The sequence below is a fragment of the Diaporthe citri genome (assembly GCF_014595645.1).
Source record: "Diaporthe citri strain NFHF-8-4 chromosome Unknown scaffold_4, whole genome shotgun sequence".
NCBI classification, from domain to species: domain Eukaryota; kingdom Fungi; phylum Ascomycota; class Sordariomycetes; order Diaporthales; family Diaporthaceae; genus Diaporthe; species Diaporthe citri.
The window spans coordinates 3,872,496-3,926,152 of NW_025064849.1; the positions used below are offsets into that span (position 1 = coordinate 3,872,496).

Consider the following 53,657-nt stretch of genomic DNA (forward strand, 5'->3'; position numbering starts at 1 on the left):
GATGTACCGTCGCCGATCTGGTAGTATGTGGTAATGGAAAGACGCTATTTCCCACGCCGTGAGTGCTTCGCAGACTCATGGGGTTTTTCTATAGTTAGGATGTAAGTCCGTCAAGCACTTGGGGCAAGAGCCTGGCACTTCCCAACATGCCTCAATACTATCTCGCAGAAGAGCTAGACGCGAGTAGGATCTTGACGGATAGTGTGGATTCTCTGAGCATTTCCGCTCAGAGAAATGCCCCTCGCAACCCTCATGCTATGGGTGGTGCCTCGCGTGATGGCCCCGGAGTACTCCGAGGACTGGGGATGCTCAATTATGGATGGATGGTGAAGCAAAAGTTCATGTCCATCCAACTTATCCGCAATTCTCCTCCCTGCAGACTACTTTGGCAATAGTGACAGATGCACGAGATGTATTAGGATCGCCCCGCTGTGTTGCCGAGCCAAGCGACGAGCTCGTCGGGGAGAAGATCTTTGAGTGGAAGTTCGATTCTTGAACCGTCAGCGGCGATGTATGCTTATCATGGACAAGCAGAATACAAGCCATCCCCACAGCATAACTCAAAAATAGGAACAGCACCCAGTACTTCACGGACACGCTTCAGGGCACACTCTGAAGACTCAGACCTCAAGGCGTTGGTCACGTCAACAGTGAGACTTAGTAGACCGCTCACTGAAAGCACGGTAGTTCATAACTCAAAAATAGACTGGCTAAATGGTATAGCTAGTCGTTTTATCATTGCAATTCATTATGATTCATAGGCGCACAGCGGCAGCCGCATAGGCTCTGGAGTCCATAAAAGCCCGGGTAAGTGGAAGATCAAGTCAGTTTTTGCATGGTTGACCTCACGGAAACTAACTTACTAGAATAGGAATTCGCTGAACCTCAGGCTCTCACAAGAAATTTCCGCTCCACATTTCGCTCGTGTGGTCACAAGCTAGACGGTCACTTGGTCGAGATGTGCACATGTATCGAGGCATGGTTGAGAGCATGAATTAAAGCACGAGATTCGGACATGGAGTTCCAAATCGTGCCGCAAAACTTTTGCTTTCGGTTCACCTAGAAGAGGAGCTTCAGGGCCGCCCAAGTCAGACGTGGGATTGGTGATGGAGATGCCAATCCTGGCAGGTAGGCCACATGGTGGCCAGATAATGGCTAGAATGGCTCGAGATACCCTGTAGCACTAGCCTCCGCCCACTGCACCATGTATTGTGTCACCACATATGAGCTTGAGACTGGTTGGAGGGATGGGGTGTCAAGGTGTATGTCATTGGGCTCCCCATCGAGAGGGGGCGGAGTTGTGATCTCTACATTAGTATGTGGCTGACCACTGCAATGCAACTATCAGCGCATCTCCAAGGCGTTTTCACCTAGTACTGGTAAAAATAATCAGCCTGCATTGCGCCACTTCAGGCTGCAAGCTAAATTGTAGTGTCTGCGTCGTCTGCCATGAAAAGAGAACGCGTGGACGATTACCGCATGTTCTAATAGCACGACCCTTGATGTCATTCTCAATTCTCTTGCAATCACGAGAATGTACTATCAACGGGTCACAAACTCGTTATGATAGCCGTCGTTCTAGCTCCTGTCCTCATCCGTCGGTCAAATCTATGAAGAAATGGAGGCTGTTGGCTTGGCTATCTCCATTATCTCCCTCGCGGGGATATTCAAAGACTGCATCGATTTGTTTTCCATGATTTCTACCGCGAAGTCCATGGAAAAGGACTTCACAATCCTGAGCGTCAAATTGGATATTGAAAAGACGCTTTTGCTACAATGGGCCGAGCACGTCAGGCTCGTCCACGAAGATTATGACCGCCGCCTAGACAATCCACGTACGAAACGCACGGTCGCTCGTATCCTCGAGTCCATCAAGAATCTACTGAGCGGTGGTTCCGAACTCGAACGCCGATACTAGTATGGAATGCAACGCTTGAGAATCGACCAGGGTGAACGCTTCCCAATCTTGAGCGCTCATAGACTAGAACAGTTTCGATCTGATTTTAGGAAGCTCAAATTAAATGGCCATCCGTCCGTTGAGGACACCAATGGATCATACCAGAGTCGGACGTCAAGTCGACCAGAGGTCGAAATCAGCACTAGCCCGGCACCTCACAAGCAAAATGCAACACTCAAGGGGCAATTCTGTTGGGCAGTTCGAGACAAGGGAAAGTTCGGCAGTCTGATTCAACAACTTTCGGAATTAGTGAGAGGGTTGAAAGAGATTGTGCCACTGAAGCACTCGGCCTCGGTGGAGCTTCTGGAAGAAGACGTGAAGCACGTTAAACGGATCAGTCGCCTTGAACTTCTTATGGATTCGGCCAAAGATCATGATCAACCGGATGCATTCACAGATGTAATTCAAGAACAGATCGATCGACGGCGCCAGCAACGCATACTTGACAGCTTATGGTACAGAATGCTCGATCATCGCGTAAACAGCGTTTCTGAGGCTCATTTAGGAACATTCGACTGGGCTCTTCACCCGCCGACAGAAGAAACTGAATGGGAAAATCTATCCCAGTGGTCGAAGTTCGGTTCTGTGATATACTGGATCCACGGAAAGCCCGGCAGTGGCAAGACGACATTGATGAAATATCTATACGACAACTCCGTGACCCGCTCATTACTCTCTGAGTGGGCGAAGGATAAGCCACTCTTGATGCCACAATTCTTCTTTTGGAATCTCTGAACTCCAGAGCAGAAGACCCAGTATGGACTGTACAGAGGTCTGCTGTATTATATCCTCAAGGACAGCCCTAGCCTTATTCCAGACTTGCTACCCGAAATGTGGAGAGAGGCACACAATGATGGTGGCCCCACAGACCGGACTTCCTTGGACACTCGGGCATCGAACCTGGAACCCCCAACGGAAGAGGAGATGATGCTTGCATTCCCCAGGCTCAAGGCTCACACTCAGGCGGCGTTCTGCTTCTTCATCGATGGCCTTGATGAATACTCTGGAGATCCGTTTCGGCTGATCACATTCCTCGAGAAACTCCTCGAAAAACTCGTCTCAGATAACATAAAAGTCGTTGTGTCAAGTCGGCCAATACCTTCTTGTTATCAAGCTTTTTCTCGAGGTCCTAAGCTTCGACTCCAGGATCTCACGCGGAATGACATCAAAACATACGTCCACGACACAATTGCACTCCATCCGCACACCGAGACCATCATTGGAATGGACAGCACGATAGTGGATAAGATCCAGGGCGAATTAACCGAGAAAGCTTCGGGTGTCTTTCTCTGGGTAATCCTCGCCTGTCGCTCGCTGATACAAGGCTTTGCCGCCTAGGACACCCCCGAAGAACTGCAACAGCGGCTTAAAGAACTTCCGCCTGAGCTCAACGATTTATTCATGCATATACTTCAGAAGTTCGATCCCAGATACCACGAGCAGGCTGCGAAGCTTTTACGTCTGTGCTATCACAGCACACTTCTGAAAACTGATCCTGGTTATCCACACGAGGCCTAATTCACATTGGGGTTGGCGCTGGTGGACGCAGACAATTTGGATTTCTCAAAACCCCTACAGCACAATCAGCTCTCCGAGGACGAGAAGATCAGCAAATGCAAATTACTAGAAGCCCGGCTGAGAAGCAGATGCTGCGGATTGCTAGAAATCCAATTTGGAGATTCTAGGCTGGGGCCCTCTCCACTGAAGGAGCATTCCAACTGCCAGATTGTCGACTCAACTGTGGATTTCATTCACCGCACTGTGTTCGAATTCCTCATTTCTACGAGAGAAGTGGAAGAATCAAGAACCAGAGGGCGGTCAAATTACCTCAAGTTGCACTTTCGCATTTCAAAGAACGGTTGCCCCGATCTTGCCGCAAAGCTTGTGTGCGAGTTGGGCATGGAGACAACATTTCAGCGCATGAACGTTTCCAGACATGGAGATCAGTCTTCGCCTTTACTGTATCACGCCATTGAGAAGCCACTCCTTCGACAGCTTTTCGGCGATGATTTTCAACTCCCGCGTTTGAACATCGAGGAACTAGTTGCAAGAGGCTGTGACGTGAACGAGTTCTTTGTCGAGCACTCCCAAAGGAGGCCGACGACTCCATGGATACATTGGCTTGGTCAGCCACCATCTGAGTGGTATGAAATGGCGTTGGATGATAGTTGGGTAACTGAAGAGTTTCTTAGTGCCGGAGCGGATATTTCTGGTGTAGTGAACAGGTTCAAAACGGCAATCACAACTTTGGTCGGGCAGAGAATCTTGGGAGACTCACTGGGAGCGGAAATCGACTTCGCTCACGAAGATGGGGGCTTCAACACGTCGCATCCATTCTTCGAGGAGGATTTGATGGATGAGAGCCTCAGATCTTCATACGACCGTGTGAGAAAGCTGCTGAGGGACGGCACCAGACAACGTCACGAAAATGTCGAAGCCGACTCGATGCCTACGGTGTCATCGGGTAGTGGCTGCAACGAGGAGAGCAGGCTCAAACGGCGTCACGCGGAGTCGATAAAAGATGACGAAGATGCATGTTCAAGCGGTTCCGGGGGGGCATAGAATCAAGAGACAGCGCACTTCTTCTCAATTGGATACGGAAATGGGAAGCGAAGAAGTCTTTCAATAATACTTTATTTGCCTGTTGAGTAGACAACGTCGGAGTTCTTGGAAACCTCTTCATAACACTCTGCAATGTAATAAGACTCATCAAGAAATGAATAATAAATGACACTACGATTAGGATAATGCAACAAAATAAGAAACGTCCAGAGCGCACTCTCGGTTTGTAGAGTTGGCCAAGAACATTTGAATCAACGGACTGACTGAGAACAACCAGGCAAATTTTGGGTCAAGTCACCATAAGATTGACGAGGATGTTCTTCCAAGAGTTGCAACTAGTAGTGGTATAATGAAGTGTATTTTCAAATATTGTGCAGTGATATTCATTTCTGGGTTTCGCCCTGGCTACGCAGGCAGGTATGTAGAGATTGTAGATCACCTTTAGAAGAATTGCTAACACTGAATTGGTATTGGAATACTTTAGTATTGCTACATTGAGACGCTCGATACAATGAAAATTGAAATATTGGTCCAGCATTAAGTTATGCTTTGCTTGTTTACAATGCACTGCGCCGCTTTGGCGGAGCCGCCGGAAAGCATAACTCCTCACCAAACCAACAGGCATGACTACACTCATTTGCATTCCACACCGCCAAAACCACGCTAGTGATATCGCCATGTTGCTGCGCACCTAATTTATATATATATAATTATTTTAGCAGCATATTAAATGTTTTTTTAATAAATATTGCTTTAATTTAATTTAATTTAATATTAAAATATAAAAAGCATTTTTAATTATTTAATATTTCTTTTTATATTAATTTTAAAACTTTAATTATATTATAATATATAATAAAAGTATAATTTTAAGTAATATTATAATTAAATTTAATATACTGTTTTTCTTATAATATTATAAATATAGCTTTAATTTAAATTAACTTAATATTAAAAGATAAAAAATATTTTTAATTATTTAATATTTATTTATATTAATTTTAATTAATATTTATTATTTCTTAAAATATAGAAGGAAAGTATTTTTAAGATTTTTATTAAAAATACTTTATTTATATTAAATATATATTTCTTTTTAAATATAAAGATAAATAAAGTTTTATAATTTTATTTTTTAAGTATTTTTATAAAATTAAAAATAAATTTTATTAATTATTTATAAATAAAGCATAATATTTTATTAAAGTTTTTAGTTATTTTTTTTTTAAATCTTGTTAAAAGTTTTATTTAATTACTTTTTCTTTTTTAAATTAAAACTTTTTAATTTTAATTTTATATTAAATACTTATTAAATTATAAAAATAATAATAGTTAATATAATATGTTTATATAATAAGTGTGTTATATATAATATATAAATTTAAAGGTGCATAGCTTAAATTAATTTTATTATTAACGGCTGTTAATTAAAGCTAGCCGGCTGTTAATTAATAATTACTTAATTCTTTAACTAGCTTATAGCTAAATAAAAAATAACTGCAACTTTTAATTACAATCTTTTTCTTAATATAATAATTAAATTAATTATATAAAATTAAATTAATATTAATTAATGCTTACTTAATAAATATAAATAATTATTACGGTTTAAGCTTTGCTTATTATAATTAATTAATGAGCTTTAACCTTATAAAAATAAGCTTTAACGCAGGTGCAAATGAAAAGCAAACCTTTTTCTCTGCACTTTAAATATAAACCTTATTTAAATACCTTTTGCAAATAATCTTAAGGCTAGCTTATAATATATATTTAAAATCCTTTTATATTATAAACTTATAATATAATTATATAAAACTTAATATAATAAAACTTAAAAAGAATAATAATAGCTTGCTAAGTCCTTCCTTATCTTAAGAAATTCTTATCTTAAAAATACTTGGCAACTTAATTAATAAAGATAAGAGCTAAGTTTATAATAAATAAGGAAGTAATTAATATTAAAAGGGCTTAATTTTTTTTATATTTAATTAATTAAGAACTTTTTATAATTAATTTTTACCTTATATTAATTTTATAAAGATATTTAAAAAATAATTAAAAAGCTTTTTAAAGAAAGTTTGCTTTATATTTAAAAATTCTTTTACGTAAAGATAAATTAAGCTTAACTTAATTATATTATAATAATATTATAAAAAAAATAATAAATTTTTTTATTTAATTTAATTAATTAATTTATATAATAAAAACTTAAAATTAATTAAATAAATATAAAACATTATTAATAATTAATAACTTAACCTTTATAATAAATACTTAACTTAATTATAAAGAATAATTAAAAATATTTTAAGCTTTTTACTTTGCTTTATAATAATATAAAAGCATTTTAATATTATAATAAAGAAAAATAATACTTAATTTTAAAATAATAAAATAATAAATATTAATATTATAATAATTTTAATAAATAAAGTTAAGTATTTTATATATAATTAGCTTAATTATTATAAGTATAATTACTTTAATTATTATAAGAAAATAAGGATATAGCTTTTATTAATTAAAGTTAATAAGGAAAAGAAACTTATTTAAGGGGGTATAAAGATTTTCTTATAAGATAAGGTTTAAAGTATTGCTAGCTTAATATTAATTTAAGCTTAAAGCAAGTTAGCTATATGTTAATTAATTTAACCTTATGAAATATTTAAAATTTAAAACCCCTTTATTAAGAAAGTAAATTATTAATATATTAAATATTAATTAATTATAAAGCATATAATAACTTTATAATCTTAAAATATTAAATAAGAAAGTATATATAAATAGTTTGCATTAAAGGATTATAAAAATGCTGTTACTTTAATAATTAGCTTATATTTAAATAATTATTTTTATTATTTAATATATTAAATTATAAGGGTTAAAGGCATGTTAATTATAAAAAATAAGTTAAGTTTTTAATATATTAAAAAGGCGTTAAGCTATAATTAAATAGCTAAGTAAAAAGTAATATTTAATTTATAATTAAATTATAATATTCTTTATTTTTTATTAAATAACTGTTCTTTTAAGCTTATTATAAGGATTTAAAGAAAGAAAATATATTATAGTTTAAGCTTTGCTTATTGTAATTAGTTAATAGGCTTTAGCCTTATAAAAATAAGCTTTAATATAAGTATAAATAAGGAGCGAACTTCTTTCTTTATACTTTAAATATAAACCTTATTTAAGCACCTTTTATAAATAACCTTAAAGCTAGCTTATAATAATAATTAAGTTTTAAAAAAGTAAATCTTTATTATTTTTACTTAATATAAACATTATATAAAATAAATTAAAACTGCTTAAATTAAATAATAATATTTATATTATAATTAAAGCTTAATAAAAATTATTGTTTTAATAAAGTAAGTTTATTATATAAAGATTTAACTTTTTAAATTAATACCTTATTTTTATTAATATTATATTATAAGTAATATTATTAATAAAAGCATTAAAAATAAAAGTAGTTTTATGTAATGGGCTTGGGCTATTGCCCAAGCCTTATATAGTGTGGCTAAATAATCCAAGGGAGCTTGGATTACTATGTACCTTTTAGCTTAATGGTTAAAAGGTTGCTGCTTTGCAGCTTATAAGAGAAGGCGCTAATTAGCCTGCAGCCCCTTTAGGGCTAAGCCTATAATAAATAATCCAAGCTTTAGGGTTAAAGGTTTGAGTTATATTTGCTGCAATATACGGGCACCCCTTTTATAAAGAAGAACCTTGGCTTGAAAAGGCGATATTATGGGTAAGCCTTAGGGGTAATTATATTATTATATTAAGGGGGTTTTAGGGAAAGGGGCTATGTAATAGGCTTGGGCTATTACTTAAGCCTTATATAATGTAGCTAGATAATTTAAGGAAGCTTAGATTATTATGTACTTTTTAGCTTAATGATTAAAAAGTTGCTGCTTTGCAGCTTATAGGAGAAGGCGTTAGCCAGCCTGCAGCCCCTTTGGGGCCGAGCCTATAATATTTTAATTTATAAAAGAAAAGATATTATTTATTAAATATATTTTATTATATAAATTATTAAACTTAAGTAATAAATTATGATTATTAATAATTAAATTAAATATTATATAAGTAAGTTAAAATTATTTAATTAATTAATAATATTTATATTAAATTAAAAAATAAATAATAAATAAAACTCTTTTATTAAATAAGTTTTAAAAATATTATATTAAACGCATTTTTATAATATCCTTAGGCTATTATAACCTTTTTAGCTTATTAAAAACCCTTTTATAATAACTTTATATTAAAAAGCCTTTTTCTTAATATTTCTTTAAGTAAATTTAATATATTTTTAAATTATTAAAAGCCTTTGCTTATAATTAATATATTTTTAAGCTATTAAAAGCCTTTATTTATAATTAACGCCCTTTAAAGTATTTAAATAATATTTTTAAGGCTTACAACTTATTAAAAATTCTTTAAAGCCCTTATAAAATAAAATATTAATAAATAATATATATTTAAATAATTAATATATTTTTAAATAATTTATAATATATTATTTAAATAATTTATTAACCCTTTAATTTATTTATATTATTTTTTAATAAGTTAATTAACTTAAAATTATTAAAAAAATTTAATAAGATTTTTTATTAATTTAATTATATAAATGCTTTAATTAAATTATTTAATATTTTCCTTTTAATAAATATTAATTAAATTAATTAATAAATATAATCTTTTTCTTTCTAATATTTTTATTACTTTCTTTATTAATATCTTTTAATAAAATCTTAAATATAATTTATTTTAAAATTAATAAAAATTAATTTATTAAATAATAATATTTAAATATTATTATTTATAAATAAATAATTTAAAAATTAATTATTAATTTAAAAATATAATTAAAAAAATAATTTTTTTTATTTTATAATTTATTATTATAAAATTTATAATAATAATAATAATGCTTATTATTAATTATAAAAATATTAATAATCTTATTTAATTATTTAATTTAATTATAAAAAATTTATTAAATTAATTTTTAATTAATTAAAATATAATATTTTTAATATATTAAAGCTTTAAAATATTAATAAATAATTATTTAAATTAAATAATTTAATTATTTAATTAATTTAATTAATTTAATTAATTTAAAATAAATAATTTATAAAGAAAAATATAATTTTAAAATATATTTAAAATTATTAATATAAAAATAATAATAATTAATATAATATATTTATATAATAAATATATTATAAATATTATATAAATTTAAAAGTATATAACTTAAATTAATTTTATTAAAAGTAATTATTAATTAATATTAATTTAAATTTTTTAATATAATAATTAAATTAATTATATATTTTATTTCATTATTATTAATTATATAAAAGTTAAATAAATATTAATTTAATTAAAATAAATTTTATAATTTTTAAATATTTTTATAAATATATTAATATTTTTAAAGCTTAATTATGTTTTTTTAAAATTTTATTATATTAAAATATAATTATTTAAGTTTATTATTATAATAAAGTATTATTATTTTATTAAATTAATTTTAAATAATAATTATATATATTTATATTATAATTTAAGCTTTGCTTATTATAATTAATTAATAAGTTTTAACTTTATGAAAATAAGCTTTAATATAAATATAAATAAAAAGTAAACCTTTTTCTTTATACTTTAAATATAAACTTTATTTAAATATTTTTAGCTTTAAAAACATAAAGTAAGCTTATAATATATATTTAAAGTTTTCTTATATTATAAATATATAATATAATTATATAAACCTTAATATAATAAAACTTAATAATAATAATAATAATAGCTTATTAAGCTTTTTCTTATTTTAAAAAACTTTTATCTTAAAAATACTTAATAATTTAATTAATAAAAATAAAGATTAAGTTTATAATAAATAAAGAAATAATTAATATTAAAAGGGCTTAATTTTTTTATATGTTTAATTATTTAAAAACTTTTTTAAATATAAGTATATTAAGCTTAGCTTAATTATATTATAATAATATTATTAAAGAAAAATAATAAATTTTTTTATTTAATTTAATTAATTAATTTATATAATAAAAGCTTAAATTAATTAAATAAATATAAAATATTACTAATAATTAATAACTTAACCTTTATAATAAAAGCTTAACTTAATTATAAAGAATAATTAAAAATATTTTAAGCTTTTTATTTTATCTTATAATAATATAAAAATATTTTAATATTATAATAAAAAAAGTAATATTTAATTTTAAAATAACAAAGTAATAAATATTAATATTATAATAACTTTAATAAATAAAGTTAAGTATTTTATATATAATTAAATTAATTATTATAAGCATAATTATTTTAATTATTATAAAAAAATAAAAGTATAATGTTTATTAATTAAAATTAATAAAACAAAGTTTATTTAAAAGGGTATAAATTTTTTTATAAAATAAGATTTAAAGTATAATTAACTTAATATTAATTTAAGCTTAAAGTATATTAATTATATATTAATTAATATAATATTATATTATAAGCTAGCCTTAGGTTATCTGCCGTAAGGTATCCAAATAGGGTTTATATTTAAAGTATAAAGGAAAAGGTTTACTCTTCATTTATACTTACATTAAAGCCTATTCTTATAAAACCAAAGCCTATTAACTAATTATAATGGGCAAAGCCCAAACCATAATATATCCTCCTTTTCCAAGTCCTTATAATGGGCCCTAAAGGGCAGCTATATAATAAAAAATAAAGGATATTATGGTTTAATTGCAAATTAAATATTACTCTTTACTTAGCTATTTAATTACACCTTAGCGCCTCCTAACTATATTAAAGGCCTAGCTTATTATCCATAATTAATATGCCTTGGCCCTTATAATTTAATATATTAACTAAAGCAAGTTAATAAAAAATAATTATTTAAGTATAAGCCAGCGGCTAAGCTAATAGCATTCCTATAATCCTTTAATATAAGCCTTTTATATAAGCTCTCTTACCTAAAACCTTAAGATTATGGATTTATTATATAATCCGTAATTAATTAATGCTTAATTATAAGCAATTTACTTTATTAATAGGAATTTCCTAAATTTTAAGTATTCCTATAAGGCTAAACTAGCTAATATATAGCTAATTTACTTTAAGTTTAGGCTAGCGCTAAGCTAATATTACTTTCAAACCCTACTTTATAAAAAAAATTTTACGCCCCCTTAAATAAACTCCTCCCCCTTATTAGCCTTAATTAATAAAAGCTATACCCTTATTTTTTCATAATAATTAAAGTAGTTATGCTTATAATAGCTAAGTTAATTATATGTAAAATACTTAACTTTGCTTATTAAAATTACTGCAATATTAATATTTATTGCTTTATTATTTTAAGGTTAAGTATTATTTTCCCTCGTTACAGCGCTAAAAATGCCCTTATATTATCATAAGGCAAAGTAAAAAGCCTTAAATATATCCAGCTACTCCTTATAATTAAGCTAGGCTCTTATTATAAAAGTTAAGCCGTTAGCTATTAATAGTATTTTATACTTATTTAGTTAACTTTAAGCCTTTATTATATAAGCTAATTAATTAAACTAAGTAAGAAATTCTATTATCCCCTCCCCACGGCGCTATTATAATGTAATTAAGCTAAGCCTAACATGCCTTTGCTTAAAAGGGTCCTTAAATATAAAGCAAATCTTCTCTAAGAAGCTCTTTAGCTACCCCTTAAATATCTTTATAAAATTAACATAAGGCAAAAAGTAATTATAAAAAATTCTTAGCTAATTAAATATATAAAAGAATTAAGCCCCTTTAGCGCTAATTACCTCCCTATTTACTATAAACTTAGCCCTTATCTTCATTAGCTAAGTTGCTAAGTATTCCTAAAATAAAAGTTCCTTTAAATAAGGAAAGGCTTAACGAGCTGCCATTATTCTTTTTAAGTCTTATTATACTAGGTTTTATATAATTATATTATAAGTTTATAATATAAGAAAACTTTAAATATATATTATAAGCTAGCCTTAGGTTATTTACTGTAAGATATTTAAATAGGGTTTATATTTAAAGTGCAAAGGAGAAGGTTTACTTTCCATCTACACCCGCGCCAAAGCCTATTCTTATAGAGCCAAAGCCTATTAATTAATCACAATGAGCAAAGCCCAAACCATAACATATTATAAGATATATTTAACTTTAAAGAAAACTTTATTAAGAAAGTAAATTATTAATATATTAAATATTAATTAATTATAAAGTATATAATATTTTTGTAATTTTAAAGCTTTAAATAAAAAAATATATATAAATAATTTATATTAAAGGATTATAAAAATGTTATTAACTTAATAGCTAGCTTATATTTAAATAATTATTTTTATTATTTAATGCATTAAATTATAAGGGTTAAAGGCGTATTAATTATAAAATAAGCTGGGCCTTTAATGCGTTTAAAAGGCGCTTAAGTATAATTAAATAGCTAGGCAAAGGGCAATGTTTAATTCGTAACTAAATTATAATATCCTTTATTTTTTTTAATTAAACAGCTGCCCTCCTAAGCCCATTACAAGGACCTGGAAAAGGAGGATATATTATGGTTTAAGCTTTGCCCATTATAATTAGTTAGCGGGCTTTAGCCCTATAAGAATAGGCTTTGGCGCGGGTGTAAATAAGGAGCGAACCTCTTCCTTTATACTTTAAATATAAACCTTATTTAAGCACCTTTAGCTTTAACAGCATAAAGCAAGCTTATAATAATTTAATAAAATTATTTTATAATTTTAATTTTTATATATTAATTTAATAAGTTAAATAATTATTTTTAAATAATTTTATAATATAAAAAATATAAGTATTTTATTTAATAACGTAAATTATTATATATTTTAAATAATAATAAATCTTATATATATATTATATAAATATATTTTAAAATAATAATTTTATATTATTTTTTTAAGTAATAATTTTATATTATTTTTTTAAGTAATATATATTTATTTAAATTATATAATAAAAATATTTAAATATAATATTTAATAATATTAAATTAAGTTAAAATAACTTTACTTATAATAAATTAATATTTAAATTAAAGTTTATTAATAACGTTACTATAAATAATATTAAAAATTAAATATAATTTAATATTAAAACTTTTAATATAAATTAACGGTTTTTTAATATATTTTATATTATAATTAAAACTTTAAATTATATATATATAAAAATATAATAACTAAAAATGCTTTTTATTAATTAACATATTATTTTAACGTATTAAAGTTAATATAGTAAAATTGGTTATATATATGCATGCAAAAAAGATATGCATTAACACGGCGTTTTTTTTTTTTTTTTTTTTTTTTTTTTTTTTTTTTTTTTAGCGGTGTGGAATGCAAATGAGTGTAACTAGCATCTCATACATTACACGAGACCCTCAGCCCCGCCCCCAGCCGCTGTGTGTGGAAAACGAAACTATCCCTCCTGTCGTTTTAACTCACGCTCCCCTCCCGCTGCAAAAAATAAAAAATATATAATATTTACTATTTTATCATAACTACCCCTATTTAAGTAACCATATTATATATATATATATATATTTATAAATCTTATATTATAAAGAATTATAATAAAATATTTTAATATATAAATATTTTTTTTAATATTTATTTTATTATTATTTTTAATTTTATAATTATATATTTATATATATTTATAAATATAATATTAAAAGTATAATATATTTTCAATTTAATATAATATTTAAATAAAAAATAAAATATTTATTAAATTTAAAACTTTTATTATTTAATTATTTAATTAATATTATTATTTATTTTTTATCTTATAATATTATAAATGAAATGCATTAAATATTAAAAGTTATATAAGGATTATAAATATATAAACTATATTTATATATTAAATCTTGTTGTAAAGCTATGATAGGTTGTAGTTACATTTAAAAATCGAGATTTTGGGAGCGGAGGGGAGAGCGCGAGTCAAAACGACAGGGGGGGGATAGTTTCGTTTTCCACACGCAGCGTTGTTTCCCAAGTGTACTTGTGCCCCTGGCGCATGTCTCTCCCCTCTTTCTCTTCTGCTCATACGCCGACACGTCTCAAACAACGCTCCTAGAGGACGACCGCGACCATGGACGGGCTAGTTCAGAAAGCCATTCAGCAGTCTCAAGCACAGAAGAAGCTCCCGGAGCTCACTCCTTGGAAATATGACGAGCCATGGCCGCAGCCATATTACTCATGGGATCCAGAAATGGAAGTCTGGGAACCCATCAAGCCGTCAAGTGCAGCGTCTCCGCCTAAAGATGCAGCGCCATCCTCGGACATCACCACCATAGCTCTGTACAGCTGGAACATCGACTTCATGCTGCCCTTCGCCGAGGCGCGGATGAGTGCCGCACTCGCCCACCTAGAGGAACTTACGAACGGCCTGCCTACGACCACGGCCGTCGCCATCAACCTGCAGGAATGCACCCCCTCGGACCTCATCACCATCAGCCAGAAGCAGTGGGTCCGAGACAGGTTCCACATTACGGACCTGGACAGCTCGGCGTGGGCATCAGGTCTGTACGGCACGACCACGCTTCTCGACCGCCGCCTGGGCGTGGCCTCGTGCTTCCGCGTGCACTACTCTGCGACCCAGATGGAGCGTGATGCCCTCTTCGTCGATGCCACGGTGCCGGCGGCCGCGGGAACGCCTAGGACGGTCCGGCTTGGCAACTCGCACCTCGAGTCGCTGGCCCTCGACCCCCCTATGCGGCCTGCCCAGGTACGCACTGCCGCGCCGCACCTAAATGCTGGCGGTTTGGCGGGTGCCGTCATCGCGGGCGACTTCAACGCCATCCAGCCGTTCGACGCCGCCCTGCACTCGGACAACGGCCTCAGGGATGCGTACCTGGAGCTCGGCGGGAAGGAAGGCGGCGAGGACGGTTTCACGTGGGGCCAGCAGGCGCTGCGACCGCTGCGGGAGCGCTTTGGCTTCTCGAGGATGGACAAGGCGTATTTCTGTGGGTCCGGTATCAAGCTACAGAGCTTCGAGAGATTCGGTGCAGACGTTGAGGTTGAGGAGGGGAACAAGAAGCAGAGGGATGGGCTGCTCGCACTTGGGTTCGAGAAGGCTTGGGTTACTGATCACTTGGGCATCAAAGCGACGTTCAGCCTTGTGAATGACACTCATTTGTGAAAAATGGCACTTGTACCAGGGCACAGATGGCAAAAATTCGGAGAGAGAGTTTGAGAGTAACACCTCACCTACCGGAAGATGTCACGCCGATTACTCCATAGGATATAGAAGAGGACCAGAGCAGAGTTTATCCTGGTATTAAATAAACTCATAGCAGGTTGACCCACAGAATTTTATGAAACAAGAGGTCGCTCTATAAGAGCTCATACTGTGGGAGTATCCCACAGAACACAGGTTGTTATCTTATAGGAGAGTATCTTATAGAAGAGCATCTTATAGGACACATGAGGTTATCTTATGGAAGGATATCTTATAAGAAGGGTATCTCATAGAAGGCTACTCTATAAGAAGGGTATCCCACAGGAAGGGTAACTTATAGTACGGTATCCCACAAGAAGGGTATCCCAGAAGATAGTGTTTGAGAAGAATACGTATTTCTTGAAGGCTATGTTTAGCTCCACTGGAGTCGCTTAGGACATCTACCAACCCCCCTTCGCTCCAAACGCAGGCGCCTCTGTCTTCCGGCCGCCACCTCTGACCGGTTTCTGTTGAGCAGCTGGATCCCGTCTAAGTTCCTCTGGTACCTTGGATATCGGTGACTTCATGATCATCTGCTTCAGGTCATACTTCACGTCATCGTCTTCACTGCCCAGGAACGTGATGGCGACACCACTCTTGCCCGCACGTCCCGTACGACCGATACGATGGGTATACGCTTCGATACTCGGCGCCATGTTGAAGTTGATGACGAGTGACACGTCCGGAACATCGATACCACGTCCCGCGAGATCTGTTGCCACCAGGATCTTCGATTCGCCCTTGCGCACAGAGTCCAACGCTGCTTCTCTCTGCTCCTGCGTCTTGCTGCCGTGCAGCGTGACCGCGTTGAAACCGAGCCGTTTGATATCACGCGCCACCGTGTCACAGTTTCGCTTGATGTTGACGAAAACAATAATGGGCGGATCATACTGGCCCGAGTGGAGGATCTCTCCGAGGCGCTTCTTGCGCTTGTCCTCCCCGTTGATAAGCTCAACCCGCTGCTCAACTGTGTCAACGGCCTCGCCGATATTGCCGATGGTCACTATGGCCGGCCTTCGGAGGTACTGTTTAGCAATCTTCTCGACGAGTGGCGGCATGGTTGCCGTGTACATCATGGTCTGTCTGTATTTAAGGTCCTTGATGCCGATGTTCTGCTTCATCAGTAGCGCATTTTCGGCCTCCTCTGTGTCTGGCTTCTCGTTGGTGACGGGGAGAGCGTCCAGGATCTTGTTTAGTGCCTCCTCAAAGCCCAGGTCAATCATGCGGTCTGCTTCGTCCATGACGATGTAGCAACACTGTGACAGGACCAGGAGGCGTCTCTCGATACAGTCCTTGAGACGTCCTGGCGTTGCAACAATGATTTCGGCACCATTTCTCAGAGCAAAGGCCTGCTCTTCGAGAGAGTGTCCACCAACAATACTGACTGTGTTGAAGCCCAGAGGCTCTGCGAACTTTTTGGCCTCTGATTCGATCTGCTGGGCAAGTTCACGAGTCGGCGCCATAATGAGCGCGTAAGGGCCGTCGGCTTTGTTGTACTCGTCGAGTGCCGGAAGACTTCGGATGTAGACCAGTAGAGGGAGCAGGAATGCTGCAGTCTTTCCCGAACCTGTCACCGCCACTCCGATCAGATCACGCGCCTGTAGAGCGATGGGGATTGCGGCTCGCTGGATAGGCGAGGGTTCGTCGTAGCCGACTTGCTTGATGACATCGAGTAGGTCTTTCGGCAGGCCGGACTCGGTCCAATTTCGCATGGGGTTTGGAATTGCTCCGCCTTTAGTAGCAATGCCGAAATCTTCTTTGAAGATACGCCAGTCTCGCTCGCGCATCTCCTCGAGAGCTTTCTCGGACCAGTGCCTCCCAAGAGTGTTTCGAGCTGCCAACTTCTTTTGGGCCGCCTCGAACTGCTCCAGATATTCCTTTGCCCGTTGAGGATCCCTCTGCGCCAGCTTGGCGGCAAAATTCCTTGCGTTCTCTTCTCTCGCCTCGTCCCCGAAACCAGCCAGCCGACCAGAGCCGATCAGAGATGATGCTTTTTGGGCGTATATGGGATCGTGCTCTTTGCTGGTGTCTTCTGAGGCGTCCCACCCAAAGTTGAACTTGTTACCCGTCCTCTTTCGCTTCTTGTTCGCGGAAAAGGTGCTCTCGTTCACTGGAGGGCCCAGATACCGCTCCCTGCGTAGCCTCTCTTCGTCTTCTTCCCATGTCCTCTTGCCGTGGCTGCCTTTCTCCTCTGCATCTTTCTTTCTGTCGCCGTTCGATTGTCCATTCGTGGTCCCGTTGTGTCGCATCGCCTTGGGGCCGGTCGGTATAGAGGACGACGATGACGACGAATGGTTTTGATATCTGGGGTCGGCGCGGGCCAGAAAATCTCTTCTCGATCGTTCATGGGCTTCTTTTCGCTCACGCTCCTTCTCTGCTTCTTGCGCCTTCTCCTCCTCGGCCTTCTTGGCCTGCAGCGCCAGTCTCTGGGCCTTTGGTATGAAGCGAGGCTTCTTGGCTGCCGCATCAGCCTCCTTTTTCTTGCGAATAAGCTCCTCCAGGTCGAGGGGAGCCTTTTTCTGCTTCGTCGCATCCATGGCGGAGGTGTCTTCGAGTGGGTGTCGCCGGGCTTGCTTCCGAGCTATGGGACGGCGCTGCGGCGCATTTAAGTGACGGCAGTGAGTGGTCTGTGCGCCTTATCGCTTTAGCTCCTGTGGCTCTAGTACGGAGTAGGCCTTCTCAACCGTGGAGGTGAGTAACCACCGAGGCATAACCGCTGAAGAAAAACTTCTCATAGGATAGCCTCCCATAGAATAACCTCTCATAGAACAACCTTCCATAGGATAACCTGCCATGGGATAACCTGCCATGGGATAACTTCCTATAGGATAACTTCCTATAGGATAGCCTCTTGTGGGATAACCTCTTGTGGGATAACCTCCTATGGGGTAACTTTTAATAGGAAAACCTTCTGTAGGATAATCTCCCAAAGGTTGCTTCTCATGGGATAGTCTCCTCTGAACTAGCTTCCTCTGGGATAACCTCCTTTGGGAGACCCCTGTGGGAGAACCTCTCATGGGCAGATGGCCTGTGGAATGATCTCCTGCAAGAAGACACACTGAGACAATCTACTTCCTGGTACCGGCTACTTTCAAGACCTACACTTGCTTGCTGCAATCATTGCCTACCAGAGACTGTCCGACGAGGTAAGTAGGAACAACTCAGCCACCCTCGCCAATGGTAGGCTGCTCTGACTAGAGCTTGGGTACCTACCTAGGGAGGTAGATATGGCTGTTTATTGGCAATGCTTCTGGCAAGAGTAGTGCCTCTACGGAGAGCAGGTTAGGGAGGGTAGGTGAGAGACCAACCTCTGCACAAACAACACATTGGTGACTTTGCCGTAGTGTCTAAACCAAGCTCCGCCGGACACAATAGTGGCGCACGGACCACCGGGGCATCAGGCCCGAACCTCCCTGCAACCTGGTACCGGATCGCCTTGCCTGCCGCCCAAGCCGTGGGTGCTGCGGGCCGAATTTTGAGGTGCAGTCCGTCCTCACCTTGCGCGACTGGACTATTCGAAATCGCATCAAACCTCAAAAGCCATCCAACGTCCGCATCTCGGGAGGAGGAGGGCGGCCGAGACAGCACAGCATGGCGACCACCAACGTGTCACAATACGTCAACCTGGCGAAGACGCTCCCTCCCAAGCTCCAGCGATTCTTCGCGCGCTACCCGCCAACCCAGATCCTCAATCAAAAGCCGGACGGCGAATATGCGAAGACCGGCTACCAAGAAGAGCGGCGGAACCCATTCCAGCCCAAGAAGTTCCACCCGACCGGCAGGGTCCACAACCCGGTGTACTCGCTCAGGAGACAGGCGGACCTGGTGAAGCTGGCGCGGGACAATGGCGTCGAGGAGCTGCTGCCCTTCACGCCCAAGAAGACGGAGGAGCAGCTGAAGCACCGCGTCAAGTACGGCCTGAGGGTGAAGGGAACGGGTGTGGACCAGAAGGTCAAGGGAAAGATCCACGAGAGACAATTGGCCACCAAGTATGTACTGGAAGCATGGCTGCTGCGTGAAGCGATTATGGGCAGGACCTGGGCTAACCATGCTACACTAGGATGGAGAAGAGGAGAGAAGCCATGCTCAAGATGCCCGCACTCATCCGGGAATGGAAAGCGGTATGTCTTCCGGTACGGCACGATCAAGTCTTTAGTGTTGCTAATGTGTGTTGCAGGTTGGGAGGAAGAACTGGACCAAATGGCCCAAATAAGAGGCAGAGCCGGGATGAGGCTGTTCTTCATGATGTACAAAGATGTATCAAAACTACACTTGCGCAGAATGACATTGCGCCGTCAAGAACGCCAAAAAAATAACTTGGCATGCAGCAACTGGATGTGACCACCTCTGACCCATACGTGACCGAAGCTCCCCAAATACTGCCGAGGTGCAGCAGCTACCCCTGACATGCAGGATGGCTTCATACTTCCGAAACGGTTCACACCTCGAGTGACCTAATAGAATCACCCCTTCTTACGCACATGTATTGTTCCAAAGATTTCAAAGCACGTCAAGGCCTCATCGCCTCCGATGAGACCAATCTTGGAGCCTAGCACGTGACCTACAATTTCAATCTAGAGAAAATCTTCATCCGGAGGTGCAAATGAGATTATCTTCTCAACCACCATGCTTGGCCAACACGAGCACCGGCGCCCAATAATGACAGAGCCAACCCACTATGAGGTCTTGGCCATACCAAAAAGCCTAATAGAGGACTCGAGTAAAGAGCAGATCCCAAAGATCATAAAACAAGCCTACCACCGCGCCCTCCTCCGCCACCACCCGGATAAGACCAACACGCCCCACAGGACAGGGGCGTCAACAACAACCACATCATCATCACCTCCCCCAACAGTGGACCAGATCACCCGCGCATACACCACTCTCTCACACCCGGGGGAACGCACAGCCTACGACCGCCACCTCTCCCTCACCCGCAACCCCACGGCACAGTCCTCCGGCGGTGGCGGCGGCGGCGGCGACACCGCCTTCCAGACGGGGATAGAGACGGTGGACCTCGACGACCTGGACTACACGGAAGACGATGCCTGTGAGACGACGCGGTGGCACCGTAGCTGCAGGTGCGGCAACGAGCAGGGCTTCGCCTTCGGCGAGGACGACCTCGAGGAGGCCGGGGACCTGGGCGAGCTGGTCGTGGGGTGCCAGGACTGCAGCCTGTGGCTGAGGGTCTGCTTCGCCGTCGTCGAGGACGACGTTGACGATCGTGGTGGTGGTGGTGACGACAGCAGCGCTGGGGGCGGATTTGGTGGAGGTGAAGGTGGTGGTGGTGTCGTCGGAGATGGTGTGGCCAGCAAGGATGAGGTCGCACGTGGAGGGTCTTGGGGCCACGCGGCGCGGTCAACGGGCCAGCCGGGCTGAAGTTGAACGTCGCATGGGACGAGCTTAAATCCAGCAACCCTCATCCGTTAGCCGTGTGCCTCTGATGCAGACATCGCGGGCGGCGCAGGTCAGAATAGTCTCTACGGGCGTTCAACTGTTGGTTGACGCAGGGATACCGCGACGCGCCTCGGCCAAAATGACTGTAGGAAGAACGCGTTGGCATGCCAAGCCAAGTCTGCGTGTGAGATTGGGGCATTATTTTATATTAGGCACGAGTCGGCACAGCAAATGTGCTCATGATGTGGGTTGGGCAGAAGGTACTCATTCTGATGAACTACCTAGACTATGTAAGTCGGGAGTGTTGAATGAGACAGGCCATTAAAAACCACCAGTGTAAAAAAATTCAGAGTAAAGTCAAGTCAGCTTTATTGTCCAGACGATCGTGGTCCTTCCGTCATTAGAGTCTAAATAAGAGCGATTTGAAGAGAGAAAACTCCAAAATGCTTCTTAGCCCCGTGGTGGATGACTTCAAAATCGTCCGTCTTTGTGTATTTGCGTCGAGTAAACCATGCCGCATTTCTTTGATTTCTCCGAAACCGCACTCCAATGACACCGATTTCCTCCAGGGGGATCAAGCATTGTAAACCAATCCGGTCACGACGATAGAGGGAAAATGCGCGATGCCTTCCCTTACTCGGCAGCCTTGGGCTCCTCGGGAGCGGGCTCTGCGGGCTTCTCCTCGGTCGAGGCAGCGGGAGCCTCGGCAGCGGCAGCATTCGACGCGGCGGGGGCGGCCTCAGCATCGGACGAGGTCCAGAGCGTCTAAGACAACGTTAGCTTCTGTGTCTGTGTGCGAGCTACGGAAAATACCTACCAGGTTGTCACGGAGCAGCTGCATGATGAGGGTGGAGTCCTTGTAGCTCTCCTCGGACAGGGTGTCGAGCTCTGTGGTTCATTTAATCAGTATCGATCAACGAGTTTTCAGGCGGTCCCAGCCAAATTGGGATTGTGAGCTTACCAGCAATGGCGTCATCGAAAGCCTGCTTGGCCAGGTGGCAGGCCTGGTCGGGAGCGTTCAAGATCTCGTAGTAGAAGACGGAGAAGTTCAGGGCAAGACCCAGGCGGATGGGGTGTGTGGGGGGAAGCTCGGTCTGAGCGACCTCGGTAGCAGCCTTGTAGGCCTCAAGGGACTTGTCAGCAGAGTCCTTGCGCTTGTCGCCGATGGCGAACTCGGCGAGGTAGCGGTGGTAGTCGCCCTTCCTGTTGGCAATTATCAGCATCTGAGCCCGTGTGACCGCGTGCGCGCGGGATCCTTACATCTTGTGGTAGAAGACCTTGGACTCTCCGGTCTTAGCGGAAGGAATCAGGTGCTGGTCCAGAACCTCCAGAATGTCCTCGCAGATCTTGGCAAGCTCGGCCTCGATCTTCTGACGGTACTCCTTGATCAGCGTCACCTGGGTGCTGTTGCCCTTGGACTCCTCCTTCTGCTCAATAGACGTGACGATTCTCCACGAGGCACGGCGGGCACCGATGACGTTCTTGTAGGCGACGGAGAGCAGGTTTCGCTCCTCGACGGTCAGATCACGGTCCTCGGAGGCGACGATCTTCATGTTCTCGACCATCTCTGCATCTCGAGTCAGCGCGGCCCGCTGGACGCCAGATTGTATCAAACGCGGTACATACCCTCGTAGCGCTCAGCCTGCTCGGCGAGCTTGGCCAGGTAGACGGCATCCTCGTGACCCATTTTGTCGGAGTTGGAAGTCTAAGACGGGGGCTTCTGTCAGCTGAAAGTCGGAATTCGGGCTTGGGCGGCAAAAACGCTCTGGAAGCGGTCGCAAGGGCAGAGTGAGGCTGATAAGGTTGATGTTGCTGCCAAAAGATGGAATGATAGTGATGGAACCAGATGAGTAGCAACGTGAGCACGTTATAGACAGCTGGGGGTTGAAGCGCTGTTGCGCGTGGTTGACTTCATGACTAAAAAGGAGGCTCCCCGCTCGGCGGTGGGGTTGCGCGTGTAGGCCAGGCCGGCGACCCCAGGAGCCGCCGTTGGGCTGACCAGCGCAGATGCCCTCCCCGGGCCCAGGAGCCGCAGGGAACTCCCGCCTGGGGATGGGTGCGGCATGGGGCAGAGATGCAGTTTATGGAGGGCATATCAGGGTATGGGAAGGGCAGAGGCGCGAGGTCGCAATGACGACAATGATGCAAGGCGACACGCATCTCGCGACCAGGCCAGGTTGATGCCGTCGGGGGCGGGGACTGTTTGTTTTGGGAAAGGGGGTTGCGAATGACGCTGGGGGGTGGGTTGAGGGCGACTGACCTGATTGAAAAGGAACGGAAACGGAATGTGGCTTGGTTTTTCGACTTTGTTTACTGGAGAAGAAATCGCGAGAGAAGGATTGTGGTTTATCGCAAGATGGGAGGGAGAGGGAAGTAAGTGGGAAGCGGAATGGTTGAGGTCGTTGATGGGGGAGGTTGCAGGTAGACAGGTTGTAGGATGGAAAATTGGGGGGTCCTATCATGCAATGCGGCAGCCCCCAGCCCAGCCCAGTCCAGCGGCGCCAGCGAGCAAGGGCCACCACTCATTCCCGCACCCGCGCTCCCTCCCATTCTCTGCCTCCTGCTCCCACTCCCACTCCCACCCACTAGCAACGCAACAAGGCACTGAATGACTGGGGTGACTAGAGTGTCTGGCACTTGACACCTGCAAAAGCCAAGCCAAGCAAGCAAGCCTGCCGTGAGCCTGTTTGGGTACAAATCCGTACCTACTTGCATGCCTGCATCATGAAGTACCTGCCCTAGGCTTCAGGACGTGCCTGTCTGACGAGGGTGTGATAGGGGAAGCCGCAAGCCTACGCCTCCTTTCGTTGATCCCTTGATGAGGCACGTGAGTGTGCATTCTACATCTGTGGTGTTTGTTCTCTCTACTCCACTGGTCTATCTGCATCTCTTGCGGGTATCTATTTGTACGTAGTTCAATTTTGCTGTGACCGTCTCTGTCTTTTGTGTCTTTTCCTCTTGTCCGACAGCAAATTGAAATCACGTCTTATTTGCTTTTCGCCTATTGGTTTCCCACACCTAACAGGATGCACTGCCACTGTTGCTTTTTCACAGGTGCAGTGATACAACGTCATTATCCTGTGGACAGCTGCCAGCCCAGGCTCTATTTGCAGTCTATCATCACGCGTTTTCATCTTGCACCCCCCTTTCTGGTCTAGGTGCTGTATTCATTTAGCATGGCGTGACTGCTATGGGATCCCAGGGCTTCGGTCGTGGATGCATGAGACATCTTCAGTCCTCAAGATTTCATGCGATCGCCTCCCTGTTGTCCCAGGTGACTGACAGTCCACCTACTTACTGACTAGGTACCTAGGTACCCAGATCAGCGCGGTCTTTCTGTTTATTCTGGTAGCGCCTGCCTTGTAACGAAACAGGGCTTCCGTTTTACAAGGGCCCCTTAGTTTCTGGGGCCACCTCGAGGCTGCTCAGTGGTAGAATGGGCAGGTACTACGGTAATCCAAGATGGATTCCATTTTGGACTTGGTGATGGGGTCTGAAGATGTGGTGGTGACATGTGAACATCCGAACTCCGATAATTCTGCTGTATTTCCTCTCATTCAATGGAGTTGGACAAGGTATGCTACAGCCAGACCGCCTTGGCTATAAGGGACTCAAATCAGCTGGGAAGGTTCTGGAGGCAACCCGAATACGTTGCCCCATGCTGTGACAAGATGCCTCTCCTCCCAGCAAAAGAATGGAAATCAGAGAATTCGCTCCTCTGTAGTCTACCCCGTACAATCCACTCCTGCTGATCCAGCTGCCCTACAAAGGCAGCCCCATGGATTGGTAGTCTCATTGGCCGGCCAGTCTCGGAACAAAGGCAGATCGATGCGACATCTGTTCCCCGAGCACCCCTGCTGCTGTTGCCGCCGCCGCCCATCCAGCATTTGGAACGGGCCCACCGTCCAAACCCGCGCCCACCCTTCTCTTCCTTCATGCCTTGTACCTCAGGCAGCCTACATATTCCGTCATTGGCCCACCCGCCCAGCTCCCTCCAACAAACTGTAGGAGCTCTCTTCCCGGTTGATGCCCGCACCAAAACCCCGTCGTCACCGTTACACCCTCCCCAAGCTACCAATTGAAGCTCTGTGAGTCCCTCTGCCACAGACGTTGCCCCTTCTCTCCCCGCTAATCTTCAACCCCAGACCACCCCTCCCTCTCTGCATCCATCGACACAGTCAAGATGCTTCGTCAATCCATCACCAAGCTCACCCGGCCTGCCAGCACCAGAGCCTTCTCCGTCTCCACCCGAGTCATGGCTGCCGGCGACACGGGAGCTCCTCCCAAGGGCCTGGGCCAGGCGTAAGTTGATCAACCACCAACACCCACCACCCAATCCTACCCAGCTCAGCACGAGAGCCGTGCGACCGGTAGCCTGGACCCCGCCGCCTCCTCCGACTCCGTGGGCCCGGGGCTCCGGGGCCGAGTGGGACAGGGCCGGTGCTCCGTCGCCGGTGACGCCGAGCTGCGAGAAAAACAGCGGGGGTTGCATGGAGGGCCCACGGTCAGACCACAAACCACGCGTGCGAAACGGACGACACACGCTCGCATGCATGGGGAAGTATGGGGAAATATGGATGTGATATGATGTGGTGTGCGAGGGGGAAAAAACACACTCACGCCCACACACGAGACAGGAAGGACAAGAGAAAGGCTAACAGTGAGCCCCTCCCGGCGTGTTGATTCTAGCGACGCCTTCCAGAAGCGCGAGAAGGCCAACGAGGACTACGCCATCCGCCAGCGCGAGAAGGAGAAGCTCCTCGAGCTCAAGAAGAAGCTGGCCGAGCAGCAGGCGCACCTGAAGCAGCTCTCGGACCACATGTACGTCCCCGACACCTCCACCAACAGCAGCAACAACTGCAACAATCCCAGCTCCGGCCACGAGCCACCGGGCCCGGCCTGCCCCTCCGGCGTCAGGGAGACATGTGATGCTAATTGCATCCTCTATTCACAGTGACGAGATCACCAAGGAGCAGGGCGGCGAGCACAACTAAAGCAGACTAGGATCCATCCGTAGCGAGACCAGGTAGTGACAGTCACAGAGTGGTGTGGGAAACCCACCCGAGAGGAAATGACACAGAATGGTCGACGATCGATCCGGACAGTATGGCAAGCGAGCATTCATGGCCAAACTCAGAGAGATTGCTCCGACGGGTATGAGAAACCGTCGATCAGCCCTTTCAGGGCCAACCGACGACCACTACTTTCCCTTGAGAATCAGAGTACTGTACATTAACACATGCATTCGCGTCATCGTATTATCTCCTCTTGCTATGCCCGTGTCTCGAGAGAGACGTGCCCAAAAACACCAAGCTATGTGCATGTGATCATATGCCTAGCGTTCCCTTTCCAGTAGGCCGTCCGCCTTGGTCGCAATATGAATACAAAAGCCTCGAGAGCAACTAGGTGGCCCGTGTCCCCACCGCCTCCCTCGTTCCGCCCTGGCCCTCCTTTTGTGGCCAAAGTCAAGGTTGACAAGCCTTCAACCAGACGCCACTCACCTCCGTCCCATGTAGGATCGGTAGAAGCCGTCCGCCGCATCGCTGTCAGGGTTACCGTACTTGCTACCCATGCTATTGCTGGCCTTCTGCGCGGCGTTCACCTTGGCTTGCAGGGCAGAAGCGTTGGTGTCGATCCACTGGAGCTGCTGTAGGTGGCCGTTGAGTACACGAACAATTTGGCTGAGCTATAGGCCACGCGTGGTTAGCAAGACTGTCAAACATGTGAGAAAGTCAAAGTTTCGCCTGGTCGACTTACCGGGTCATCAGGCTTGTTGCCCTTGCTGAGTGATCCCGAGATGTCGTTGATCTCGGTAATCATCTTGCCCAGGTCCTTGCCCATCTCGTCCAGCCGATCCGTCAGGTTCTCGGCAAGCTTGTAAGTTCGCTCGCGCTCCTGATCAGGCCCAGCAAGCTGCTCGTTTCCACCAATCTGCTTCGAGTACATGTCATCGACCTCCTTTTCATACCGGTCCAGGAAGGACTCCAGTTCCGCTTGGTGGCTCTCAACGGACTGCAGCTGTCGGTCGATTTCGTTGCTGGCCTTCTCTGCGTCGTGAGTCTGCAGGTAGAGCTTCTGGATCTTTTCGCCGTTCTCAACCAGGAGACGGTCCCAGGCTGCGACCTTGGTGGCTTGGTCCTTGAACTCCTTCTGGTACTTCTGGAGATCGGTGGCCCACCGTGTTATGATTTCGTCCATGGTCTTGTTCTTCAGCCTGGGCAGTTGTGAGGGAGGACCCATGGTTGAGGCCGCCATGTTGTTCTGAGCCGCTCCCGGGGTCGCGGCCTTGTCCGTGCCAGCAGCAGCAGGTATTGGCGCTGCTCCGCTTCCCAGTGGAGTGGTGGTCGTTGTCGTGGCGGTGGTACCAGATGTGCTGGTCGTGGTGGCAGCAGGCTTTGCGCCAAAGAGAGAGGGAGCGCTGGTAGCTGGTGCCGCCGTACTAGATGATGTTGCGGGTGCGGTCGTAGTGGCAGCTGAGAACAAAGAAGGGGTTGAGGCCGGAGCCGAGGCGGCAGCAGGCGCTGTTGTCGAGGCGGTCGACGCGGCCGTAGGGAACAACGATGGCTTGGATGGTGCTGCCGAAGTAGCAAGACCAGAACCGCCCAGACTCGGGAAGATAGAGGGTGCAGCAGCAGCAGCAGCAGCAGTAGTCGCTGCGGCAGTGCTCGCCGGAGTTGTACTCGTAGTTGTTGAGGCAGGCTTCGTGCCAAAGAGGGGATTGCTGCTGGTGCTGCTCTCGGCTGGTTTAGCTGCAGAAGCGCCGACACCGAAGAGGGATGGAGACGAGGTGCCACCGGTGGAGGCAGCGAACGGGCTAGCCTTCTCGGTCGCTCCAGTGGAAGCAGGTTTGGCACCGAAAATGTTCGAGGTTCCAGAGCTGCTTGCAGGAGGTTGCGACGCAGGCGTAGAAGCCGATCCACTGCCGAAGAGGTTGGAGCTGGGTTGTGGTGATGCTCCTGCTGCTCCGCCGAATAGGCCCTTGGCCTGTGACCCTTGGCCACCTGCTTGCTGGTTGAAGAGACTGGGTGTTGGCTTGGCTGAGTCGGAGGGAGGAGCCCCGGCTGGAGTGGTGGATCCTAGACCGCCAAACATTGGCTTTGTCGGAGTCGCCTGTCCGGCTGATGCGAACAAAGAGTTGCCCGTGCTGGCACTTGTGGACGGGGTGGAGCTGGCCGCAGGTTTCGCACCACCAAATAGACCAGCCCCAGTTGAAGATGCGCCACCGAATGGACTTGCTCCTGTCGTCGCGGCCCCGGCTGCGGGAGTTGGAGTGCTGGAGCCCGCGCCGAACATGTTGGACGGCGATGCAGCGGGCTTATTCAGTCCTGAAAACAGTGAGCTTGCACCGCCTGCTGGAGGTGTTCCCGTCGATGCAGCACCGCCGAACAACGAAGGACTGGATGAGGAGGCGTTGGTCGTTGAGGCACCGCCGAACAGCGAAGAGCCAGCTGGCTTCGAGGCGCTGGCCCCTCCGAAGAGACCACCGCCGGACGCGGCAGGTTGCCCTGAAGCTGCAGCATTGTCTTTCTGTGCGCTGCCGAAGGAGAAGCCGCTCGAAGGGGTTGAGGCCTGGTTACCGAACAGCGAGGGTGCAGGCGTCGACGAAGATGGTGCCCCCGACGTCGCCTGAGTTCCGAAGGAGAAGGACATGTTGGATGCAAGTGTCTTTCGGCAACTTGGGGGTGTTCTCCGGCAGAGAGATCAGTCGATCCAGAGGGGTTCGCTGGAGGAGGCAGAAAGAATTGCGACAGTGCTGAAATGCCCAAATATCAACAAATGTTGGTTGACTGGAGGGAACAAGTCAGCAGGTGCCTTGGTATCGAAAGGAGATTTGCAGAGGTAACGGTGGTCTCACTTGAATGCCTGGTGCTTGGGAAACAATGGCACACTCCCAGGGAAGGGGTGCTTCAGACCCTGCGATCTGGACCTGAGGTGAAAGGCGTTGGCTTGGATGGTTGAGCGTGGTTGACGTTGTCGCGACAGCTCCAAATCGTAGCGCGCCGCTGAGCTCCAGTGCCAGCCAGTATCTGCCGGCCGCCAAACCTTGGGCCAAAAATTTGGAGCAGGGATGTGTTTGTAGACGGCGCCAGAGCAAAACAGCGACCACAGCTCGCAGGGACCTGAAATATTTCCGGTATCCCCGCTCAATAGCTGAGGAACCAACCAGTGGTCTAAACCTGGGAGACCTGGCTACTTGGGTACTAACATCTGAACTGTTCTTACAATTTGCTTCTTTTCAGGTATTGCCCGCCTTTGAACGTGGTCTTTCTGCAAGAACGATATACCAGATGTGTATCTTCTCACGCTACATTGATTGCCCATGGAAACGGTTACATCGATACAACTACTGGGTGGGTGGGTAGAAATCACCATGGCAAAAAGAAGGTTCAAATAGCAGTCCTACCATGTACGTGGGCGGCATGGTGGGTGAGGACTAGGCCGGTCATGGTCAAACGGTCCGTCCTGCTTGGACGCTGCTGGCCAAGAAGGTCGGACCGTCTGGGCTGTTTGGCGGGCTGGGCTGTGCAGCTGCACAGCTCCTGCCAGTAACCTTGCGGCGTGCCAGGCAGTACCCCACCCTCAATCTGCTGTCACTGAGGGTCTATCAGGTCCAGACTCTTTGTGAGACGTCAGGATCGAGGCTGGATTCGTCGATCGTCTCCTGTTGATAGCTACCCTTATTACCTGTCGCGGGCCTCTACCCTACTTCATGCACATTCCCTTCCAGCCTGGAACGTTCGAACAGCCTTGAACATCTACTGCCCCCCGGCCCGGCTTTGTTATATGAGTGTTACCCCGGACATTGACTGAAGGCTACAACTGTCCCCTCTCCTCTCTCCTCAACCACTGCCAGACAAATCGCTCCTTCGCACGTGCTTTCGGCCAGCACGTTTCTGTCCCAATCCCCTGAGCCATATCGGGGGCATCTTCTTTCAGCCTTACTTTTCCAGCAGGATCCGATCATGTCTGGCAGGCGGGACAGCCTCTCTCCTCCTGAGAGGAGCGGCACCCAAGATCCTGGAGCGCGGGAGCTAGGTACCTATTTCTTTCCCACGTGTCCCCTTGCCTGTCTCTGCTGCTGCGTGTTATAGTTCGTTTTCTGACATTTGCTGGACAGATTCTGAATCCGAGGACCACTTCTCCGACGCTCAGTCCGCCCCTCATAGCCCAAGTGCTTCCCCTGTTCCCAAGCTTCGAGTGGAGAAGACCAGCAATGAGCCTTCCTATGGCGAAGTCCCCGGGACGGAGGCGTACAAATTGCGGCAGGAGGATGCTGAGCCGGATGAGATAGCGGTTGTAACCGAGGAGCAGAAGGCGGTTCAAGAGGAGGAAGAGCTCAGATCACCCACTCCTGGCGGCCGTCCCATCCCCAAGACTGTGGTTGAAGAGAGCGACGGCAATACGGAGGAACAGTCCCACCCAGAGAAGAAGTACACGGCGGACACGCCAGCAGATCTTGTTCTCAAGGCTGATGGGTCGTCGGACGGGGAAGAGGGAACTGGTACGAAAGTGTAGTTGATCCTCCTCTCAAGAAGGCCCATGAGTGCTGAGTATTTCTTTTGTAGATGAAGAACCAATATCACCAGCATTGTCCTCGCCACAGTCCGTCCGCTCAAGACGAAAGTCCTCTGTTGCCAATCACGATGGTGCTGAAGATGATGGCTTCGGAGATGACTTTGACGACTTCGAGGACGGTGACGACGACGCGGACTTCGGCGACTTTGACGATGGCTTCCAGGAGCCCGAAACACCTGCCGCCCCTCCATCATCAGCACCGGCTGTGCAGCCCTTATCTTTTGTACGTGGTCTCTTACGCAAACCCTCTGTTTCAAACCCCGGGACCCATGCTGATAATTCTTGGCAGCCCATACCGGACTTCGACGGCATGGACACGGACGACATACTCAGCACCACAGAACCCTACCTCAATGCCCTCTTTCCCACAACAGCAGATGACGAGGGCATCACAATAACACCACCACCAAAAGACAACCCAATATTCCTCACCCCTCGCTCCGCCTCCCTCTGGTCCCAACTCGTCGCCCCACCACCGCTTCAACCTCCAGACTGGATCCGCTCACGCATTAGGCGACTCTTCCTCGTCTCGCTTGGTGTTCCCGTCGACCTGGACGAGATCCTTCCCGCATCAAAACAGAAGAAATTGGTACTACCCTCAGTCCACTCACCCAGAACGTCCAACGACTCCCGCCGATCAGGTTCCAAGGGACCCTCTCGCCTCAAGACCCCACAGCCAGGGCAGGAGGGCGGCCGCGCCTCAGATTCAGGGGACGGGACTGGCGGAGGGGGAGGGGGAGGGGGAGGTGGCGGAGGAGGGGGGGCGCGCACGGGGACGAAGCGCAAGGCACCGCCGCCCGAGTTTGACCTGGTGGCCGCGAAGCAGCTGTGCGCGACTACGGACGAGGCCCTGGACGGGATGACGGACGCGGAGCTCAAGGAGCACGTCAAGAGGCTCGAGGGCCTGGACGGCACCGCCAAGGCGGTCCTGGACTACTGGCAGCAGAGGACGGACGAGCAGATCGGGGAGAGGGAGGCGTTCGAGGGGGTGATTGAGAACCTGGTGAAGCACGCCCGCAAGACGAGGAAGTAAAGAGAATCACGCATCTCAGGGAAGAAAATGACTAGAATGACTGGCGGGCATAGATTTTGGGAGCGGGTCCACAGGCACTCGGAGCAGCGTAGGTCTGCTGTAATGGTATTTCGGGGGCCTCGTCAAACTTGACAGCTAGGTATTTTGGACCGCGGATCTCAGGCAGATGAACGACTTTCATCCAGGAGACTGCTGATGACGTCGAGCATTATAATATGTACACTTTTCCAATTACGGCGCTCAGCAAGTGCGTGGTATGATGGTGAACTTTTCTGTATTCCTAAGCATGCCTGCGTGTAGAGACCGGGTGCCCTGAGCCCTGCCGTGTCGCTAACCCCAACAGCGACATCTCCATCTCTTCCGTGGAAGGCACCGCTGATAACCCCTTCCAAAAGCAGCTCCTACTTCATGTAAAGAGCAACCAGTTCACTGGATCTTGCCCCTGGGGAATTACCCAAGAAGCAGGCTTGTATGGACACTGCCGGATATTCCTTCCTCCGTAAACCACTTCGTTGCATTTAGTTTGTGCTGGGCTGCAGGGTGTTGCCGGCGGCGATGGTGGCCCAACCAATCAGACGCCAGTGCTTCTCGATACGCCGGGACAGGGCAACCTTCTCTCCAATGTTCGTGCAGGCGGGGGATGTCAGGATCAGCTTCGCGGCATCTTTCTTGATAGCAGCCACCTTGGCACCTGTTGATGTGGAGCCAATGTTGACCATGATGACCTCGTTCTTGGCCAGCTTCTCGACCTTGGCCTGCTTGCCGTCCGCGGTGCGGACACCGAGGAGGCGACGGAGCAGGTAAAAGTTGACCTCAATCTCGGAGTAGATCTCGGGCAAGCGTCCCTTCAGGCCCAGGACGAAACCAACGAGACGGTCGGCACGGCAGAGCGTGGGGTCGATGCGGGTTCCGACACCGATCAGACCTCCAGGAACGGCGTACTTCAGGTCGTTGGACTCGGAGTTGAGAGAGACGATGCGGCTGAAGATGGGCGTGCACTTGAGGTCTCCCTTGTCGTCGCGAGTGACGATACCGGGTCGGATCTCGATCTCGTCGCCGAGCTTGAGCACACCGTGCAGGATAGATCCACCAGCGACACCGCCCTTGAGCTCCTCGATCTCCGCGCCAGGCTTGTTCACGTCGAAGGACCGAATGACAATCATCTGAGGGTCCTGGCTGAAGTCCCTTGGGGGGATGGGGATTGTGTTGACGATGGCATCGAGGACGCCGTCGACGTTGAACTTCAGCTGGGCGGAGATTGGGATGACGGGCGACTTGCCAGCAACTGTGCCTCGAATGAACTTAAGAATAGAGTCGTAGTGTTGCTTTGCGGCCTCTTCCCTCATCAGGTCGACCTTATTCTGCAGGATGATGATCTTATCGAGCTTCATGATCTCGATGGCGGCCAAATGCTCGGAGGTCTGGGGCTGAGGGCAGGACTCGTTTCCAGCGATAAGCAGCAGCGCGGCGTCCATGACAGCGGCTCCCGACAACATGGTGCTCATGAGAATATCGTGACCTGGGCAGTCGACGAAGCTGGGGGCAGCACGTTAGATCAGTCCTGTGTTGCCTCGAGGGCGCGTGTGATGTAGGGTGGCGACTCACGAGACGTGTCTCAACAACCTGTATCGGCCCTCGCATCCATCCCGTTCGCAAGGAGGGTCGACCTCCTTGTCGCTCTTGTAACTCCTGAAGCAGCCGGGCCTTGGGCACGCCTTGTTATCGCATTGGTAGATCTTGGCGTTTGCGTAACCAAGCTTAATGGTAATGTTACGGATCAGCTCGTTCTTGAATCGAACAGTCTGGACACCCGAGATGGCCTTGACGACGGTGGACTTTCCGTGAGCGACGTGGCCGATGGTGCCGATGTTGATCGTTGCTTGCCTCGCAATGATCTCTGGTGTGAGAGGGGATAGTTTGGAAACGTCGAGGTCCTTGGGCTCGGTCTGAGGAGGCAGGACTGGTTTCTCAACGACGGGCGCCGGGGCGGTCTTCTTCAGGGCAGGCTTGAGAGGCTTCTCTTCCTCGACCTCGTGGTCCGAGAGTCCCTGGCCAGCCTCAGAGCCGGAGGACTCGTCGCCGGAGTCGGCGACGTCGTTCCCAAATTTATCGATCTCGCCGTTTGCCGCCATGGTGATGGTAGTGCTGTGGTGGCGGGGTAATCGATCGAGGACGGTCCCTGTTCGTATCGTCAGATCGAGACGTGCGACAATGGGAAGATCTTTTTTCGTCTGCTGGGGTGTTTGACGCGACTAGCAGATTGCGATCGTATTGGACGTCGACTGTGGGATGTGGGTTGGTAGACAATCGGCTAAGTACTGATAGCTGCCCAGGTGTCGCGAAGGTGTCGATGTGGGATCTGACCAATTTGACTCACTCTCTCTCACTGCCTTGGCCCAAAAAAAATCCGGTGCTGTCCTCCCCTGCAACCTACCAGAACTTAGACAAGCGACCGGGATCCCGGTCTAACCCAACCCGGTAGCTTAGCTGCTTGGGGTTGACTCACAGCCCCTCCTGCTGACAGTCTCCAGGGTTAGGGGTCGTGCAGCTTGTGGATAACCTGCTATAGGATAATCCCCTCTCAGTTGAATTGACTTCCTCTTGTTGGAGGAACTCCTCTGGAACACTCTCCAGCAGAGCTACCCGAAGTAGGCCCGGACCTCTTTCTACAGTCAAGTCCACGTCTGGCCATCATGTTGGTTCGGGCACTGCAGATTCGTCCGAGCAGATGGAGGGGTACCTGACTGGCAATGGCGGGGAATTCGCCTGAGATGTTACCAATTCCTGGTACACCAAGGACCAAGATTGCTGTGTATTTGGAGACATCTCTCCTTTCTTCGACTGAAACCAGGAACGTTTTCTCGTGCTCAACACACTCGTCCTAATCTTGGTGGATTGCAGCCATGGTGGTTATTGTCCTGATGATTCAGCTGTGTCAGTAGATTGGTCCTCCTATGGCAGGACATTGGCTTCAGCTAAAGGAGTTGACCCCACCTAATCAAGGGAACCAGCCTCACGGCATAATGTCTGACGCATTAGAAATCAATAGACTGATTCTATTTGTCAAATTTCTCTGTGTAGCTCAGATCAAAATACTTGCGCATAGTTGCTCCTCTTACTCGGCTCCTGTGATCAGAACGCCAGGCTGGGGAAAATTAGATTACATTTTTCTATCTTATCACATCATACCAGAGAACTTAGTTCCGAATCCAATCATTCAGAAAACTTGTTTCGCTTTCTCGGTGGTAGCATTTACTTTGAGGGTCAAAGATGCTTGATGTGCGGCAATACATTGCCGGGCCAACGTAAAGCGAGGCAGAATGCGACAAGTTTACTCCTTCTCATCGAAGGAACGAGTAAACATAAAAGTAGAAAGATATTACCAAAGCTTTTAAGAAATGTAATATTGGGCACATATTAAATGACAAAGAGCGAGTTTGTGGCTCACATGGCTTTAGATTGACTTCTATGAGACGCACTTGAGGCACGTTACATGCACAGCCTTATGTCCTTTTCTATGAGCCAATCAGAAACGGCGCTGGGCAGTGACTTACACGAGGCTGGGTGGAAGGGAGAAACCTGAAACTTTGGAGCAGACCCTGAAAACATATTTGCAGGTCACGAAGCTGAAGAAGATATTTCAGCGAATATAAGTATTGCAACGATTACGATCTGACTGCATCAAAAGAGCTTGAAAGGACGCCCCCCTTAGTCACTCTATCGCATCTGCTCCCGCCTAGCGTCTGAGCAATTGTCCCCACCCAAGTCATGGGCTTGCTCAGGCAGCCAACTTACCAATCTTTGACCAATCACTTGTATCTACAGATTTGTGTCTTTTTCACTGAGAGGGTATGTGCCGTCATTCGCCTTTCACCTTCAAGTTGTGTTCAATGCAGCCGGGCACTCCGAAACGCGCGCAAGGCACGTTACTTGCTGTACAAGCACTTCATGGTGGAGCGGAAATCTCAGAACTCACTTATACCGTGATTAGTGCTGCTCCGAGTCCAGTGTTCTAATGATTTTGAATTACTGATTCGTTCAGCATTATGAGAGCCAAAGTGGACTTGGCTGAACGCGGCCGAAAGAAGGGAATCGGCCGTGGGAGGAAAATTGGGGGTAGAATCGCAAATCATCATGTCACCAAGATACAGGTCATTATAAATTCGGTCCCCATGTCACGGAGCTGGTTGAGGAAGATGTCTTTGATTCACAACTTAAAACGTGTATCGAGATATTATTGCCACGGTTCGATATTGTTCCATTCAATTTCGGGGGAACCGCCCATCACCTCACGCAGTCATCTTCTCAGCCTCAAGCAACTCAAGAAAAGAGTCATTCATGCTCACACCGAACGGCGTATACTTAACCCCGAGGACCCTCTGCGCCTTGCTACTATCAATCGAATACACACCACCAGTCTCCAGCTCCTTCCAGCCCGCCCCGGGGCTGCCCGCGGGGATGCGGTCCCTCAGCTCGGGGATGCTCTCCCTCACGGCGTCCGCCACGCTCTGGTAGTCAAAGTGGTGCGCGAGGATGAAACGCTCGCCGCCCGCCTCAGGTGTCTCGAACGCAGCCACGTGCGCGAGCGCGTTGTCGCGCGCGTCCACGAAGCCCATGAAGTCCATGGGGGGCATATCGTCGCGGCCGACCATGCCCCAGAGCGCCGCGCTCGACTGGTTCAGCCCCTTGAGCCCGCGGCTGGGCGGCGCGACGTGCGGGCCGAAGACCCAGGCCGGGCAGAGTGCCACGAGATCGAACCCGTGCGGCCCGCTGGCGGCCATCCAGTCCCACTGGCTCCGCTCGGCCAGCGCCTTGGACGCGCAGTACGCCGCCGTCGGGTCGGCCGTCGTGGCTTCGTCGTACGTCATCGGGTTCCAGTCCTGCTCCGTGTACGTGTGGCCCGGCCGCTTGCCCGCGAGCAGGTCGAGGTTGGACGCGAACGAGGCCGTGGTGACGACGCGCCGGACGGAGGTCCCGTATTTCGCGGTTGCCTTGAGGACCGTGACTGCGCCGTTGATGGCCGGGTCGAGGAGGTCCCGCCTTGCGTCCTTGATGTTCAAGACAAACGGCGATGCCGTGTGGATGACTCCCGTGACGTCCTGGCCGAACGCGTCCTTGAAGCTCTCGACGTTGGTGATGTCCGGGACGATGGTGGTCGAGAGCTGCGAGGAGTACGTCGGGAACGTTGCCTTGAGCTGTGTTGCTGATGAGTCTGTGCGGACGGCACCTTTCACCTTGTAGCCTTTTTCCAGTGCCACTTTGATGATGTGGCCGGCTACGAATCCGTTCGCGCCCGTGACGAGCAGTGTCTGCTCCGATGGTGAAGACATGGTCTGGAGAAGTTACTATCACGAAATGGTCACGGGAAGTACCGGAGCTGTCGTCAAGGATGAGTGGTGGGGATTTGCATCAAGTCACTTTGAGTGGCTCAATGTCTTCGCAATCTTGTCACTATTTATATTCCACACCAGCAAACAGAGTTGATACTCTTATCATGTGTCAGTAAACACCCCCTTGGTGGCTTCGTAACCTACCTGTCAAGCTGTCAGGGGGTGCTTACTCACAGCATCGCACGCACTGTCGGACGGCATCTGCCAAGACAATTCGTGGACCATGTCACCTCTTCAAGTTGAGTATCCACGACGCCTGATAGGCCTTGCCCTGTTGTGCGATCAAGCACCTAAACACTGCGAGTGGTGGTTCATTACCGCGGGGATGCTATCGGTCACGGTATTGCTTACCGGTCTGCATGGAATCGTGATTTGAAGGGTGACTTCTGGCGAGTATAGTTCCGATGACTTTGTGAGACTGTGCGGTGGTATTTGGAGCATGGTCCTCAGGACGCAATCGTGCGCCCTCAGTTGTAATCATGGATATCGATGTTGATGTGGACATCAGTAAGAACACACCTTAATCTCGGTGTTCGTCATTCAAGCTGTCACCGGTCTGTTGAGGAACCCTTCTCATAGTACCTTACTTATTGTAACCGAGGCCAGCGTCCTAGATTTCAGCAACCAGACGTCGGTGGGAGGTCCATGTCAGTCGCAGTAGATCTCCAGGTTATCCTGAGATCCGCTGGGTCGTATGTAATGGTGTGGCTCGATGCGTCGTACACCTTCAGAGTGGGCAGCAATACTACATTAATATTAATCATGACAGGCACTCGCTAGTATGCGATCTCACAAACTCAAAATGCTCGTCGCTTCTATGACATAGTATTCGGGGCTCAAATCGCTGGTAGTAGAGCGACTCGGAGTTTAAAGCCCAAAGCTGACTTCAAGCATCACATATATGTTAGCCTGCATATAATATTCGGCCCCAACGGCACATTGTGGGTGCGCTTGAAACCAAGCACAAGTTGTTAAAAGACTTCGGCTGTCTACTCGGTTCGTGTCCCAATCGAGGGCATGCATACATTTTCTTGGTCTGACTGGCGTGGCTAACTTGACGTCTCTTCAAAACCACGCTGTGCTCTTATTATGTTGCTTACGCTGAGACGCGGACGTCTTCGAAGCTGAAGTTTAGTACAGCTAATAGTGAAGCTCTGATATCGATACTCGTATCATTGTATGAATCATTCAAATCGTTTCCATGCGATCATGTGCTCTATTCCATCTACGTGGGGCATTCCATCAAACCCAACGTTTCATCCTAGCACGCCTAGATAGGCTCATCCCTCGGCTCAATCAGCACCTCGTTCACGGAGACGTGCTCGGGCCTGGTCACCGCATACACGATCGCGCCAGCGACATCCTCCGGGTCCAGGATCTTGGCGCCGGTGGGCTCGCCGTACTTCTTGACGGCCTCTGCGTCCGACGACATATTCAGCAGGTCCGTGTTGGTGTTTCCGGGCTGGATGCTGGTGACGCGCAGGCCGGACCCGGCGGTCTCGACCCGCAGCGCCTGCAGGGTGCCCTCGACGAAGAACTTGGACGCCGAGTACACGCCGAGCCCGGGGAAGACCTTCCTGCCTGCGTCGGAGCTGATAGCGACGATGTGGCCCTTGCCGCGGGCGAGCATGGACGGCACGGTCGAGGACAGGCTGTGCAGGAGGCCCTTGCAGTTGACGTCGACGGTGCGCTCCCACTCCTCGGTGTGGACGTTCTTCATCAGGGTGAAGTACATGACGCCCGCGCAGGCAACGAGCAGGTCCACGGGGCCGAGGGTCTCCTCCGTGGTCTTGATGAGGGCCTCAACCTGGCCCCGGTCCGTCACATCGGTTGCTTGTGCCAGGACCTTGACACCTGAAGTTGAGATGATGGTCGACTTGAGTGAGTCGAGGACCTCGACCCTCCTCGCGGCAACGGCGACATTTGCACCTTCGGCGGCGAGAGCCTTTGCTACGGCAGCACCGATACCGGATGATGCCCCAGTGACGACGGCAATCTTGCCGGCAAGGGGTCCGCGGGGTTTGACTTGGGCGGACATGTTGTCGATGGTCTTGCGAGGGGGACGTGGCAGCCAACCTCGGGCGTAGAAGTGCTTGGTGTAAGTCTGAAGCAGCTTGGCGTCAATCTTGGGGCGGGCTAGGCCAAAGACGCCTTCGAGGACTGGCTGAGTCTTCGCGTCGTTCAATACTGTGACTTCTTGGATAAAGTCAACTGTGGGCATGCCAGAGCGGAGGATGTCGACAGTGAAGGAGCCTTCACCCCACCGCCCAGAGCCACGCTTTGTCGACCACAGCGATACCCACTTGTCCCACGCAAGCTTTTCCGTGCTGAATCCTAATTGGCTCAAATGGCTAAATACGTCATTGGCGCCGATTGGGGAGGGGTCACCGAGATGGAAAATGCGCTGGGTCATGTCTCGGTGGTCGGAGAGCGTCGTGATGGCTCTGCTCACGAAGTCGACCGGGGTCATCTCAAGGCGCCAGTTCGCGATATCTGGAGCGTACCCAATCTGCAAGGACTCCACTATGATGGCTGTCAAGAGATCCCAAGCGTTGGTAGCGCCGGACTTGCTGTGGCCACTAATTGTCCCGGGGCGGTAGATCCTCGTCGGCAGGCCGCGGCGATTGGCTTCGATGACAAGCTGCTCTGCAACCCATTTTGTCTGGCTGTAGCCATCTTGTAGCTTTGTGGGCACATCGTCCACGTCGATGATCGTGTCCTCGGACCATCCGTCGCTTGACGGCGGGAGCACACCGTTGGTCGAGACATGATGAACAGGCGCGCCCGCAAGGCATCCCAATCTCAGGATCTCACGAGTTCCACCAACGTTGGGCGCTCGCAGAGCAGCATATGGGTAGACGAGGTTGACCGTGGCCGCCGCATGGATGATAGCGTCCACTCTCGAGGCTAGCTCCTCGAAGTGGTCAGGAGTAAGTCCCAGCCTCTTCCGTGCCAGATTGGCAGGAAGAATCTCGATACGATCAATAATGGAGTCGTTCCAGAGACCAAGATCGACCAGGTTCTTGCGCACCCTGGCCATGCCAGCGGACCTCTGGTCGTCAATGATGTCGTTGAAACGGATCACACAGATGACGTCTGCTGCAGTGTTCTCCAGAATGGAATGAAGAATGAAGGCGCCCAGGAACCCAGTCGCACCTGTCAACAGGACTGTCTCTGCATCGCTAAGAGGACGCATCTTCGCGTTCTTGGGCTGGATATCAGCCGGCAGAACGGAGTCGGCGCGGAGCACCGCAGGCAGGTCCGCCTGGACAGCAGCAGTGTGACCATCACGGGCAGCAGTCACAGCCTCGACGTGGCCCTTGATAGTTGGGTTGCCAGCCAGCGCTCCAATTGGGACAGAAAATCCGAAGGTCTTCGTCAGACGGTTGGAAAGATCGGCCAGGGTCAAGGAGTGGCCGCCGAGATCGAAAAAGCTATGCTCCTTCGTGACAGCAGATGGAGGTATTCCCAAGGCTGCAGCCCAGAGTTCGCCAATTTTTTCAGGCTTGATTGTAGTATTGTTGTTGGCTTTTGGTTTGCTAGAGGTAGTAGAAGCAGCTGTTGGGTCCGGAGGCGGTGGCAGGCTGTTCAGGTTGACTTTGCCCGAGACCTCATGGGTGGGCAACTCGTCCATCTGAACCCAAAGCGCGGGGATCATGTAGTGAGCCAAGTGCTCAGCGAGTGCTCGCCGGCCCTTGGGACAGAAACCGGACTCGTCTATCGACACCACAGGACGGTCGGGATCATCAGAGGCGTCCTGGTCTGGGACAACATAGGCAACTAGTTGTCTCTCAATGCCGTCGCCTCGGGCAACGACAGCACAGTGACGGACAGCCAGATGCTTGACAATGGCGTTCTCCACTGTCCCTGGCACAACACTGTAACCGCGAACCTTGATCATGGCGCCTACCCGGCCGGTGATTTCCATCAAGCCTGACGGGAGTATCCTTGCCATGTCGCCGGTTCTATACATGCGAGCACCAGGGGTCTCGTCGAATGGGTCAGGTAGAAATGCCTTTGCCGTCGTCTCCTCGAGGTTGAGGTACCCACGAGCCAGGAGCTGACCTCCGATGAAGAGCTCACCGGAAACGCCAGGCCCGACCCGCTTCTTGTTCTCATCGAGGACATAGGTGTGCTTTGGATCCAGCGGGGGGCCAACTGGACAATAGGGCTGCTCCGGGTTGATCATCTCCTTGATGTCACCGCAAGCGATCTCATGCGTCTCACTCGCACTGTAACAGTTGAGCAGACGAGTGTTGGGCAGAGCCCTCATCGCCCGCATCATCAGGTCGGTGGTAACGACCTCGCCGTTCATCCAAAGAGTCTTCAACTCCGGAAGGCGCTCACCAAGCCTTGCATGCCTTGTGAGAATTGTGGCAAGAAGCGTTGGCGTCATCAGGGTCTCAGTGATGTTCCTTGAGGAAAGCAGGTCCACCAAGGAGACTGGATCATAGCTTGCCTCATCCGGAATACAGAATGTGGTGGCTCCACGGAGCAGAGGCCGCAAGATCTCCCATATAAAGAACACATTGCAGGCAACTCGGTCGCCCGGCCCGAGGTTGCTGAGCTTGAATCTCAAGTCATAGGATCGGACTGCAGCCCGGTGGGGATTTGCAATGCCCTTGGGCTTTCCAGTGGTTCCCGACGAGTACGAGATGAAAGCCAACTTCTCCAGGTCGGTCTCATCGACCGAGGTGCCCACTCCCCGCTTCGGGTTCCTGTTTATTGACTCTGGCTCATCCATGACGATCAGGGGGACGTCGGCCGTGATTCGGCCAACGTGCTCTCTCTTGGTGATAATGGCAGTCGGGCAAGCATCATCAATGACATTTGCGAGCATGCCTGGAGGATAGGCAAGCTCGAGGACCAGGAATGCGCCTCCGGCCCGGAGGGCTGCCAGGCATGCGATCACATAGTCTGCACTACGCCCCATGAGAACGCCCACGGGGTTGTCTCGGCCCACGTCATGTTGTACCAGTGAGCTGGCAAGCTTGCTGGTAATGTCGTCGAGCTGGGCATATGTGTAGTTGTGTGACTTGTCCTCCAGGGCTATGGCATCAGGTGTTGCGATAGCTTGTTGGGAGAAAATGGCAGCCAGATCTTTGTCGATGTCGATGATGGCCATTTTGATAGGGGCGGGAGAATCTTGGGAGACGTGGACTATCGACTGTGTAGACCTTGAGAACCTCTCAATATTGCCGTATGCTGGCCCTTTCAATACCCCGGGGGGCGGGGGGAGGGGGTTGCTTCGCGTGTTGAGTGAGAACGGGGGTCTGGGTCAGGAATGTGAGTCTTGACTCGTCGTGGAATACGAGGGAAGCCGCCCGAGTAAGTATACCCAGAACAGTAGGAACGTGTTGCTTGCGTGGTCTCAGTGGGCAACGACGATGTAAGCAGCCAAGCTGGGCAAATTGACGTCCCAGGACGGAGTGGTGAGGGTTTAATTTTTGTTGAGGCAGTAACCAGTGGATCTCACAAGTTTGGCCGCCAGAGGATGCCGGGGGTGAAGATGAGTTTTGATTTCCTGGAACGGAATCACCGTACAAGGACACTAAGTGCTTTGTACTCAGAATGGAACTATCCTGACGACGACAAGAAGAGCCAGGAATCAGATAGTCATGGAGGAGTAGCCCAAAGTGTTGGTGGCAGGGGAAGGACGAGAAGAGAAAGATAACAGAGGCATCCAGCTACCCCCGGACGCTATCACATGTGCTCCTGAGCAACATTTATTTTGTCCTTCAACGCGAGATAGCAAGGAACACCCGCCTTTGACTGACGACGATAACGGACCCGTGCAGCCTTGGTGGCCCTGGCCGTAACTGTATTTAGCTTAGACCCCTGGGGCCACATACCTAAACGCCGCGAGGACGGGGGGGGGGGGGGGGCAAGACCCCACGGGTTGGGAGAGGCTAACACTGGGGTGTCAGCTAGTGGCGCTCCGCGGTCCCGAGAGCCGCTGAGCCGTTGCTGTGGCCTGTTGTGCTGTGTCCGCGCATGAGGCGACACTGATTCCCAACACTCGTCCGCTACCGTTTCTCTGTGGGCATTGTCATAAATCTTGCGAGATGGCTCCATGCCCTCAGCTTTTCCCGCCCTGTATGCTCGTGAAGTCGCTGTTATATGACTTCCCACCAGTGACCATGAGAAGCAAATAGTTAGGCTGTCTTGCGGTCTATGCCGTTCCCCGTTACACTACACTATGCCACGTCAACTTGAGTCCCAGACATCGGAACCTCTGCATTCATGCTCGAAACTCTGTGCAACCCAGGAGTCAGGTTGCCCAAAGCTTAACGAGCCGCCACACCTACAGCCGCCACGGCTCTCGGGACACTACCTATGCAGCTATGCCAACTGACAACTAGGCTTAGACGCGGCTGATCGGTGATGGTAGCGCCTTGTGTCGTCACAGTCCCGTCCCGCCATCCGCAGACGACAACCTGGCACCGGCGGACGGCCTGACGGCAAACACATTTGCCCATACACGCACGAACCTTGGAAACGGACACTTTGGCCTGCGGGCATTGCAGGTCCCAGCCCTCAGCAGCAGCATGAGGGATCCTTTTCGTGGGGTTCTTGTTGGCGCTAGGGGCGACAAAGGATGACAAGGGTCTCAGAAAGATGGAGTAATCGAATCGTCAAGCTGGGCTGGTTGGTCTGGCCAGACTGGCAGACCTTCTCTGCCGTGTGATGCACCCGAGATGTCACAAAAGCAAAACCCCAAAGAGCTCACTCGTGGGGTGCTCCGAGAAAGGAGGGAGGCTATCGGTCTGCTACACACAGATATGCATTGGCTGCGGTGTGGACAAGGCCTTGATCTTCAGCCAATTGAGAGGTTCTCGTGTGTTCTCGTGTGGGAGTAAGTCTTGCAGGCGTTTTCGCGAGCCAACCGACGAGGGAAGAGTCTAGTCTCAGCATGGCGTCATCCAGGCTTAAGCCGGTCTAGGAAGTTTAGTGGTAGCTGGCCACTACAAGGACTGCTGGAGAAAGATGAGAACAGTCCCTGTGAATTGTCGAAGCTCTTCTAGTTCCCGTGGAGCTGCTTGAGGCACGACGTAGAATGAGGATGAATTTGATGTCTTGGCTCTGTGGATGATAGTTTGCGTTGACCGCATCGTCCTTTTAACCTTCCCCTGTGGCCAAACTGGCAGGGGTTCACGTCGAAGAAGTTGATGAGCTTGGTTTTAGTCTCCTACTTCGTGACAGTCGGGTTTCGCGAAAAGTCGCATATCTTGACCAAAATATTCATTCTTAGCAATTTGATCGCCACTGGTGGCCCAAGACGTTGATTCATAGTTACAAAGCCAAAACTCTATGGAGTCCCGGCCTGACACCTGCACCTAGGGTCCATGGTATCATGTAGGGCTGCAGACAGCCATTGCCATCAAAAAGGTTGCTGCCAGCTGAACTGGACGAACACAGCAGTAACACCCTCCGCCTCCATCGGCGTACTCGTCTCCCACATAGGCATGAAGCAACAAGACCAAGTCGTTGCGCGGTCTGTCTCCAGTGCCACCTTCTGAGATCGCCATTTCAGTGAGTGCGCCCGTTCTCACTTCTCAAACCTCCATTCCTCCCAGGGTCTTCTCGAAGACCTCAAAGTTGCCCTCATTTCTGCGGTCCAGCACCGCAAAGCACACTTCCTTCCACCATCCACCCTGGAACTCCTGCTGCTCAAAGACCTCCTTCCAGCACTCCGCAACCTCCTCAACCGGATTCTTAAAAGCGCCACATCCCAGCGCCCCCAGCACAAGGCGGTCGTGACCCCTGGAAGCCGCCATCCTCAGTACTAGTACTATCTTCGACTTTGTCAACTCCCTGTCCCCCTTCTTTGCAAAGACCTTTCTCTTAGCTCCGCTGCTCAGAACCCGGCCATCTGAGAGATCGGGCCGGCGAAGCGCGGCGACACTGAGCACGCTGACCACTGGCAGCTCGTCGGCCGGCGCGTCTGGCGCGACCAGCTTGTGACCGTTTTCCTGAGATGACCGAATGATGACCACATCGCGGGTGTAAACGCCATCCAGGGCGCTCCAGGGGTAGTACCTCTTGTGCAGGCTCAGTGACAGGGACGAACGGTAGCACAAGGCCTCTTCCTGTGCCATGGACCCGTTAAGCCATCCTCCGCCTGGCGAGGTATCCGACGCGAGGTTGAGAACGGCTGGTCGAGAAGGTGGGTTATTGGTTGTGTTTGGATTGTCCGAGGCCATCATAGATATAGCGGCGTCGAAGGCATCCTCGTTGATGACTTCAATGGTGGCCTTGGGGTGTTTGGGGCAGTCCTCCATCTTGAGCTGTGGTAGATTCGCATTGAGTGTCAGAAACACAGACTCATCTGCTTTGAGGTTAGGCAGGTCTTTGAGGATGTAAGGAAGGGCAGTCTGGGTCTGGCTGGCGATCGTTGCGAGAGCTTGCTTGGCTTCTGATCGCTGGCCGCCGTGAAAGCTACCTCTGCCTCTGCCTCTACGGCCTCTGCCGCCTCTGTCACCTCGCCAGGTGGACTGTCCCCGACCGCGACCGGTCGAACCCTGCTCGCTTGACATGGCTGAGACGGTTCAAGAACGAGATGAATGGCTGGCTGTGAGAAGAGATCCGGGACAGACGAAGAGACGTCGAGGCTGCAGAATGGCACTGGTCTTACTCGACCGCTCAGTGAGAAAAGGGAAGCCTCCAAAATACAAGCTAGAGAGTTTGTTGGTGTGCAGGTCCAACAGTCAATTTGTACTTCACAAGTTGAGTTGAGTGGAATTAAGTTGAGGTAAGGTGGGATGAGGTGAAGGTGAGTGGGTGGGTAGATGAGTGATGCAGGTTCAGTCAGTGTTGAGTGGCTGCTGCCTTCGTTAGCGCAGACCCTGTGCTGTTGTGACTGCCTGCCTTTGATGGAGTGCAAGGTGCTCGTTTTCGGGCAGGACGGTCCAGAATTTGAGCTTGGAATAATGCGGCTCTAAGCGCAGAACTCAAACTCCAAATCACTCCAAAGCTCGTCCTGCAGATGCAGCTGGTGAGCGTCTAAATCCTTCCATTCGGGGTATCATTTCTATGTGCACATACCTGCGTGTATGCATGGCCAGGTGTATGCACTCTGGCGGTTGGCCATCATCAATCCCAATCTTGGAAGTGATAATAACACGAAGCAGCCTCCCATCTGACTGTCCATGCATCAGCCATCCGTGTGCTGGGGCTGGCCCAGCACCTCGGCCATGTTGATGGCCCCTTCCATGTCGTTCTTGTGAAAGAGGAACAGCCCCTGGATGGCCGCAGCACTTGTGCTTTTCGCCGTCTTCTCGTCGAACAGACCCATATCGTCAAGCTTCTGCAAGAAACGCTCCTTGCCAGTCCCATCCTGGTCCACATCACCGTAGAAACGCTCAAACATCTCCCCGGCCTGATATCTGCTTGCCTCGCCCACGCGCACGATCATGTCCACCCGCCCGGGACGAATCAAGGCCGGATCGAGCCTGTCGATGTGATTCGTCGTAAGGAAAGCAATTCTCTCTTCGCCAGCAGACAGCCCATCGAGCGCATTCAGGAGACCTGAGAATGTCACCGAGGATCCACTGTAGCCGTCCGAATCCTTCTGCTTCCTGTTCACAAAGGCAGCATCCGCATCCTCCAACAAAACAATCGTCCTCTGCGGTAGCTTTTGCATCATCATCGCCAGTTTGTCATCTGCCATGCCCCTCTCGCTCAAGTTGATGGTCGCGATGGCAAAATTCAACTCCCCGGCCAGTGCGTGTATGAAGCTGGACTTGCCTCCTCCTGGTGGTCCGAAAAGTAGATAGCCCCGACGATAAGGTATCCCCCGTTCGGCGTACCACTCCTGCCTCGCAATGAAATCCTTCACATCTGCCACAATGGCCTCCTTGACGCCCTCGTCCAGGATCACGCTACCAAGCGGCCTCTTCCGCCTCGGCTCCCCGAGCTGCTCCCAGTTGAACCCGCGGACGGTGTACACCACGGTCTTTCCCTCCGTCGCCCGTGCCATCATGCCGTGGGCGTCCCCGAAGATCTCCTCGAACACATGCCGATGCGCCCAAAGCGTCGTCAGCGTCATCGTCTCATGCGGCTCGCCCGTCGCCATCTCGGCCGTGGAGCTCTTGTCCCTCTGGACCATGATGTACACGCCGGGCGCGTGCCTGATGACATGCGAGCCGTATCCGGGCACCAGCGCGAAGTGCGCGTGCGTGGGCGCGCCCTCGCCGCCGTTGCCCTTCCCTGGCGCAACGGACCGCGTGGTCGTCTTGACGGAGAGCTCCCTGATGCGCGTGAGTCGGCTGGCCAGAAAGCCGGGTGTATCTCGCGGGCGCGAGAGGTAGGCCAGGATCCATCTGTAAGACGGGTCGTTTTTTGAGATCTCCACGTTGACGAGGCTGCCGTTTCAGTAGCCGGGCGCCCTGGATGGCACCGCGGCGGCCGAGGGCGGCGGCGCTGCCGAGGGCTGCAAGGCCGAGACCCCCTGCGAACACGGGGGACTCGAGCACGCTGTTGAAGTTTAGGCCGTCCATGAGGGTAGACTTTGGTTGCGAGGCCGGATCCATAGGCACCTGCGTCGTTGGGCTGTCGAGGTGTTGAGAAGAAAAAGCTCAGATGCCGGGGGCGTTGATCAAGCTCCTGCAAGACTTAGTGGGGTCTTGGCTGATCAATCTCTGGGTTCTTCTCACTACGACCACGATTCCGCAGGTGTTAATACCAAGGTAGTCTTTGAAATGCGTCCCAACGAAGCAAAGACCAGATCGATTTTTCTCTCAGGTCTTTAAGCCGTTTTTGCGTGTTTTGCAGCACTGCAATCATACACATATCCAAAGTTTGGAGCAACATGGCGTCTGCAGTGGGACATTCCAAAACAGTACAGATATTTGACATATTCCACATCAGCCTCACAATCCACATACACAAACCTCCGTCTAAGCGAACTCTATGAGATGGCATTTTGGTGTTCTCGGTCATTATTTGATTGACCAAAGCCATTCCCGCATCCCATCCAAGGATCCTTTTAACCTAGACGTCTAGGCTTCTTGCTTCTCGTACCACCAAACTTCAACCTCGTCGAGTCCGACACCTTGGTGATCTTGCTCCTGAGCAACCGACCCTCATTTCCTAGAATGACCTTTGTAATCGCCTCTCTGCCAGCCCCGAACCCTCTAAGAACCACCTCGAGCGAGCCGATCTTGTTGTGCCAGCCCTGCTGTTGCAGCTTGTCAATGACATAGGCCCCAAGCTGGTACGCCGAGTCGTAGTGCTTCCTGTTGCTCTTTCGGAATCCGAGGTTGCCGCACGACAGAGACACAATGGCGTCGCGGTTCGGCTTCGTCACCGTGACGTGCGTGTTGTGCTTGTGGCTGTAGATGTGGAAGTGAAACGGCTCACTGCCCCACTCGTCTTTATGGTCAGCGCCGGCCGAGAGGGCGCCTAGACCGTCCCCTCGTCCGAGCATGGACGTGTCGACGACCCGGGTGTCGTTGACGGCACGACCTGCTGCCACCTGGGCGGCAGGCATGGCCTTGATGAACTCGGACATGGTTGAAGATTTCGTCTGCGGCTGCCCTGGTGGTCGGGTCGAGGGAGAAGACGGCCTAGGGGCGAATTTCGTGGTAGTTCTTTGTGGCTTTTTCAGGAAATCGAGGAGATCGCGTCTGCCATCGTCTTCTGCTCGCCTGCAAGTCGAGGTCGAGAACGCCTGGGCCAATTGTGTCGCAGCGCATCGTAGTGTCGGTATTGACGGGTTTGACAGGCTTGTGTATAGTTTACTCGCCAATCGGCGGCCTGTTGGCGAGCGACTCATCCTGGGAGTATGGGTTGTGGGTGTCGCCGCCTTCGTCTTCGTCCAGTCGGCAAGAGGTCGCGATTTTTTTCCACTGACGTCCAATCTGCTGCACTCGAGATCGACGCGGTTTGGAGCTCCAGTCTCCGAAAGTTGCAGCGCTCAAGACCCCTGTAGCCGCTAATGCGGAGAACCCCGGCTCCTTGGTTTGCCTGCCATCAAGCTCCGATTCTTGCCCGCCAAAATGTCGCTGCAAAACCTGGAGTTCTTGCATCACGCCCCAAATTTTAAAAGTTTCCATCCTCTTCGCTGCTCACGACTGCCTGGCACCCCTCCTCCGTTTCTCGTCAGCACCGGGACAACCCTCATTTCCCATCGAGAGGCGGGCTTCTTCTCCATATCATGAGCTCATTTAGGACCATCTCGAGGAATGCTCCTCCGGCTTCTTTTTCGCGAGCTACGGCTCTGAATGCGTCCGCCGCTACATATGGAAGGTCGCCTGCGTACCGGAGATTAATATCGAGCCGTCTGGCGTCGCCCAGTCACGACAGTCATGTAATATCGACAACTAGCATTCCTTCACAATTTCCGCCTTTGCGGTCTCAGTTCTTGCCCGAGACCATACAGACAGCGACGCTGTCGCAGTCACAATTTCGAACCTTTTCCGCATCTCCATACATCCGGCAAGACGTCAAGTCCGAGACCAAGCCACAGGCAGACTCCACAGTGAAAGAGCCACCAAAGGCAGAGGAATCCGCGGCAGGAGAACAGTCTCAAAAGCAAGAGGAGCCCCAGGAGGAAACCGGAGAGAAGAAGGCCGAAGAGAAGGCGAGGAAAGCAAAAAAGAAGAAAAGAAAGAGGATGCACCTCCGCCTCCCCCCCACGGCGACAAGACACCATGGCAGGTGTTCATGGAAACCATGCAGAGCGAGTTCAAGGCCTCCAAGGAATGGAATGAATCAACAAAGCAACTCGCCCAAGGCGCGACTGACTTCGTGGAGAGCGAGAATGTCCGACGAGCGCGCGAGGCCTACGAGAAGACTACAGGTGCCGTCTCAACAACCGCGGGCAAAGTCTTGAAAGGCACAGCTGGCGCAGTCGGCAAGGGTGCGGCGTGGACGTGGGACACTTCTGTGATGAAGGGTGTCCGAAAAGCGGCAAATGTCACAGGCGATGCCATCGACAAGACGACCAAACCAATCCGGGATACAGAGGCGTACAAGAGTGTGAAGAGCGTCATCGACGACGGCAGCAGCTCGAGATATGGCGGCTGGGTGGAGAAGGAGGAGCGGAGGAAGCAGAGGGAGCTGCGCGAGCAGATGGAGAACCCCAACGGGCCCAGAAAGCACGAGGTTCTCGAGGAGGATCCCAAGTATGTTGGACCTTCTTCACTGCCATTGTTCCTGAGTTGAGATGAACCTTAATTCTAATGCTTTCCGCCTGCAGCGCCGGCACCAACGTCACTGTACACAAAGATGCGCAGTGGAAAGAGGCTTGGACCAACTTCAAAGACTCGAACAAATTCGTCCAGGGTCTTTTCGGCATGAAGGATGTGTACAATGAGTCGGAGAACCCCCTGATTCTTACTGCGCGAAGCATAACAGACCGTGTGGCGGGCTTCTTCGCCGAGAACGAGACGGCAATGGTCATCAAGAGGTTCCGCTCGATGGACCCTAACTTCCAGGTCGAGCCTTTTCTCCGCGAATTGCGCGAGTACATCCTTCCCGAGGTCCTTGACGCCTATGTCAAGGGTGACGTCGAGACGCTGAAGCTGTGGCTGTCCGAGGCGCAGTACTCAGTGTATGAGGCTCTCACCAAGCAATACCTGCAGGCTGGCTTGAAATCAGACGGTCGCATCCTCGACATCAGGCACGTCGATATTCTGAAAGCAAGGATGCTGGAGCCTGGCGAGATCCCCGTGTTCATTATCACATGCAGGACGCAGGAGGTACACGTCTACCGGAACGCGAAGTCGAACGAGTTGGCTGCCGGCATGGAAGACAAGGTTCAACTCGTCACTTACGCCATCGGCGTGACAAGGACGCCGGAAGACGTGAACAATCCCGAGACAAGAGGGTGGCGTTTGATCGAGATGCAGAAGAGCGCGAGGGAGTACATCTGATGTGGCGAGGGATCTCCTCGCCTTTCTTCTCAAATCGGCCCCCCCTCCATCGCGTCTACTCTACGACACCAACGAGGGGCCAACAGCGTCATTTCTAGCTGCCTGAACCAACTCTAACTGGCCTTTCTTGGGACGACCCGATACCATGTCAATCGAATGTCTTATCACCGTGTTTGAAAATATGTAAATTTATACCAGGGAATGGGATCCGGGACGGAGGGATCTGGTACCCAACAAAAGAGGCATTATGGAAGGCGCAGGCATGGAAAACACCACTCTGACGGGCCAACCTCATGTTCATGATGACGCCCAATGTACATTGATGACAACCAAAGGAAACAGATTACCTAGCTTATAGAAGCTTCGAGGAATCCAAGCACGTAATTTGTCCTTGGCCGTTGCAAATACGGGACTCCTGGACAGGCACTATTTGTTTCCTTCATGAATTGGAAGTGATGAAGATGTGACCGCTTTCCACCAATGAATGGTCCAGGCATTCGCAATTACCGCAGAGTAGGCAAAGTCATAGATGGGTAGTTCTCTATTTCCTGGAGCAACTTCTAGCAACAACGTCATTACTGTTGTAACCCGGCCAGACCTGGCCACAAAACCCGCAGACCCAGACGCCCCCTCGTGTCCTTTCCCATCACACTAGTTGGATGCCCCACCTGTCGATAGGATACGCCAGGGCTCTCATTCCTCGTAATTCCCGACTTGCTGGTTCCTGGCTCGGATGTGACCTTTGAAGTCGCTGGCCGCGCGGCCGGAGCGGCTAGCCTAGTCTTCCAAGGCAAGCCCATCATGGTTCCGAGGATACGTGATACCTTCAGATTGTCGTGGGCCCGCAGATGACCCTCCTCCGCATCCACCCTTGGCCCCAATCCCCAGCCCTTCCGCCTCGACCCGTCTGGCATACAGCCCCTGGGCTCGTGTGAAGTGGACTTGTAGTTGTCCAACATGTGCGGCAATTGAGGCGATTGAGCCAAGGCAGTAGTATAGCCTTCATAGCGATGCCAAGAGATTCAGTACCTGGTGCATGAAACCCATTCATCTCGGTTGGCAGCTCAAGCAGGCGCCTTCTCCTCCTTGGAACCACCCTCCAGCCCTTCGCCCTCCTTCTCGATCGGCTCGCCGTCAGAGTCGAGCCCGAGTGCGGCCAGCTCCCGCACCAGCTCGTTAATCTTGATGACCTTCGCGATCTGCTCCGGGAGCAGCGCCTGCCCGCCCTCCTTCTTGTCCTGGAGCTCGCGGGCCTGCTTGAGCTTCTTCCTTAGGTTCCTGGCCTTCTTCTCTCGCTCGGCCTCCGGGTCCGGCGCGGGCTCGGCGGGCCCCTCGTCGTCCTTCTTTGCTTCCTCCCTGGCGCCCCCGTCCGTCTTTCCCGCGTCCCCCTTCTCGTCCGCGGCCTTGGCCTTCTTCCGGGCCTCCCGCCGCTTGGCGTTCTTATTCGCCGCGGCGGATCCAGCGGCCGCGGGCTTTGCGTCGTCGTCCGCTGTGGCCGCCTCCGCGCCGATCACGCCCCCCTTGGCGGCGCGGCTGCGGAAGCCCTCGGCCGTGCGGTTCTTGTAGACCTCGACGTCCTCGGGTGGCCGGTAACCGGGCTTGATCTTGATGGCCCGGCGGGTGGAGCCGTCGGCGCGGACGGACTCGGGGATGTGGCGCTCGCCGGAGGACTCGTCGGTGACGATCCCGGCGTTGGTGGGTTGTGAGGGCATATTTGGGACTGCGGGCTGTAGGTCCGGAGAACAAGGCGGTTGTCACGAGGGTCGAGTCTTGTCGTGGTAGAAAGCCCCTTTGAGAAATTAAGCAGTCGGGTGTAAGCCAAAAAAGATGCCAAAGTTGAAACGGTCCCAAAAGAAAAGCAGTGAAAAGGTCAATTAGCAGCACTCTGTTGTGAGCGTGAAAAGAGGGACGACGCCCAATTTATTGTAGCTGTGAATGGAAGTCGGGCCAAAAGTCTTGGTGGGGTTGTCCTTTACCAAGGACTCGGCCATGAGGTGAGGCTATCCGGCCGGTGGAGCCTTGTGGGGAGCTTTGGCCAATCACATGGAGGATGATTCTGGGCAAGGGAATCATCGGGATGTCGCCGCCAATTTTGATGTCCACTTCCCAGCTTCACCTGTTCGGCTCCAACGCACCTCAGCGACGAATTGCCAATTCCACCGACCACTTACCACGCCCGCACTATCGTTCAAGCCTTGCACTGTCACATCCAGTCAAAATGGTACGTCTTCCCCTCCACATAAGACTTGATTGGGACCGCATGGGCTAATCGCGCAACCACAGGCCGGCCAAACCACCATCTACAAGCAGGTCCACCCCGATGCACGACAAGGCGATATCGAACCGAAAGACTAACGAGAATCTTAAAGTGTCCTCTTCCGCAGCAACTACGCCATGCTGGGTGCTGTCTTCGCCGGTGCCTTCGGCTTCCAGATGTGCGCTCCCCCGGCTGGACCCGACCCGGACCCGACAACGTGATGCGCAGGAATATACGAAGCTGACGACACTGTACCAGGGCCTATGATGTTGGAACGACAAGGATCTGGGACAACATGAACCGAGGAGTATGAGAATTCCCC

General features: G+C 48.5%; 18 protein-coding genes across 18 annotated transcripts; 8 read left to right on the top strand and 10 right to left on the bottom strand.

The window, feature by feature from the left end:
* Positions 1-1,618: 1,618 nt before the first annotated feature.
* INS49_010213 (uncharacterized protein) lies at positions 1,619-3,295 on the top strand (the record flags this gene model as incomplete). Its single annotated transcript, XM_043170939.1, has 3 exons — positions 1,619-1,835; positions 2,208-2,614; positions 2,705-3,295. The coding sequence occupies 3 exons, from the start codon at positions 1,619-1,621 to the stop codon at positions 3,293-3,295; spliced, it is 1,215 nt and encodes a 404-aa protein (XP_043025504.1).
* An 813-nt stretch (positions 3,296-4,108) lies between these two features.
* Positions 4,109-4,822, top strand: INS49_010214 (uncharacterized protein; the record flags this gene model as incomplete). Its single annotated transcript, XM_043170940.1, has 2 exons — positions 4,109-4,493; positions 4,797-4,822. The coding sequence occupies 2 exons, from the start codon at positions 4,109-4,111 to the stop codon at positions 4,820-4,822; spliced, it is 411 nt and encodes a 136-aa protein (XP_043025505.1).
* Positions 4,823-14,677: 9,855 nt separating this feature from the next.
* Positions 14,678-15,727, top strand: INS49_010215 (uncharacterized protein; the record flags this gene model as incomplete). Its single annotated transcript, XM_043170941.1, has 1 exon — positions 14,678-15,727. One exon carries the CDS (start codon positions 14,678-14,680, stop codon positions 15,725-15,727), a length of 1,050 nt encoding a protein of 349 aa, XP_043025506.1.
* A 479-nt stretch (positions 15,728-16,206) lies between these two features.
* INS49_010216 (uncharacterized protein) lies at positions 16,207-18,342 on the bottom strand (the record flags this gene model as incomplete). The annotated part of the gene is made up of 1 exon (XM_043170942.1): positions 16,207-18,342. The coding sequence occupies one exon, from the start codon at positions 18,340-18,342 to the stop codon at positions 16,207-16,209; it is 2,136 nt and encodes a 711-aa protein (XP_043025507.1).
* Positions 18,343-19,396: 1,054 nt separating this feature from the next.
* INS49_010217 (uncharacterized protein) lies at positions 19,397-20,018 on the top strand (the record flags this gene model as incomplete). The annotated part of the gene is made up of 3 exons (XM_043170943.1): positions 19,397-19,794; positions 19,866-19,926; positions 19,983-20,018. The coding sequence occupies 3 exons, from the start codon at positions 19,397-19,399 to the stop codon at positions 20,016-20,018; spliced, it is 495 nt and encodes a 164-aa protein (XP_043025508.1).
* A 446-nt stretch (positions 20,019-20,464) lies between these two features.
* On the top strand, positions 20,465-21,184 carry INS49_010218 (uncharacterized protein; the record flags this gene model as incomplete). The annotated part of the gene is made up of 1 exon (XM_043170944.1): positions 20,465-21,184. The coding sequence occupies one exon, from the start codon at positions 20,465-20,467 to the stop codon at positions 21,182-21,184; it is 720 nt and encodes a 239-aa protein (XP_043025509.1).
* Positions 21,185-21,835: 651 nt separating this feature from the next.
* Positions 21,836-22,889, bottom strand: INS49_010219 (uncharacterized protein; the record flags this gene model as incomplete). Its single annotated transcript, XM_043170945.1, has 5 exons — positions 21,836-21,967; positions 22,020-22,090; positions 22,164-22,405; positions 22,463-22,769; positions 22,829-22,889. The coding sequence occupies 5 exons, from the start codon at positions 22,887-22,889 to the stop codon at positions 21,836-21,838; spliced, it is 813 nt and encodes a 270-aa protein (XP_043025510.1).
* A 2,496-nt stretch (positions 22,890-25,385) lies between these two features.
* INS49_010220 (uncharacterized protein) lies at positions 25,386-26,196 on the top strand (the record flags this gene model as incomplete). The annotated part of the gene is made up of 3 exons (XM_043170946.1): positions 25,386-25,504; positions 25,892-26,023; positions 26,157-26,196. The coding sequence occupies 3 exons, from the start codon at positions 25,386-25,388 to the stop codon at positions 26,194-26,196; spliced, it is 291 nt and encodes a 96-aa protein (XP_043025511.1).
* A 503-nt stretch (positions 26,197-26,699) lies between these two features.
* INS49_010221 (uncharacterized protein) lies at positions 26,700-28,852 on the bottom strand (the record flags this gene model as incomplete). The annotated part of the gene is made up of 2 exons (XM_043170947.1): positions 26,700-26,888; positions 26,960-28,852. The coding sequence occupies 2 exons, from the start codon at positions 28,850-28,852 to the stop codon at positions 26,700-26,702; spliced, it is 2,082 nt and encodes a 693-aa protein (XP_043025512.1).
* Positions 28,853-30,165: 1,313 nt separating this feature from the next.
* On the top strand, positions 30,166-31,811 carry INS49_010222 (uncharacterized protein; the record flags this gene model as incomplete). Its single annotated transcript, XM_043170948.1, has 4 exons — positions 30,166-30,238; positions 30,321-30,704; positions 30,769-31,001; positions 31,068-31,811. The coding sequence occupies 4 exons, from the start codon at positions 30,166-30,168 to the stop codon at positions 31,809-31,811; spliced, it is 1,434 nt and encodes a 477-aa protein (XP_043025513.1).
* A 518-nt stretch (positions 31,812-32,329) lies between these two features.
* INS49_010223 (uncharacterized protein) lies at positions 32,330-33,943 on the bottom strand (the record flags this gene model as incomplete). Its single annotated transcript, XM_043170949.1, has 2 exons — positions 32,330-33,347; positions 33,417-33,943. The coding sequence occupies 2 exons, from the start codon at positions 33,941-33,943 to the stop codon at positions 32,330-32,332; spliced, it is 1,545 nt and encodes a 514-aa protein (XP_043025514.1).
* Positions 33,944-36,100: 2,157 nt separating this feature from the next.
* INS49_010224 (uncharacterized protein) lies at positions 36,101-37,141 on the bottom strand (the record flags this gene model as incomplete). The annotated part of the gene is made up of 1 exon (XM_043170950.1): positions 36,101-37,141. The coding sequence occupies one exon, from the start codon at positions 37,139-37,141 to the stop codon at positions 36,101-36,103; it is 1,041 nt and encodes a 346-aa protein (XP_043025515.1).
* A 1,330-nt stretch (positions 37,142-38,471) lies between these two features.
* Positions 38,472-42,326, bottom strand: INS49_010225 (uncharacterized protein; the record flags this gene model as incomplete). Its single annotated transcript, XM_043170951.1, has 1 exon — positions 38,472-42,326. One exon carries the CDS (start codon positions 42,324-42,326, stop codon positions 38,472-38,474), a length of 3,855 nt encoding a protein of 1,284 aa, XP_043025516.1.
* Positions 42,327-44,757: 2,431 nt separating this feature from the next.
* On the bottom strand, positions 44,758-45,738 carry INS49_010226 (uncharacterized protein; the record flags this gene model as incomplete). The annotated part of the gene is made up of 1 exon (XM_043170952.1): positions 44,758-45,738. One exon carries the CDS (start codon positions 45,736-45,738, stop codon positions 44,758-44,760), a length of 981 nt encoding a protein of 326 aa, XP_043025517.1.
* Positions 45,739-46,355: 617 nt separating this feature from the next.
* Positions 46,356-47,700, bottom strand: INS49_010227 (uncharacterized protein; the record flags this gene model as incomplete). The annotated part of the gene is made up of 2 exons (XM_043170953.1): positions 46,356-47,565; positions 47,660-47,700. 2 exons carry the CDS (start codon positions 47,698-47,700, stop codon positions 46,356-46,358), a joined length of 1,251 nt encoding a protein of 416 aa, XP_043025518.1.
* A 488-nt stretch (positions 47,701-48,188) lies between these two features.
* On the bottom strand, positions 48,189-48,713 carry INS49_010228 (uncharacterized protein; the record flags this gene model as incomplete). Its single annotated transcript, XM_043170954.1, has 1 exon — positions 48,189-48,713. The coding sequence occupies one exon, from the start codon at positions 48,711-48,713 to the stop codon at positions 48,189-48,191; it is 525 nt and encodes a 174-aa protein (XP_043025519.1).
* A 1,163-nt stretch (positions 48,714-49,876) lies between these two features.
* Positions 49,877-51,078, top strand: INS49_010229 (uncharacterized protein; the record flags this gene model as incomplete). Its single annotated transcript, XM_043170955.1, has 2 exons — positions 49,877-50,328; positions 50,403-51,078. The coding sequence occupies 2 exons, from the start codon at positions 49,877-49,879 to the stop codon at positions 51,076-51,078; spliced, it is 1,128 nt and encodes a 375-aa protein (XP_043025520.1).
* Positions 51,079-52,142: 1,064 nt separating this feature from the next.
* INS49_010230 (uncharacterized protein) lies at positions 52,143-52,790 on the bottom strand (the record flags this gene model as incomplete). The annotated part of the gene is made up of 1 exon (XM_043170956.1): positions 52,143-52,790. The coding sequence occupies one exon, from the start codon at positions 52,788-52,790 to the stop codon at positions 52,143-52,145; it is 648 nt and encodes a 215-aa protein (XP_043025521.1).
* Positions 52,791-53,657: the final 867 nt, after the last annotated feature.